The 72,089-nt window shown below is 44.7% G+C and overlaps 1 protein-coding gene across 1 annotated transcript; it reads right to left on the bottom strand.

Annotated features, from left to right (window-relative positions):
* Window positions 1-9,179: 9,179 nt before the first annotated feature.
* LOC138361307 (heat shock protein 75 kDa, mitochondrial-like) lies at window positions 9,180-54,429 on the bottom strand. The gene is made up of 6 exons (XM_069320674.1): window positions 54,099-54,429; window positions 50,325-50,561; window positions 46,096-46,138; window positions 17,220-17,361; window positions 13,473-13,709; window positions 9,180-9,280 (listed from the first exon to the last, which is right to left on the bottom strand). Exons 2-6 carry the CDS (start codon window positions 50,483-50,485, stop codon window positions 9,234-9,236), a joined length of 630 nt encoding a protein of 209 aa, XP_069176775.1. The 5' UTR covers window positions 50,486-50,561; window positions 54,099-54,429; the 3' UTR covers window positions 9,180-9,233.
* Between the last annotated feature and the right edge of the window lie 17,660 nt (window positions 54,430-72,089).

The raw sequence follows: 72,089 nt of genomic DNA on the forward strand, positions 1-72,089 counted from the left end.
AGTTTGAAATTACGACTTTTTATAACCAACATATGCCAAGTACTGAAAGCGGCAGTGAGTCACATTTTGCACAAACTCCCCTGCAGTTTTCAAAATATCCCAAACATCCTAATTTCGAGGCCTGAGCCATATATTGGAGACAAATTCTGGCTCTCTGCACTTATTCGCAGTTTGATATTACGACTTTTTATACCCAACATATGCCAAGTACTGAAAGCGGCAGTGAGTCACATTTTACACAAACTATCCTGCAGTTTTCAAAATATCCCAAACATCCCAATTTCGAGGCCTGAGCCATATTTTGGAGCCAAATTCTGGCTCTCTGCACGTATTCGCAGTTTGAAATTACGACTTTTTATACCCAACATATGCCAAGTATGGAAAGTGGCGTTTGGTCACTTTTGACCCAAACCTCTCTTCAGTTTTCAAAATATCCCAAACATCCCAATTTCGAGGCCAGAGCCATATTTTGGAGCCAAATTCTGGCTCTCTGCACGTATTCGCAGTTTGAAATTACGACTTTTTATACCCAACATATGCCAAGTACTGAAAGCGGCTGTGAGTCACATTTTGCACAAACTCCCCTGCATTTGTCAAATATCCCAAATATCCCAATTTTGAGGCCTGAGCCATATTTTGGAGCCAAATTCTGGCTCTCTGCACGTATTCGCAGTTTGAAATTACGACTTTTTATACCCAACATATGCCAAGTACTGAAAGCGGCAGTGAGTCACAATTTGAACAAACTCATGTACAGTTTTCAAAATATCCTAAATATCCCAATTTCGAGGCCTGAGCCATATTTTGGAGCCAAATTCTGGCTCTCTGCACGTATTCGCAGTTTAAAATTACGACTTTTATACCCAACTTATGCCAAGTACTGAAAGCTGCGTTTGGTGACATTTGTCCCAAACCTCGCTGCAGTTTTCAAAATATCCCAAACATCTCAATTTCGAGGCCTGAGCCATATTTTGGAGCCAAATTCTGGCTCTCTGCACGCATTCGCAGTTTGAAATTACGACTTTTTATACCCAACATATGCCAAGTACTGAAAGCGGCAGTGAGTCACATTTTGAACAAACTCCTCTGCAGTTTTCAAAATATCCTAAATATCCCAATTTCGAGGCCAGAGCCATATTTTGGAGCCAAATTCAGGCTCTCTGCACGTATTCGCAGTTTGAAATTACGACTTTTTATACCCAACTTATGCCAAGTACTGAAAGCTGCGTTTGGTCACATTTGTCCCAAACCTCCCTGCAGTTTTCAAAATATCCCAAACATCTCAATTTCGAGGCCTGAGCCATATTTTGGAGCCAAATTCTGGCTCTCTGCACTTTTTCGCAGTTTGATATTACGACTTTTTATACCCAACATATGCCAAGTACTAAAAGCGGCAGTGAGTCACATTTTGCACAAACTCCCTTGCAGTTTTCAAAATATCCCAAACATCCCAATTTCGAGGCCAGAGCCATATTTTGGAGCCAAATTCTGGCTCTCTGCACGTATTCGCAGTTTGAAATTACGACTTTTTATACCCAACATATGCCAAGTACTGAAAGCGGCTGTGAGTCACATTTTGCACAAACTCCCCTGCATTTGTCAAATATCCCAAATATCCCAATTTTGAGGCCTGAGCCATATTTTGGAGCCAAATTCTGGCTCTCTGCACGTATTCGCAGTTTGAAATTACGACTTTTTATACCCAACATATGCCAAGTATGGAAAGTGGCGTTTGGTCACTTTTGACCCAAACCTCTCTTCAGTTTTCAAAATATCCCAAACATCCCAATTTCGAGGCCAGAGCCATATTTTGGAGCCAAATTCTGGCTCTCTGCACGTATTCGCAGTTTGAAATTACGACTTTTTATACCCAACATATGCCAAGTACTGAAAGCGGCAGTGAGTCACGTTTTGAACAAACTCCTCAACAGTTTTCAAAATATCCTAAATATCCCAATTTCGAGGCCTGAGCCATATTTTGGAGCCAAATTCTGGCTCTCTGCACGTATTCGCAGTTTGAAATTACGACTTTTTATACCCAACTTATGCCAAGTACTGAAAGCTGCGTTTGGTCACATTTGTCCCAAACCTCCCTGCAGTTGTCAAAATATCCCAAACATCTCAATTTCGAGGCCTGAGCCATATTTTGGAGCCAAATTCTGGCTCTCTGCACGTATTCGCAGTTTGAAATTACGACTTTTTATACCCAACATATCCCAAGTACTGAGAGCGGCAGTGAGTCACAATTTGAACAAACTCCTCTACAGTTTTCAAAATATCCTAAATATCCCAATTTCGAGGCCTGAGCCATATTTTGCAGCCAAATTCTGGCTCTCTGCACGTATTCGCAGTTTGAAATTACGACTTTTTATAACCAACATATGCCAAGTACTGAAAGCGGCAGTGAGTCACATTTTGCACAAACTCCCCTGCAGTTTTCAAAATATCCCAAACATCCCAATTTCGAGGCCTGAGCCATATATTGGAGACAAGTTCTGGCTCTCTGCACTTATTCACAGTTTGATATTACGACTTTTTATACCCAACATATGCCAAGTACTGAAAGCGGCAGTGAGTCACATTTTACACAAACTATCCTGCAGTTTTCAAAATATCCCAAACATCCCAATTTCGAGGCCTGAGCCATATTTTGGAGCCAAATTCTGGCTCTCTGCACGTATTCGCAGTTTGAAATTACGACTTTTTACACCCAACATATGCCAAGTATGGAAAGTGGCGTTTGGTCACTTTTGACCCAAACCTCTCTTCAGTTTTCAAAATATCCCAAACATCCCAATTTCGAGGCCAGATCCATATTTTGGAGCCAAATTCTGGCTCTCTGCACGTATTCGCAGTTTGAAATTACGACTTTTTATACCCAACATATGCCAAGTACTGAAAGCGGCTGTGAGTCACATTTTGCACAAACTCCCCTGCATTTGTCAAATATCCCAAATATCCCAATTTTGAGGCCTGAGCCATATTTTGGAGCCAAATTCTGGCTCTCTGCACGTATTCGCAGTTTGAAATTACGACTTTTTATACCCAACATATGCCAAGTACTGAAAGCGGCAGTGAGTCACAATTTGAACAAACTCATGTACAGTTTTCAAAATATCCTAAATATCCCAATTTCGAGGCCTGAGCCATATTTTGGAGCCAAATTCTGGCTCTCTGCACGTATTCGCAGTTTGAAATTACGACTTTTATACCCAACTTATGCCAAGTACTGAAAGCTGCGTTTGGTGACATTTGTCCCAAACCTCGCTGCAGTTTTCAAAATATCCCAAACATCTCAATTTCGAGGCCTGAGCCATATTTTGGAGCCAAATTCTGGCTCTCTGCACGCATTCGCAGTTTGAAATTACGACTTTTTATACCCAACATATGCCAAGTACTGAAAGCGGCAGTGAGTCACATTTTGAACAAACTCCTCTGCAGTTTTCAAAATATCCTAAATATCCCAATTTCGAGGCCAGAGCCATATTTTGGAGCCAAATTCAGGCTCTCTGCACGTATTCGCAGTTTGAAATTACGACTTTTTGTACCCAACTTATGCCAAGTACTGAAAGCTGCGTTTGGTCACATTTGTCCCAAACCTCCCTGCAGTTTTCAAAATATCCCAAACATCTCAATTTCGAGGCCTGAGCCATATTTTGGAGCCAAATTCTGGCTCTCTGCACTTTTTCGCAGTTTGATATTACGACTTTTTATACCCAACATATGCCAAGTACTAAAAGCGGCAGTGAGTCACATTTTGCACAAACTCCCTTGCAGTTTTCAAAATATCCCAAACATCCCAATTTCGAGGCCTGAGCCATATATTGGAGCCAAATACTGGCTCTCTGCACGTATTCGCATTTTGAAATTCAACTTTTTATACCCAACATATGCCAAGTACTAAAAGCGGCAGTGAGTCACATTTTGCCCAAACTCCCCTGCAGTTTTCAAAATATCCCAAATATCACAATTTTGTGGCCTGAGACATATTTTGGAGCCAAAATCTGGCTCTCTGCACATATTCGCAGTTTGAAATTACGACTTTTATACCCAACTTATGCCAAGTACTGAAAGCTGCGTTTGGTCACATTTGTCCCAAACCTCCCTGCAGTTGTCAAAATATCCCAAACATCTCAATTTCGAGGCCTGAGCCATATTTTGGAGCCAAATTCTGGCTTTCTGCACGTATTCGCAGTTTGAAATTACGACTTTTTATACCCAACATATCCCAAGTACTGAGAGCGGCAGTGAGTCACAATTTGAACAAACTCCTCTACAGTTTTCAAAATATCCTAAATATCCCAATTTCGAGGCCTGAGCCATATTTTGCAGCCAAATTCTGGCTCTCTGCACGTATTCGCAGTTTGAAATTACGACTTTTTATAACCAACATATGCCAAGTACTGAAAGCGGCAGTGAGTCACATTTTGCACAAACTCCCCTGCAGTTTTCAAAATATCCCAAACATCCCAATTTCGAGGCCTGAGCCATATATTGGAGACAAATTCTGGCTCTCTGCACTTATTCGCAGTTTGATATTACGACTTTTTATACCCAACATATGCCAAGTACTGAAAGCGGCAGTGAGTCACATTTTACACAAACTATCCTGCAGTTTTCAAAATATCCCAAACATCCCAATTTCGAGGCCTGAGCCATATTTTGGAGCCAAATTCTGGCTCCCTGCACGTATTCGCAGTTTGAAATTACGACTTTTTATACCCAACATATGCCAAGTATGGAAAGTGGCGTTTGGTCACTTTTGACCCAAACCTCTCTTCAGTTTCAAAATATCCCAAACATCCCAATTTCGAGGCCAGAGCCATATTTTGGAGCCAAATTCTGGCTCTCTGCACGTATTCGCAGTTTGAAATTACGACTTTTTATACCCAACATATGCCAAGTACTGAAAGCGGCTGTGAGTCACATTTTGCACAAACTCCCCTGCATTTGTCAAATATCCCAAATATCCCAATTTTGAGGCCTGAGCCATATTTTGGAGCCAAATTCTGGCTCTCTGCACGTATTCGCAGTTTGAAATTACGACTTTTTATACCCAACATATGCCTAGTACTGAAAGCGGCAGTGAGTCACAATTTGAACAAACTCATGTACAGTTTTCAAAATATCCTAAATATCCCAATTTCGAGGCCTGAGCCATATTTTGGAGCCAAATTCTGGCTCTCTGCACGTATTCGCAGTTTGAAATTACGACTTTTTATACCCAACTTATGCCAAGTACTGAAAGCTGCGTTTGGTCACATTTGTCCCAAACCTCCCTGCAGTTTTCAAAATATCCCAAACATCTCAATTTCGAGGCCTGAGCCATATTTTGGAGCCAAATTCTGGCTCTCTGCACTTTTTCGCAGTTTGATATTACGACTTTTTATACCCAACATATGCCAAGTACTAAAAGCGGCAGTGAGTCACATTTTGCACAAACTCCCTTGCAGTTTTCAAAATATCCCAAACATCCCAATTTCGAGGCCTGAGCCATATATTGGAGCCAAATACTGGCTCTCTGCACGTATTCGCATTTTGAAATTCAACTTTTTATACCCAACATATGCCAAGTACTAAAAGCGGCAGTGAGTCACATTTTGCACAAACTCCCCTGCAGTTTTCAAAATATCCCAAATATCACAATTTTGTGGCCTGAGACATATTTTGGAGCCAAAATCTGGCTCTCTGCACATATTCGCAGTTTGAAATTACGACTTTTATACCCAACTTATGCCAAGTACTGAAAGCTGCGTTTGGTCACATTTGTCCCAAACCTCGCTGCAGTTTTCAAAATATCCCAAACATCTCAATTTTGAGGCCTGAGCCATATTTTGGAGCCAAATTCTGGCTCTCTGCACGTATTCGCAGTTTGAAATTACGACTTTTTATACCCAACTTGGCCCGGGAAATGGCCTGGGTGCAGGCCCAGAAATGGCCCGGGTGCAGGCCCAGAAATGGCCCGGGTGCAGGCCTAGAAATGGCCCGGACGCAGGCCCAGAAATCTCCCGGGTGCAGGCACAGAAATGGCCAGGGTGCAGGCCCAGAAATGGCCCGGGTGCAGGCCCAGAAATGGCCCGGGTACAGGCCCAGAAATGGCCCGGGTACAGGCCAAGAAGTGGCCCGGGTACAGGTCCAGAAATGGCCCGGGTACAGGCCCAGAAATGGCCCGGGTACAGGCCCAGAAATGGCCCGGGTGCAGGCCCAGAAATGGCCCGGGTGCAGGCCTAGAAATGGCCCGGACGCAGGCCCAGAAATCTCCCGGGTGCAGGCACAGAAATGGCCAGGGTGCAGGCCCAGAAATGGCCCGGGTACAGGCCCAGAAATGGCCCGGGTACAGGCCCAGAAATGGCCCGGGTACAGGCCAAGAAATGGCCCGGGTACAGGTCCAGAAATGGCCCGGGTACAGGCCCAGAAATGGCCCGGGTACAGGCCCAGAAATGGCCCGGGTACAGGCCCAGAAATGGCCCGGGTACAGGCCCAGAAATGGCCCGGGTACAGGCCCAGAAATGGCCCGGGTACAGGCCCAGAAATGGCCCGGGTACAGGCCCAGAAATGGCCCCGGTACAGGCACAGAAATGGCCCGGGTACAGGCCTAGAAATGGCCCGGGTACAGGCCCAGAAATGGCCCGGGTACAGGCCCAGAAATGGCCCGGGTACAGGCCCAGAAATGGCCCGGGTACAGGCACAGAAAGGGCCCGGGTACAGGCCCAGAAATGGCCCGGGTACAGGCCCAGAAATGGCCCGGGTACAGGCCCAGAAATGGTCCGGGTACAGGCCCAGAAATGGCCCGGGTACAGGCCCAGAAATGGCCCAGGTACAGGCCCAGAAATGGCCCGGGTACAGGCCCAGAAATGGCCCGGGTACAGGCCCAGAAATGGCCCGGGTACAGGCCCAGAAATGGCCCGGGTACAGGCCCAGAAATGGCCCGGGTACAGGCCCAGAAATGGCCCGGGAACAGGCCCAGAAATGGCCCGGGTACAGGCCTTGCAGGGGGGATTGGGACAAATGTGAACAAACGCCGCTTTCAGTACTTGGCATATGTTGGGTATAAAAAGTCGGAATTTCAAACTGCGAATACGTGCAGAGAGCCAGAATTTGGCTCCAAAATATGGCTCAGGCCTCGAAATTGGGATGTTTGGGATATTTTGAAAACTGCAGGTGAGTTTGTGCAAAATATGACTCATTGCCGCTTTCAGTACTTGGCATATGTTGGGTATAATAAGTCGTAATTTCAAACTGCGAATACGTGCAGAGAGCCAGAATTTGGCTCCAAAATATGGCTCAGGCCTCGATATTGGGATCTTTGGGATACTTTTAAAACAGCAGGGGGGATTGGGACAAATGTGACCAAACGCCGCTTTCAGCACTTGGCATATTTTGGGTATAAAAAGTCGTAATATCAAACTGCGAATACGTGCATAGAGCCAGAATTTGGCTCCAAAATATGGCGTCCATTAGGGAGGCTCCGGCCTCCCCCGATGCTATGAGCCCCTGGATAGCTGCAGTGAGCACACACTGGCCCAAAAAAGCCAGCTGAATTCAAAGATGAGCTCCAGGCGAAGTGTGGAAAGAAAGTCCAGCCAGGAGCGTTCAAACTGCGCGCCAAGATGGCTGACCTTTCGGGCGGGAATCTTTTCCACATCGAAATCTTTTATTGTAGAACTGTTGACAACATACTTTTATCTCAACTTAAGTTTTCGCCACGCATAATTTTTTCTCATTTGGAAAATACATTATCATCTTCACTATAAATGACTTCAATAGCGTGTCATTTCTGCTCACACTCATCTCTAAATAAAATGATTACAAATACTTCCCAAGACAAAAACTGCCTCATCCAGCCCGCCTCTTCCCTCATTCCAAATCCACAAACCCCCCAACAATCCTCCAACTTCATGGGAAGGTCAAGCTTCCCATGACCTTGGAGTCATTGGATATGGGTTTGTGGATGACCTGACCTAGCAGTTTATGCCTTTGGGGAGATCTCCCCCCCCCCTGGCATATGCATTAATGATATATAATGCATATGCCAGCCAGTCCAAGTCTAATCTTAAGATAATTCTCCTATCTCTCAATTTATTCTTTACCTACTCTTCACAGCAAGTCTTTGTCACCCACATTGAACAATATTCTAAGTCTTCACTACCCCAAAACTTGCCTCGCCACCCAGCTTTTACCTTATTATACATCTTTGCTACCCATCATTTGGTTTGTATTAAACATTCAAGGTTAAATGTTTGCCCTTGATCACCTAGCAGCAATTGAGGATACAGATGTAAGCTGATTGGAGAGTCGCGTTCTGAGTGTAAACTAGTAGAACGTAAGTCAAGAAACTGCAGATGGCCTATTGTCCTGCACGTGGCACTTCCTATTTATATCCACCTACACTCATTCATATACGTCTAACCTAAGCTTCAACCAATCAGAGATTCCTATGCCTATTATGATCCAATAATATGGATCCAGTGATCCAGTAGTATGATCCACAATCAATTTGAGAATGGTCCAGGACGGACCGAAACGTCGTTGTCCCTTCACCTTCTAGTGTGTGGTCTGGTCAACATACTTCAGCCACGTTATTGTGACTCGTTGTCTGCACATGATCCAGTAATTTGTTCCACAAATCCACAACCCAGTTACCAAACCAGTATTTACCCAGGTATTTCCTAAATCTGAACTTATCTTCATTTAAAGCCTTATCAATAGCTTCCTTGTTATGCCCATTCATCTACTTGTACACTTCAATCATGTCACGTTAAGGTTTTTCCAACATCTCTTCATATGGAAGCTTTCTAATTTGCGGGATTAACTTTGTCATCCTAACTGAGGTGTTCTAGTGAATTATGTCCATTCTTTAGCATGGCGATCAAAACTGAACGGCATAATCTAAATGGGACCTAAAAACAATACGTTAATAAACCCAGCCGACTTATTGCTAACTCTTCTATAAATAAATCTATGGGAAAGAAAAGCTCTCAGCCTGTTAACAAGAGTGTATAAAGCCACAAGGGCCGGGACGAGGATTCAAACCTGCATCCGAGAGCTTCCCAGACGCTGCCGTAATCGACTGAGCTACGACATGGTCAAAAGGAGTTGAAACCGAAGTTCTACTGAACTTACTGGATCCTGCAGCCTCTCCGAGGCACAAACCAGTGTCAGTGTAACAAGAATGTGAAGTTTTCTACGTCCATCTAGTTCCACCCGCTCCTCCCCAGAACTAGTTGTTAACTTTACCTTGACTCCTCTGATCCAATACTTGTCCACACGTGCCACACTCCTGAAAAAAATATTTTTTACATATATTAAGGGCAAGTATAAGTAATTATCAAAAGAATGCACCAAACCAGGAAGGCTATGTAGCAACAGGGTAAGTATAAACAGTTTATTTCAAATACAATCGAGTAGGAATATACAATTATGAATTTCAAGAACACTGGAACCAATCACTGGAAAAGGTGAAATTGCAATGGAGATTAATTACAGATTGTATCAACAATAGCGAGTAGGCAAGACTGATAAGACTGCAATAGCCTAACGGAATACATTTTTGTCTCCGACTCATGAGGCTATTGTTAAGCATCAATGTTCTTTTAAAGTTACATAGAAACACATTACCTTATTAGGGTTTTCCACTAAAACAAACCTTTAGCTAACCTTAGTTAAAAGTACTGTGTATTATTAATTTATTTAGCTGTGTATTGGCCTAAATTATATAAATAACATGTTTAAAACCTCCTAAGTACAGTATATGGTCTCTGAGCACTAAACTAACGTTAGAAGCCTAGTGATTACATTGTCAAAAATGACCATTTACAGGTGAATTCATTTTACATCGCAGAGTAAACAAGATGCAAACAATTAACATCTTCCATCTATTAGATAAACAATTATCTAGTCGTCCCTTCACTTTCTAGTGTGTGGTTTGGTCAACATATTTCAGCCCCCGTTATTGTGACTCCTCGTCTGCAATTATCTTCCCCATTTATCTGCACAATTGCTATCATGATATGACCACTCCATCGCCCTAGTCGTTAACACTAAACAATCTAGGGCGACTTGTTGCTAAACATTATATGCCACCTTTACCTTAGCTACAAGACACCGTGTACATATTATGAAACTACCTTTAATGTCATAATGCAGCAGTTTGCGCGCTCAAAATACAGATTGACAAACTCCTCAGGAACCGTAGGGGAACCTTTGACAAACCGCCGGCTTCCTGTTGCCGTAGAGGGCACAATGGAGAAATGGTGGCCCTCTGGTAAATTAAGTCAATATTACCTAGGAGTTATGATGTACCAGCCATTAAACATCTGGGACTCACAGTTAATATGAAAACAATCCTTAAGAATAGTTAAACGAAACACTGACTTAGTCTTAAACGAACAACATTGAATATTGAACTGTACGAGTCTCTTGTGGCCCCATCTGGCCTACTGTGTCCTAATATGGAAACCTCACTTCAAAAACACATCAATGATTTTCCGCTTTGGAGAAAATTCAAGACAGCAACAACAATCATGCCAGAACTTGTTCAACTGTCACTACCTCGAATCTTTGAAGGACTAACACTATAAATGTTTAAATTGTTATAGATTTTGATAGATTAGCCTATAAATTTTCCTAGAAATTACCTACTTAATATTATCTGTTAGATTAAGGACCTGCCCGAAGTGCTATGCGTACTAGTGGCTTTACAAGAATGTAAACACATAGTGCTATGTACTCCTTGTCACCTGTCCTCTTGACAATAGCGTCGCTTTTGGCCGTTTACCCGTATGGCCGAATATGGACGTAATTTGAAAATGAAAACAAAATGAAAATAAATTTGGGATTTTTTTTTTCAACAACAATAAGTAAAGGGTCCTCTGATAGGTTAGGTGGGCAGGAAATTCTCATAAAGTTTCAAAACGTTATGAAAAATGTTAATGGAAAGAATCCTCTTCTAAGCTTGCCGAGTAAGCCGGACGACTCAAACAGAAAACGGAACAGTGCGTCACTTTTGTGAGTCGATTTCATTTCAAATTACGTCCAAATTTGGCCATAGCGCCGCGCATACCAGCCAAAAGTGACGTTAGTTATAAGAGGACGGGTTGATCAGAAACCCAATATAACTTGTAGTTATATAAATAAATAAATAACAGCCGAGGCCTTTGTAATACTGACCAAGTTGGAGGTCATTAACACAGACCACTTCTCTAAAATGTCATATTTGACACAGACAGGCTGGACAACAGCTTCAAGCTCAACAAGCCACAATGTAACACAGAAAATAGATGTGTTGTTTCCCCCATAGGATTATTAACCCATGAACCCGCTTAACCACTCAAGTCGTAAATGCCGAGTCATTCCTCTTGTTCACAATATACACACGACAAATCCTCAATAAAGTAAGAGGAGGGGGGGGGAGTAGGAAGGCTGACCTTTGACAAGACGCCGCCGTCTTGTCCTCGTCGAGGCCACTGTAGATGGTGGCCCTTAGGTCAATTCATCATAGGAGCCCTTCTCCTTCCATCATTCTGAATCATGCTCATCATACTAACCTGCACCCCCTCAATCCCCCCCCCCCCCCACTCCCACGATCTTCACACAATCTGTGGCCAACATTTTTCGTTTCATTCAGATTTTCATCAAAATATGTCGAAGATTTCTCTTTGGGTTGTTTTAAGGGGCCTGACAGCCGAGTGAACAGCGCTTCGGATTCGTAATCCTGAGGTTCCGGGTTCGATCCCCGGTGGAGGCTGAAACAAATGGGCACTTTCTTTCACCCTGATGACCCTGTTTACCTATCAGTAAATAAGTACCTGGGAGTTAGACAGCTGCTATTGGCTGCTTCCTGGGGATGTGTAAGAAAAAGAAGGCCTTGTCGAGGACCGGGCCGCGGGGGACGCTAAGCCCCGAAATCATCTCAAGATAACCTTAAGATTGCTGGCTAACTACTGGCATGGCTATTAAGGCCACCACAAGCGCCCTAATGACTTAACTAGCGGGTACACCTATGGCTGCCACCTGACAGTCACCTCTATATTTTCTCTAAATACATATACTATACAAAATAATAACGAATAACAACATGAAGTACACACCCCGAACAATCCTTCCTATATTATGATTGATTAATGATATCTGTAACACATTTATTTTTTGCTCACTGGTAATCAACGTGACCCTTGCCAGGCGGCGGCTGGTCGACAAATGAGCCACACGTTAAGAAATGGGACTCCCAGACGCGCCACTCACCCTTACTTCACTATAATATCTAAACTGTCAACCTCTAATACAGTTAAGCATCTGACCACCAGAGGCGCTAATGCTCCCCTGTTATTACGCCATCCATATAATGATTGTTCTCATTATTCATTGTTGCAACGTTTAAATACATTCAACACACTGTAGTGACAGTGTCAGATGCAGGCGATGAGTCACAATAACGTGGCTGAAGTATGTTTACCAGACCACACACTAGAAGTTGAAGGGACGACGACGTTTCGGTCCGTCCTGGACCATTCTCAAGTCGATTGTGAAGAGGAGGTAGAGACAGGCAATAAATAGGCAAGAGAGAGTTGAGGAGGAAAGTAAGGTGTAGGGGATAGTAGTAATAATGAGAACTGCAGAAGGAATACTGGCCCATACGAGGCAGCTCCTATTATATCCACCGAAAGAGAAGGAGATAGTAAGAATAAGAAGAGGATAGCAAGGGAGCGTAGGAGAAGACAATGAACAGAAAAAAGGGGAGAAGAGTGAAAGAAAAGGAAAGAGAAAGAAAGATAAATGGAAGGGGTAAGCTTATGTTAAGTCACGTTTGTTAGAAAGATTAGAGCATTTGAGTATATACTGTGAAAGGGAAGAGTCCACAGCAACAAAGCCAGGACTCAAGTTCATGTTGGGTACATTGTGTATCAGAGCCAATTCTACAAGACAGCGTCAGTGTAGAGGCAGGAAAGATTATTTTGTAGGAAGACCAATCAATGGGATGATTAGAATCCCTCACATGGCAGAAGAGAGCATTGTTAGTGTCTGCAGACTTAACACTTCTCTTGTGTTCTTTAAGTCTGTCATTCAGTGTGCGGCCAGTTTGCGTAAATTAAATTTTTTTGACCATCATTGTTTGCTGTGATCGCCAACATGGTATTTAGAAAAAGTTGATCTGCTGCTGACCTCTTGCTAAATCTCTCCACTAAGTGACATTAGACGCTGGATGAATCATAGATCAGCAGTGTTGTTGATCTAAATATAGCAGGTGCATTTGAGTGGGTCTGGATTAGTAGGAAAGCATCATGCACTAGCCCCTATCAGTCACCATTCTGCAATATAACCAAAAATCCCCCATGCTTTCCACATCACTTGTAATACAGGAAATATGGAGTGGATTAACAGGAATGAGAGAGGACCAAGTCAGAGAGAGAGAGCTGAGGGTAAAGGAAGTCAATGTTCCCTCTCTATTGACAAGCCAAAACAAAAATTCATACCTTGGATTAATTTCCAACTGTGGCTGCAAAAGTGAGTATCTGGTGTCTTCGGGTACTGTGTAAATTGAGTGTGTACGAAGTGTCTTGCTGCACCCATCTCTTCCACAGTGATGACACATGGATGCGACTCCAGACGAGAAGTAGCCTTCACTCCCCAACATCGTCCAGCCAACACAGTTTTTAGCCAGTCCATGAATTCAGTTGCTTCGGAACGACGAAGACTACTCTCAGCTGACACTGTAAAAAAAAATTGGACACAATTTATATGTTATATGCAATAAAAACCCAGAGTTGAATGTAATGAAACGCCATTTTCTGGGTGAGACCTGGAGGCTCCCCGGAGCTTACTAGGCTGATATGCTAATGTCAGCCTTTGGCATCAGTCATGGGTATGGAGTTCTGTGGGCCTACCGGGGACCACGAGGCAGAACCTGGCCCCCTCAGAGAGGGGGCCAGGCATGGGGAGCAATGGCCTATAGAAACCCTCGTGTGGTTGGAAGCATTCTATGTCTGCCATCGACCAGGTCAGGCACCCAGAAAGGTAAGCATCCCAAAACAAATCCCCTATTCTGGTGAAATTATTGATACCACAAGCCGAACAAGTGGATAGAACTCCCCTAAAAGAAACGAGCATGACGTCACACGTCGCCGTGCCGCTTTCTGCACAGCTGGTGGGAGCCTCAGACCCCCCTACGCCGGCTATCCACCCTTCAGTTCTGAGGCTGGATGTCAAAACATGCAAAAAACTGCCGACCAGAGGGGAGGGGGATGCCGGGGAGCCTCCGGGTCTCGCCCAGAAAATGGCATTTCATTACATTCAACGCTGGTTTTCTAGCGGAGCCCCTCCGGCTCCCCAAAGCTCCTCAGAGCTACTTACCAAACGACAAAAACATGAGGGACTTACCCCAGAGGCAGTTGGTACTCACCCCTCAAAGCGAAGTCGAGACAACTAGCTGCAACCATCGACCCAAAGCAACACAGGCCTCGGGTCATTGACCAAGTAGCACGCTGCCAGGACCCTGTCCGACCGCCAAAATCTCCGCACCCGAATCTCGGCCCAAGACATGTTACCGAAGACGGCAGCAATGAGCAGCACACTTACGAATGACGTGGCCACGGGGATAGACCGTAGGGTGGCTAGACCGAATAACCCTACAGACGACCTGGGAGACCCGAACCCTGGAAAAGGGAAGGAGGGAGACCGGATCAACCCAAAGCGAGTAACCCGACACAGAAGCCGTGGCGCGCAAATGACGGTGGAGAGCAGCAACCAAACAACACATGATGCACCCACAGCCTGACCAACCAAGCATCAACAACCCAAGGCCCCTCCGGAAAGCAGCCATCTCATTCTTTGCCTAGAAAAGAAGTGGGACAAACTGCTAAAGTGCCGGTGCAAATCCTGAGGCATTACGAGCAGGGCAAGTGCGGCGTCGACCCATTACAGATGAAGCCACCCCAGGTGGCACATGCAACCCGGCCTCAGACTCCACCTATGGCCTACCTCGACCAACTCATGGGCATAGCTCTCTTCCTGGCCAGAGCAGAGCACCCGGACATTCTCTGAGAGCCAATCTGGAAGGAGCTCAAGGAGGCTCAACAAGCCTACGACAGAATCCAAGTGCCGACAGGCCCGAAGGTAATCCACCACAAACAATGGCAACAGCGAGGGAAATAACATGAAGCTGCAGCTCACTAACTTTTGTGAGAAAGGGCGGAGCCAAAGATAGGCATCAAGGGGCTCAAAGTCGAGACCCTTTAAAACCTAGAACACTTTCCCAAGTCCACGCCACTCCAGCATGCAGGGATCGGCAAAGCCGCGCCAAGAAAAGTGAGAAAAACAATGGGGTGTCTGCTAGACAGAACGACCGAAAAACCTTGGACTGTACCAAATAGGATAAGAAGGACCTGAACTCAAAACAGGCCAGGGCCAAAGCCAAGGAAAAAACTGGGCCACACAACAGAAGCTCATGCTCCTCCAAAGGGGAAGACATGAGGACAGAAACCTCCAGAAAGATGCCTACCTCCAGGGAAACCCAAAGGAACCCCGAAAGCAAAATTGAGAGGGAGTCGAACCCAAGTCTAAAAACGTACAGGTATGAAATATCCCACTCCTGCATAAAAATACCATGCATGAGTATGAAAATACCCCCCCCCCCCCTCAGTAGGAGTATGAGTAGCCTGGGAGAAGCTTCGGCACAGCTTGTTTTAACAAAATAACTGGTCACACAGACCACAATGCTCCCCACCAACCAAAACACTTCCAAACCAAGGAAAAACAAAGTCACAGATTTACTTATTAAAGGCTTTAATATATTTAATTTATTTAATAACACAGATTAAAGGTTTACCTTAAGGGCGAGGACCACCACAAGTGAGGAAGCCCCCCTGAAAGGAGTGTTGACTGAATGCCCCCAGGGAAAGATAACCTTCACCATGCAAGGCTAGTACTTACAGAGCGCACAGGGAAGGAAACCCTGAGCACATGCAGTTCCAGTACACTAAACTCCTGGCTCACGCACACATCCCTATAGGAACACACCGCCTCAAAAGCAAAAACACCAAAGAAAACGGATACCAGAGCCAGAGCAAAGTGACTACCAGGCCCGGACATCAGTATAGAACTAGACTCTGCACGGCCTGGCTGACCCAGGCAGGTGGGTGGGGGCAGACTAGTGAAGAAGGGGGGGGGGGCAGACTAGTGAAGAAGGGGGGGGCAGACTAGTGAAGAAAGGGGGGGGGCAGACTAGTGAAGAAGGGGGGGGGGGCAGACTAGTGAAGAAGAGGGGGGGGGGCAGACTAGTCAAGAAGGGGGGGGGAGACTAGTGAAGAAGGGGGGGGGGCAGACTAGTGAAGAAGAGGGTGGGGCAGACTAGTGAAGAAGAGGGGGGGACGGCAGACTAGTGAAGAAGGGGGGGGGAGACTAGTGAAGAAGAGGGGGGGGGGCAGACTAGTGAAGAAGGGGGAGGCAGACTAGTGAAGGGGGGGGGGCTAGTTTTACAAAATTTTGTTTTCATTGTGGGGGAGTTCGTTTGGGAAATTTTAGGCTACGGTTTCGTTTTAACCATGCGGTAGTCTGTTTTGATTTGCTTATCTTGCTAGGAGCCTTCCCTTGGATGGTGGAAAAGATGATAAACTTTACATTTATTTAAAGTGTTCACAGGCTATTGCTCCCTGGTCCTCTCTGAGGGGTGGGGTGAGAACAACTATGAGCCAGGATCTGGCTCATAGTTGTTTTGTTGTATAAGATTCGCTCCTTGGAACAAAAAGTTCCAAGTAGCACGGGCTATGGTGAGCCCGTAGTGGACTTTTTTCTCATAGTCCACAGAAGGCCAACAGAACTCTGCAACTGATGACACCTAGTAGTATGGCAGTTATTCTGTGTGATAGCTTCAGAGAGCTGACAATTTCCCTCACAGAAAATACAATAACAAAAGCAGTATTAAAAATCAAATTAATTATTTGAATGCACTTGTGTGCAAAGATTCAATGGGCATTATGGAATTTTAATTGATCCAGATTGTAGATGAATGTAGACAATTGGAAAATTACGAGAACAGAAAATTATGGGACACCAGTTATTTCACATTAATATACAAATTAAAAGAGGAGGGGAATTAGCAGTAATATCAGATTTATTTTAAAATTTTCACCAAAGAATGAATGAAAACTTATAAACATAATGTTTTTCTATGTCGTTTTAGCAGCCAGTTAGAGAAGTTATACAATAGTTGTTAAGTTTCTTACTTCCTTCGTTATCAACTGCTTCTTTATCCTGACGCATTTCTTTCTCTACAGAAACAATTTTCCTGTTAGTGAATTCCCGTAGCTGCATGAGAACTGCTTCATCATAGGCCTCGTAGCAGAATAACACTTCCACATTGCGTTCCTGCACAGGAGAAAAAAGAAACACATTAACTGTTATATCCTCAGTATCATAATTCTAAGAACTGTCCAGCATTGCAAACATCACTAAATTATTGTATTGAGTGGAACACCTTAAACCTAAATGGTTCAGAGATTAAGGTGTGGATGAACAAGTAAGTCTGTTTTAGACCTGGAACAGTTCCACACCGGCTAGTCTTAGATGATATAACTACTATTTGAGTCTTATTATTTCCAAAACCTATTTTGTTCAGGGGAAAGCCCCTAATGGCTCCCTGAAGCTACTATACTGATATAGTACCAAACTACAAGGTGCCATCAGTTGTGGAGTTCGTATTGACAGAACCTGACCCACCTCACAGGTGCAGGGAGCAAAGACAGTTATGAAAAAAATTATGTCAACTTATTTCTGTTTGCCACCACCAAAGCAAGGCACCTAGAAAATCAATGCAACAAAATAGACCACAGCCTCAAAACCACTAAATGAACGACAATGTAAACAAACAATTGAAAATTCATGAAACTTGAGCTAGCTCATTTGCCTCCACCTCCCTCAACATTTGGGGGAAGGAGGGAGGCAGTCAGGTGTCAGCCAACTGCTCCACCCTCAGTTCTAATGCTGAGATGTATGTGCCTAGTTCCTCTCTCATTGTTCTGGCTCTGGTCTTGGTTTCAGCTCAGTGGTGTTTTGCCCTCGAGGCTTTTTCTGTGTATGGTTGTGCAACGTGAGCCAGGAGTTTAGTGTTCTTAGAGCTGCATGTGCCCAGGGCTACCTTCCATGTGCGCTCATTAAGTGCTGTCCTTGCGTTTTCAGGGTTCACTCCCTAAAGGGGTCTCCATGCTTGTGGTGGCTCTCGCCCTGAAGGTAAGCTTGTCTTGGATTGTCAGTCTCTCCTTGGGTCGAGTGTGTTTATATGCTGGTGGGGCGCACTGAGGTAGGCCTTCCAGATTACCATACCTGGTTTGGTCTGCTATTCTCCTGTGTTCCACGGTCGGGTATCTTGAGAGTTAGTGGTACTTAATTGGTAATTCGGTCCTTTTATGGCCTTTATTTTTCATTGTGCCCTCATTCCTCTAAGGGGGGTTTATTTGTGCCATTCCTGACTTATTAGGTTTACCTAGTGTCTAGGCATGGATGTTCCCTTTTTTGGTTTCTCTCTTGCTCTTTCTGGTGGTATTGGGTGTTAATAGGGGAAACCTATACAATTATATAGGAGTTACCACCATGGCGATAACAGTGCCTGGGCATACCTGCAGGGAACATTCACCCTGCAAGCCCTGGAAAACCCCTATGGGTTTGGTGGTCCTTGTGATCCACCCACCATCCCTGCTCTCACTTCGAGCAAATTTCTGGGTTGCGCACCATCCATGCTTTGTGGCAATGTTCAGTTTGTCTGCCTCCACTGCTACATGTTGGGTCTGTGACACCTTTGGCCCTGAGTCATGAAGCGGATGCTCCCTTTAAGTTGCTCTACTCTGCCAATTTTGGAGGGGCTTCTGGCAGCAACTGCTGGTGTCTTTAGTTCCTGGATTGCAGCAGTCAAGGTTGTGTCCCCGGTTTGAGGTCCGGGGCTAGCAAATGATGCTTGTCTCATGGAATAGGCGGTGATTTTGTCCATACCTCCTTTTCCTTCTTTCTCCTTTGGGCAGGGGGTTTGCCCTTCTTTTCCCCTGCCCCTGGCCCAGTAGCAGGTTTAGGGTTGGGGTTTTTCTTTGGGATATCCCTTCGGCAGCTACGAGGGTTGTCCCTTTCAATTCGAGTGTAGACACAGTTGAGCCTTCTCATCTTGCCAAGGTTTCTGGGAACTCCTTTTTTGTTCCATCACACAAAACAATAAAAAACCAGCTTTGAATGTAATGAAACGTCATTTTCTAGGTGAGAGCCCGGAAGCTCCCCAGAGCTATCCAGGCAGATATGTATACAGTATTATTACACTTTGGCATCAGTGTGAATGAAGTTTTAGGCCTCCCAGGGACCACGAGCCAGAACCTGGCCCCCTCAATGAGGCACGAGGAGCAATGGCCTATAGAACTGCACATGTGATTTGGAGCATTCTATGTCTGCCATTGACCAGGCCAGGCACCCAGAAAGGCAAGCGCCTCAAAACAAGCCCCTCTTCTGGTTAAAACCACTACTGAAACTAACGAGTGGACTCAACTATCCAAATGAAAACGAGCAAGATGTCACATGTGCCGTGTCACTTGTCTGTGCAGCTCCCCCCCCCCCCCCAACCCCCGGGAGGGGGAAGGGGGAGCCCCAGACCCCTCATGCCAGCGATCCACACCCCAGTTCTCGGCTGATGTGATAAGGCTCAGTCGTGTGGCTCCAGTTCCAGATTCTCTGTTGTGCTATGCCTTGTGTTCAGTACTGCTCTTACAGTGGCGTGTGAGCTGGGAGTAATAATCTAATATTCACAGGTACTCGGGCTGCATGTGCTTAGGGTTCCCTTCCCCGAGTGCCCTGTACTGAGTGCTGAGTGCCCCAGCCCTTGGGGACTGGGGTTGTCTTCCACAAGGCACCTTGGGAACTACCTCTGTTGGTCTTTTGCTGCTCGGTAATTGACCGCCCTGGGAGTGTTGGGGGGTTTCCTTCTCGCTTTTTACCTTGGAGTAACTGGTAGTTTCTACACTGGTAGGAGCACAGGGTACTGCGCATCTAGTTTTCACATATTACAGTGGCCGGCTCTGTTCCTTCTGGGTACCTTTGTCCTCTTGCATGGTTTTTCTTTTCATTTTTTTGTACCTAGTGGGGGGGCCGGGTTTTGTACCTAGTGGGGGGGGGGCTGCTTTTGTACCCTGGGGGGGGGCCCTGCTTTTGTACCTAGTGGGGGGGCCTGCTTTTATACCTAGTGGGGGGGGGCCTGCTTTTGTTCCCCTGCCCCCTGTTATATTAGGACCCTGACCTCCTGGGTTCGGTGGTTCCCCCTGCTTGGCCCCCGTGAGTGGACACGTCCCGGGGGTTCAGTTTTAGAAATTTGTTTGGTAGACTTGGGTGCCAGTTAGCAGTACCCTGGCTGGGCTTACCCTTAACAAAACCTGTCTTAGGGCCCTAGGAGGCCCTGTAGGGGTGAAAGGGGTCCAATGGATGCGACCCCTGGGTCCCCACTCACTTTTTGAGAGTTTGAAGGTTGCTCCGTCCCCTTGTGTCAGGGCAACGCTCAATGTTTTTGCCTCCGTTATGCTGCCTGTCAAGTAAGTGACACCTTCGACCCCGAGTCCTATTGTTACGAATCTTACTAGGATTCTAACATTTCTCCTGATGCTTATATTACTATTGTCTTGTTCTATAATTATTATAGTATCCACTTGGATGATATTAGATTCTTGTATGTTATATATTGTAGCATGCTGTTGTGTGCCTGAGTTGCATTATATTGTATGAGGCTTTTGCAAGTATTTTCATGTTGGTTTCTCCGTGTGGGGGGTTGACCATATTTGGATGTGGCCAGTGTGGGAACTTGATGTCAAGCGAGTGAGTATAGTTCAACCTTGACTAATTCTTATTATTGTTTGCCAGTAAACTATATTGAGTAATGTAACATTATTATATACTCTTATGATTAATAATGATTTGAATATTAGTACTACATTTTGTTAGTAGAATTTCTACAATAGTTTATGTAGATGTTTAGTTGATATTGTGGTAGACGCCTGCCCTGGGATCCGACGCTTGGGCAGAGGCTGGCAGCTTTGGTCGAGAGGAGACATATTTTAAGTTAAGTCCTTGGTAATAGTTATTTTAGCTAATACTCGGTTAATTCTCTGGTTAGATGATTGTGTATTTTCCCAAATTAGAATTCATGTGCTGGTGTGATTGCTCATTGCTCAATAAGGATTTTATTTATATTATTGCATGCTAAAGAATATTTCTGACTATTATCTGTATTATTTAATTGTTATGTTTGTCAACCTTAGCGTAGATACATTGTTTTCCCAAGTTATGCAGTGTTTTATTCCCTTTTACCCCTAGACACCTGTTGGCAAGGGGTACGCCAATTACTGAAAGCGGCGGAGGGTCACATTTTGCCCAAACCCCCCTGCAGATTTCAAAATATCCCAAACATCCCAAATTCGATACCTGAGCCATATTTTGGATCCAAATTCTGGCTCTCTGCACCTATTCTCAGTTTGAAATTCCGACTTTTTATACAAAAAATCTGCCAATTACTGAAAGCAGCATTGGGTCACATTTTGCCCAAACCCCTCTGCAGTTTTCAAAATATCCCAAACATCCCAAATTCGATACCTGAGCCATATTTTGGATCCAAATTCTGGCTCTCTGCACCTATTCTCAGTTTGAAATTCCGACTTTTTATACAAAAAATCTGCCAATTACTGAAAGCAGCATTGGGTCACATTTTGCCCAAACCCCTCTGCAGTTTTCAAAATATCCCAAACATCCCAAATTCGATACCTGAGCCATATTTTGAACCCAAACTCTGGCTCTCTGCACCTATTCGCAGTTTGAAATTCCGACTTTTTATACCAAACATATGCCAATTACTGAAAGTGGCGGTGGGTCACATTTTGCCCAAACCCCACTGCAGTTTTCAAAATATCCCAAACATCCCAAATTCGATACCTGAGCCATATTTTGGACCCAAATTCTGGCTCTCTGCACCTATTCGCAGTTTGAAATTCCGACTTTCTATACCAAAAATATGCCAATTACTGAAAGCGGCGGTGGGTCACATTTTGCCCAAACCCCCCTGCAGTTTTCAAAATATCCCAAACATTCCTAATTCGACGCCAGAGCCACATTTTGGAGCCAAAATCTGGCTCTCTGCACGTATTCGCAATTTGAAATTCCACCCTTTTTATACTGAAAATATGTCAATTACTGAAAGCGGCGGTGGGTTCTTCTTAATTCTAAATGCCCACCCGGGAAGGAGTGAATGCGGAGCAAGGAGCTGGGAACTGAGTCGCTGACCAAGAGGGCAAGTCCCCCTCCACCCCGTACTGGCCGATCTTGTCTATAGACCGAATACCCCAACACCGTGAAGCAAAGGTCGTCAGTAAGCCAAGTCTCACAGAATCCCACGATCAACGGTGTTGCGCTGGCGATAAAATTGCATATTATTTGCGTCTTCTTAAAAAGGGAGTGGGCATTCCAAAACACCACAGTATTCTCAGGATGGGGCGCCATTTACCCTGAAATACAACAGCTCACTTTTTGACCACCTGTGCACAGACGTCTCCAAAAGGGAAACCACCAGAAAAAGCCTTAAAACCCTCATACAAAGTAAAATGTGTGGTATCAATGACAGCCAGTCCAAAGGCTGTTGATCATTGTTCGGCTCGCGAACTCTCTTGACGGCGCCAGCGACTGGTAGGTGCTTCGCTCTGGGCCTCATGTTCCACCGGTGTCACAATTCCCTGGGAAAGCGCCTGGGGGACCAGAGGATCGTCAGGGCTGTCTGATGGAGCAGTACCTCCTGATCGATGGGTGTGTCGACGACGCCGGTGTTGTCTTCTTTGAGGAGAGGCAGGAGGGTGTCGAGTGCCAGGCTCCAGCCGAGACTGAGCGTCCATGTCTGTATCCGTGGATGAGTTTCCGTCCATGTCAAGGCTACCCAGGAGGGAAAATTGATTAGCAACCTGGGCGTATGAGGCATGTGACTGGGACAGGCAAGAGGGTCTGCTAGTTCTTACTTGTGATGAGGCCCGACCAGGGGAAACCTGGAGGCGAGAAGAAGCGATAGGCTGATTGAGAGCGTGCAACCTCTGGAGCAGCTCCTGTCGAGGGGTCTCCGCTGTTTTATGATCGATGTCCATGTTACGAACCCGGATCCAGCGTCCGAGCAAGGAGCAGCAACGACTACGCCATCTGTGGGTCAGCTCCCGAAACCCCCGCCAAACGGACGACGACACCTGGTGAGGACAGCGTGTACTGGCCTCGAGGACCAGTTTCCAGTCTGGTTCCGCGCTCAACACCGCCGCTCCTGACCTCTGGTGAGGTGGTGCTCCGACGACAACGCCATCTATGGACTGGATACGTCAGGTGTTTGTGCCCGAGCCCTTAAGTGAGGTGTATTAGTGTCCCGGTTATTGATGACGTGTCTGCTTACAGAGCCGACCTGGGACTACTGTGATGGGAGTCGAGTCAGTCTACCCGAGGCAGCCAGTCTCCATACTGTGAAGTTTGCTGCAGCTGTTGTGACGTCGTCCCCCCGGAAGAACACTGTGGTGTGTTAGCCTGCCAGTGGAGTGGCAGTGAAAGGATTTACCCGGGACCGACTGTTGGAGACGATCATCCACTGGGGTATTGAGGACAGGAGGGTGATTTGTGATATCACACGAGACTCCTGTCTAGGGCGTACCCCTTATATCGTTCGTGGAGTGGCCGTACCAGCCTTGGTGGCTCAGTACCTGCCAGCAGACCAGCTGGACGTGTGGTTGACGGCCTCCACGACGGTGCCCCCAGTGGACCTGCGTTTTGGCTGACCTGTGGCCCGGGTAGGCTCGGCATTCTCAGAGGACACATCGTGAGGCCACGAAGAAAGCACCGCGGACTCAGCACCTAGCTTCTTGATCCAGTCTTCAGCAGAAGACTACATTGTGAATAATCCCCTTGTTTAGTGTTAATACCCCTCCCCCTTGTGCACTCATTAATTTTATATATTTAAACGGTGATGGTGTTAATTATAATATTAAGTTCTTAACTTTCTTTCCCTACTCCCTTTAAGTTCCTTGCGTCACGGATCTCATCCCTTGATAGCCACTTCTGGCTTGGGAACGGATACAATATATCTTCCTCTAACAACATCAGAGTAAGGACCCCGTTGCGTCCCGAGAGGGCCGTAACAGTCCAACCGGAGGGCCTCAAGATATACCGGGCAACCTCAAGATATACCAGGCAACTCTTGGACGTAATCTTGTGATGGTCATGGCATAAAAGACATAACGGTGGGTGCTCTGATGCACCTCACTATCTGTCTGTATGGCCTGTTTTGCCGCAGTTTGCACAGTGTGCTGCATTACGGCAGGCGACGCGACTGTTGCCCAATAGATAACAAGCGTAACATCGTAACACAGGGAAGTTGTAGGGCTGGACCTGATACGAGGTCCTGTGTAGTGCCACCCGATCAGGGAGGGGCCCATCGAATTTTACACGGACCACGGATGTCGAGTTTGCTGCTCCGCGAATCCTGGTAACTTCCAATAATCCCGCTGATGCACCCCCTAACACATGCAGAGCGGTCTGGATGTTATCCACATCAACACTCTGGACATTGGGCCAATCTTCCCATACCGGCCCCGAGACTGCTCCTGCGACAATACCTGTCGGCACCTGACAGGCCAGTCCCCCAACTTAATAATGTCGGATAAACGGATGTGTGATAGAGCCTCCTTTTTTATGTGTAGCTTCAGTGCTGCACTCCTACCCAGGGAATTCAAAGATGAGCCCCAGGCGAGGTGTGGAAAGAAAGTCCAGCCAGGGGCGTTCAATTTGCGCGCCAAGATGGCCGACCTTTGGGCGGGAATCTCCTCCACAACCAAATCTTTTAGTGTGGAGTTGTTGCCAACCTACTTTTATCTGGCATGTATTATGCCAGTTTTCGCCTCGCATAATTTTTTCTCATTCGGAAAAAACATTATTATCTTCACTATAAATTACTACTATAGTGTGTCATTTCTGCTCACACTCATCTCTAAATAAAATGATTACAAATATTTCCAAAGACAAAAACTGCCTCATCCAGCCCACCTTTTCCCTCTTGGAGTTGGAGTTGGAGGGTTTGTGGATTTGGAATGAGGGAAGAGGCGGGCTGGATGAGGCAGTTTATATTGAGGCAGCTCCATATTTTGGAGCCAAATTCTGGCTCTCTGCACGTATTCGCAGTTTGAAATTACGACTTTTTTATACCCAACATATGCCAGGTACTGAAAGCGGCGTTTTGTTACATTTGTCCCAAACATCCCAGCAGTTTTCAAAATATCCCAAACATCACAATATCGAGGCCTGAGCCATATTTTGGAGCCAAATTCTGGCTCTCTGCACGTATTCGCAGTTTGATATTACGATTTTTATACCCAACATATGCCAAGTACTGAAAGCGGCAGTGAGTCACATTTTGCACAAACTCCCCTGCAGTTTTCGAAATATCCCAAACATCCCAATTTCGAGGCCTGAGCCATATTTTGGAGCCAAACTCTGGCTCTTTGCACGTATTTGCAGTTTGAAATTACGACTTTTTTATACCCAATATTTGCCAAATACTGAAAGCGGAGTTTGGTCACATTTGTCCTAAACCCCCCCTGCAGTTCTCAAAATATCCCAAACATGCCAATTTCGAGGCATAAGCCATATTTTGGAGCCAAATTCTGGCTCTCTGCACATATTCGCAGTTTGAAATTACGAATTTATATACCCAACATATGCAAAGTACTGAAAGCGGCGTTTCATCACATTTGTCCCAAACCTCCCTGCAGTTTTCAAAATATCCCAAACATCCCAATTTCGAGCCCTGAGCCATATTTTGGAGCCAAATTCTTGCTCTATGCACGTATTCACAGATTGAAATTACGAATTTTTATACCCATCATATGCTAAGTCCTGAAAGCGGCAGTTAGTCACATTTTGCACAAACTCTCCTGCAGTTTTCGAAATATCCCAAACATCCCAATTTCGAGGCCTGAACATTATTTTGGAGATAAATTCTAGCTTTCTGCACGTATACGCAGTTTGAAAATACGACTTTTTTATGCCCAACATATGCCAAGTACCGAAAGCGGCGTTTGGTCACATTTATCCCAAACCCCCCCTGCAGTTTTCAAAATATCTCAAACATCCCAATTTCGAGGCATGAGCAATATTTTGGAGCCAAATTCTGGCTCTCTGCACGTATTCGCGGTTTGAAATTACGATATTTAATACCCAACATATGCCAAGTCCTGAAAGCGGCAGTGCGTCACATTTCGCACAAACTCACCTGCAGTTTTCGAAATATCCCAAATATCCAAATTTTAAGGCCTGAGCCATATTTTGGAGCCAAATTCTGGCTCTCTGCAAGTATTCGCAGTTTGAAATTACCACTTTTTTATACCCAACATATGCCAAGTACTGAAAGCGGCGTTTGGTCACATTTGTCTCAATCCCCCCTGCAGTTTTCAAAATATCACAAACATCCCAATTTCGAGGTCTGAGCCATATTTTGGAGCCAAATTCTGGCTCTCTGCACGTATTCTCAGTTTGAAATTATGACTTTTTAATACCCAACATATGCCAAGTACTGAAAGCGGCGTTTGGTTACATTTGTCCCAATCCTCCCAGCAGTTTTCAAAATATCCCAAACATCACAATATCGAGGCCTGAGCCATATTTTGGAGACAAATTCTGGTTCTCAGCACGTATTCGCAGTTTGTTATTACGATTTTTATACCCAACATATGCCAAGTACTGAAAGCGGCAGTGAGTCACATTTTGCACAAACTCCCCTGCAGTTTTCAAAATATCTCAAACATCCCAATTTCGAGGCCTGAGCCATATTTTGGAGCGGAACTCTGGCTCTCTGCACGTATTTGCAGTTTGAAATTACGACTTTTTTATACCCAATATATGCCAAGTACTGAAAGCGGAGATTGGTCACATTTGTCCCAAACCCCCCCTGCAGTTTTCAAAATATCCCAAACATCCCAATTTCGAGGCATGAGCCATATTTTGGAGCCAAATTTTGGCTCTCTGCACGTATTCGCAGTTTGAAATTACGAATTTATATACCCAACATATGCCAAGTACTGAAAGCGGCGTTTCGTCACATTTGTCCCAAACCTCCCTGCAGTTTTCAAAATATCCCAAACATCCCAATTTCGAGGCCTGAGCCATATTTTGGAGCCAAATTCTGGCTCTATGCACGTATTCCCAGTTTGAAATTACGACATTTTATACCCAACATATGCCAAGTACTGAACGCGGCGTTTGGTCACATTTGTCCAAAACCCCCCCTGCAGTTTTCAAAATATCCCAAACATCCCAATTTCGAATCCTGAGCCATATTTTGGAGCCAAATTCTGGCTCTATGCACGTATTCGCGGTTTGAAATTACGACATTTTATACCCAACATATGCCAAGTCCTGAAAGCGGCAGTGAGAAACATTTCGCACAAACTCCCCTGCAGTTTTCGATATATCCCAAATATCCCAATTTTGAGGCCTTAGCCATATTTTGGAGCCAAATTCTGGCCCTCTGCACGTATTCGAAGTTTGAAATTACGACTTTTTATACCCAACATATGCCAAGTACTGAAATTGGCATTTGGTCACATTAGTTCCAAACCTCCCTGCAGTTTTCAAAATATCCCAAACATCCCAATTTCGAGGCATGAGCCATATTTTGGAGCCAAATTCTGGCTCTCTGCACGTATTCGCAGTTTGAAATTACGAATTTATATACCCAACATATGCCAAGTACTGAAAGCGGCGTTTCGTCACATTTGTCCCAAACCTCCCTGCAGTTTTCAAAATATCCCAAACATCCCAATTTCGAGGCATGAGCCATATTTTGGAGCCAAATTCTTGCTCTATGCACGTATTCGCTGTTTCAAATTACGACTTATTATAACCAACATATGCCAAGTACTGAAAGCGGCAGTGAGTCACATTTCGCACAAACTCCCCTGCAGTTTTCGAAATATCCCAAATATCCCAATTTCGAGGCCTGAACAATATTTTGGAGCCAAATTCTAGCTTTCTGCACGTATTCGCAGTGTGAAATTACGACTTTTTTATGCCCAACATATGCCAAGTACCGAAAGCGGCTTTTGGTCACATTTGTCCCAAACCCCCCCTGCAGTTTTCAAAATATCCCAAACATCCCAATTTCGAGGCCTGAGCCATATTTTGGAGCCAAATTCTGGCTCTATGCACGTATTCGCAGATTGAAATTACGACTCTTTATACTCAACATATGCTAAGTCCTGAAAGTGGCAGTTAGTCACATTTTGCACAAACTCCCCTGCAGTTTTCGAAATATCCCAAATATCCCAATTTCGAGGCCTAAGCCATATTTTGGAGCCAAATTCGGGCTCTCTGCACGTATTCGCAGTTTGAAATTACAACTTTTTTATACCCAACATATGCCAAGTACTGAACGCGGCATTTGGTCACATTTGTCAAAAAAAAACTGCAGTTTTCAAAATATCCCAAACATCCCAATTTCGACGCCTGAGCCATATTTTGGAGCCAAATTCTGGCTCTATGCTTGTATTTGCGGTGTGAAATTACGACATTTTATACCAAACATATGCAAAGTCTTGAAAGCGGCAGTGAGTCACATTTCACACAAACTCCCCTGCAGTTTTCGAAATATCCCAAATATCCCTATTTTGAGACCTGAGCTATATTTTGGAGCCAAATTCTGGCTCTCAACACGTATTCGAAGTTTGAAATTACGACTTTTTATACCCAACATATGCCAAGTCCTGAAAGCGACATTTGGTCACATTTGTCCCAAAACCCCCCCTCAAGTTTTCAAAATATCTCAAACATCCCAATTTCGAGGCCTGAGCAAATGTTTGGAGCCAAATTCTGGCTCTATGCACGTATTCGCGGTTTGAAATTACGACATTTTATACCCAACACATGCCAAGTCCTGAAAGCGGCAGTGATTCACATTTCGCACAAACTCACCTACAGTTTTCGAAATATCCCAAATATCCTAATTTTGATGCCTGAGCCATATTTTGGAGCCAAATTCTGGCTCTCTGCACGTATTCGCAGTTTGAAATTACGACTTTTTTATACCCAACATATGCCAAGTACTGAAAGCGGCGATTGGTTACATTTGTCCCAAACCTCCCAGCAGTTTTCAAAATATCCCAAACATCACAATATCGAGGCCTGAGCCATATTTTGGAGCCAAATTCTGGCTCTCTGCACGTATTCGCAGTTTGATATTACGATTTTTATACCCAACATATGCCAAGTACTGAAAGCGGCAGTGAGTCACATTTTGCACAAACTCCCCTGCAGTTTTCAAAATATCCCAAACATCCCAAATTCGAGGCCTGAGCAATATTTTGGAGTCAAATTCTGACTCTCTGCACGTATTCGAAGTTTGAAATTACGACTTTTTATACCCAACATATGCCAAGTACTGAACCATGTAGTTTGCCAAGTAGTTTGTTGTGTAGTGTGGAGGAGTGGTGGGAAGAGGAGACGTGAGCTGTGTCAAATGCAATTGGAAAAATGATATTGCATAGATCACTGGGAAGAGAAGAGGACAGAAAGCGTTGCTGTTGACGAACAGCAAGAAAAGCCTCGTCAACTTGCAAGGAGGTGGCATGAATAAGTTCTTGAAGAAGAAGGCGGGCATGTTCAGGGAAAGGAGATCCCGAAGTGTTGAACTGGAGAAAGTGACATAAAGAATGAGGGAGAACTTGCTCAGCAAGACAGTCTTTAAGAAACCTGAGCTGGTTCTTTCGACGCTTGGCGGCAAGAAGGGAAGATTCAAAGGCGCGAAAAGGCCGTTTGAAGGAAGGTAGAGCATCAAAGAAATTAAACAGAGTAAGACGCGTACGTGTGTTTACTAGTTGTGTTTTTACGGGGGTTGAGCTTTTGCTCTTTCGGCCCGCCTCTCAACGATGAGTAACAATAACGTGGCTGAAGTATGTTGACCAGACCACACACTAGAAATTGAAGGGACGACGACGTTTCGGTCCGTCCTGGACCATTCTCAAGTCGATTGTGATGAGGAGGTAGGGACAGGCAATAAATAGGCAGGAGAGAGCTGAGGAGGAAAGTCAGGTGTAGGGGATAGTAGTAATGAGAACTGCAGCAGGCCTATTAGCCCAAACGAGTCAGCTCCTATTATAACCACCGAAGGAGATAGTAATAGGAAAAAGAAGAGGATAGCAAGGGAGCGTAGGAGAAGACAATGAACAGAAAAAGGGAGAAGAGAGAAAGAAAAGGAAAGAGAAAGAAAGAAATGGAAGGGGAAAAGCTTATGTTAAGTCACGTTTGTTAGAAAGATTAGAGCATTTGAGTATATACTGTGAAAGGGAAGAGTCCACAGCCAGTTTCACCAAAGTATTGGAGAGGACAAGATGAACAGGAAATTGAGTAGACACCAGCAGCATTAGAAGCAGGAGGAGCAGTGTGAACTAGATTGCTACGAAGTGTGTTAGTTTGTCGAAAGGCGAGTTTAATGTCAAGAGGACGAAAGGTATTGGTAAAAGTTTTGAGTTCAGATATGAAGGGAAGGCATAGTACAGTGCTACTAGTGTTGGAAGCAGGTTTAGGATGAAAGAAATTTCGTTTAGCTTGAGAGTGGGCACAGTTGATGAAATGCAAAGGATAACCAAGGCGAGAGAATGATTTGTAGATAAAGGCAATTTCAGAATCAAGAAACTGAGGGTCGCTGATGCGTAGAGCGTGGAGGAAGAGAGAGACGAGGACACTTAACAGAAGGAGGATGGTAGGAAAAGAAGTGAATGTACATGCCACTATGCATGGGTTTACGGTAGACAGAGAAAGAGAACCCAGACACAGAGCTGTGAACATGAACATCAAGAAAAGGAAGGAGGGAATTAGATTCCCACTCAACTTTGAAATGGATAGAAGGAGCCAGATTGTTAAGAGAGGCGAGGAAAGGCTGGAAAAGACTAAGGTCATGAGGCCATAAAGCAAAAATGTCATCAACATATCGAAGCCAGAGAGAGGGACGAGTATCAATAGAAGGAAGAAGAACAATTTCGAAGTATTCCATGTAGAAATTAGCAAGAACAGGGGAGAGAGGGGAACCCATAGCCCCACCGAAAGTTTGAGTGTAATATTTACCGTTGAAAGAGAAAGAGTTAGATTCAACACAGAGTCTAATGAGATCGAGGAAAACGTCAGTGGGAAGTGGGAGAGGAAGGAGGCCCTCTGACGCCTTCTGTCTGAGGAAAGAGAGAACGTCATCGAGCGGAACATTAGTGAACAGAGAGTCGACATCAAGAATAAGCATCTTACAAGAGGGTTGCAGGCGCAGTCTTTCTATGAAGTCCTGAGAGTGACGAAGGTGGGCAGGGGAAAAAGTGCCAAGGTAAGGTGTCAGGGTTTTAGCGAGCCAGGAGGCAAGAGGATAGCTGACAGAGCCCCGTGAAGAAATGATAGGACGAAGAGGAACACCAGGTTTATGAGTCTTAGGAAGACCATAGAAATAAGGAAGAGAAGGGCAGATGACACGGAAACGTTTAATGAGATCAAAGTCAGGAGGGCAAAGACTAGAGAGCTGTCTTAGTTTGCGGTTAAAGGAAGTTTTGAGGCGATCCAAAGGGTTAGAAGTCAGAGGAGCATAAGTGCGAGAGTCAGAGAGCAAGACATCTGTTTTCGGAGGTAGTCCTCACGGTCAAGGACAACCACCGAATTGCTTTTGTCGGAAGGAAGGATAAGAATAGAGTTGTTAGATTTCAGGGAGGCAAGGACAAGCTGGAAGCGACGAGGAAGGTGGTTATTTTTTAGAAAACAAGCTGTCAAGAACGGGAATAAGGGCCCCTCTAAAGGCAGACAGGTCCGAAAGAGTACTAGAGTTAGAATTGACAAACCTGTCAAAGGAACTAATGAGATCAATGCCACAGCGTGGGCCAGGGGAAGTAGCAAAAGACAGACCAAGACCAAGAAGTTCTTGCTGGTGCTTAGAAAGAGAGTAGGACGAAAGGTTGGTAACACAGTCAGAGAGAGAGTATTTGGCCCAAGGACTGTTGGAGATCAGGCGTTGAAGTTTGTTGTGTAGTGTGGAGGAGTGTTGGGAAGAGGAGACGTGAGCAGTGTCAAATGGAATTGGAAAAATGATATTGCATAGATCACTGGGAAGAGAAGAGGACAGAAAGCGTTGCTGTTGACGAACAGCAAGAAAAGCCTCGTCAACATGCAAGGAGGTGGCATGAATAAGTTCTTGAAGAAGAAGGCGGGCATGTTCAGGGAAAGGAGATCCCGAAGTGTTGAACTGGAGAAAGTGACATAAAGAATGAGGGAGAACTTGCTCAGCAAGACAGTCTTTAAGAAACCTGAGCTGGTTCTTTCGACGCTTGGCGGCAAGAAGGGAAGATTCAAAGGCGCGAAAAGGCCGTTTGAAGGAAGGTAGAGCATCAAAGAAATTAAACAGTGTAAGACGCGTACGTGTGGTATCCATATGCAGGCGATGAGTCACAATAACGTGGCTGAAGTATGTTGACCAGACCACACACTAGAAATTAAAGGGACGATGACGTTTCGGTCCGTCCTGGACCATTCTCAAGTCGATTGTGATGAGGAGGTAGGGACAGGCAATAAATAGGCAAGAGAGAGCTGAGGAGGAAAGTCAGGTGTAGGGGATAGTAGTAATGAGAACTTCAGCAGGCCTATTAGCCCATACAAGGCAGCTCCTATTATAACCACCGAAGGAGATAGTAATAGGAAAGAGAAGAGGATAGCAAGGGAGCGTAGGAGAAGACAATGAACAGAAAAAGGGAGAAGAGAGAAAGAAAAGGAAAGAGAAAGAAAGAAATGGAAGGGGGAAAGCTTATGTTAAGTCACGTTTGTTAGAAAGATTAGAGCATTTGAGTATATACTGTGAAAGGGAAGAGTCCACAGCAACAAAGCTAGGACTCAAGTTCATGTTGGGTACATTGTTTATAAGAGCCGATTCTACAAGACGGCGTCTGTGTAGAGTAGAGGCAGGAAAGATTATTTTGGAGGAAGACCAATCAATGGGATGATTAGAATCCCTCACATGGCAGAAGAGAGCATTGTTAGTGTCTGCAGACTTAACACTTCTCTTGTGTTCTTTAAGTCTGTCATTCAGTGTACGGCCAGTTTCACCAAAGTATTGGTGAGGACAAGATGAACAGGAAATAGAGTAGACACCAGCAGCATTAGAAGCAGGAGGAGCAGTGTGAACTAGATTGCTACGAAGTGTGTTAGTTTGTCGAAAGGCGAGTTTAATGTCAAGAGGACGAAAGGTATTGGTAAAAGTTTTGAGTTCAGATATGAAGGGAAGGCATAGTACAGTGCTACTAGTGTTGGAAGCAGGTTTAGGATGAAAGAAATTTCGTTCAGCTTGAGAGTGGGCACAGTTGATGAAATGCATCAGTGAGATGCATGTGAGATGTGAGATGCTGAAACCGGCAGTGAGTCACATTTTGCACAAACTCCCCTGCAGTTTTCAAAATATCCCAAACATCCCAATTTCGAGGCCTGAGCCATATATTGGAGCCAAATTCTGGCTCTCTGCACGTATTCGCATTTTGAAATTCGACTTTTTATACCCAACATATGCCAGGTACTGAAAGCAGCAGTGAGTCACATTTTGCACAAACTCCCCTGCAGTTTTCAAAATATCCCAAATTTTCCAATTTTGTGGCCTGAGCCATATTTTGAAGCCAAATTCTGGCTCTCTGCACGTATTCGCAGTTTGATATTACGACTTTTTATACCCATCATATGCCAAGTACTGAAAGCGGCAGTGACTCATTTTTTGCACAAACTCCCCTGCAGTTTTCAAAATAACCCAAACTTCCCAATTTCGATTCCTGAGCCATATTTTGGAGTCAAATTCTGGCTTTCTGCAAGTATTCCCAGTTTGAAATTACGACTTTTTATACCTAACATATGCCAAGTACTGAAAGCGGCAGTGAGTCACATTTTGCACAAACTCCCCTGCAGTTTTCGAAATATCCCAATTTCGATGCCTGAGCCATATTTTGGAGCCAAATTCTAGCTCTCTGCACGTATTCGCAGTTTGAAATTACCACTTTTTTACCCAACTTATGCCAAGTACTGAAAGCTGCGTTTGGTCACATTTGTCCCAAACCTCGCTGCAGTTTTCAAAATATCCCAAACATCACAATTTCGAGGCCTGAGCCATATTTTGGAGCCAAATTCTTGCTCTCTGCACGTATTCGCAGTTTGAAATTGTGACTTTTTATACCCAACATATGCCAGGTACTGAAAGCGGCGTTTGGTTACATTTGACCCAAACCTCCCTGCAGTTTTCAAAATATCCCATACATCCCAATTTCCAGGCCTGAGCCATATTTTGGAGCCAAATTCTGGCTCTCTGCACTTATTCGCAGTTTGATATTACGACTTTTTATACCCAACATATGCCAAGTACTGAAAGCGGCAGTGAGTCACATTTTGAACAAACTCCCCTGCAGTGTTCAAAATATCCCAAACATCCCAATTTCGAGGCCTGAGCCATATATTGGAGCCAAATTCTGGCTCCCTGCACGTATTCGCAGTTTGAAATTCGACTTTTTATACCCAACATCTGCCAAGTACTGAAAGCGGCAGTGAGTCTCATTTTGCACAAACTCAACTGCAGTTGTCAAAATATCCCAAATATCCCAATTTTGAGGCCTGAGCCATATTTTGGATCCAACTTCTGGCTCTCTGCACGTATTCGCAGTTTGAAATTACGACTTTTTATACCCAACTTATGCCAAGTACTGAAAGCTGCGTTTGGTCACATTTGTCCCAAACCTCCCTGCAGTTGTCAAAATATCCCATACATGTCAATTTCGAGGCCTGAGCCATATTTTGGAGCCAAATTCTGGCTCTCTGCACGTATTCGCAGTTTGAAATTACGACTTTTTATACCCAACATATGCCAGGTCCTGAAAGCGGCATTTGGTCACATGTGACCCTAACCTCCCTGCAGTTTTAAAAATATCCCAAACATCCGAATTTCGAGACCTGAGCCATATTTTGGAGCCAAATTCTGGCTCTCTGCACGTATTCGCAGTTTGAAATTATGACTTTTTATACCTAACATATGCCAAGTACTGTGAGCGGCAGTGAGTCATATTTTGAACAAACTCCTCTGCAGTTTTCAAAATATCCTAAATATCCCAATTTCGAGGCCTGAGCCATATTTTGGAGCCAAATTCTGGCTCTCTGCACGTATTCGCAGTTTGAAATTACGACTTTTTATACCCAACATATGCCAAGTATGGAAAGCAGCGTTTGGTCACATTTGTCCCAAACCTCCCTGCAGTTAGAAAAATATCCCAAACATCCGAATTTTGAAGCCTGAGCCATATTTTGGAGCCAAATTCTGGCTCTCTGCCCTTTTTCGCAGTTTGATATTACGACTTTTTATACCCAACATTTGCCAAGTACTGAAAGTGGCAGTGAGTCACATTTAGCACAAACTCCCCTGCAGTTTTCAAAATATCCCAAACATCTCAATTTCGAGGCCTGAGCCATATATTGGAGCCAAATTCTGGCTCTCTGCACGTATTCGCAGTTTGAAATTACGACTTTTTATACCCAACATATGCAAAGTATTGAAAGCGGAGTTTGGTCACATTTGTCCCAAACCTCCCTGCAGTTTTCAAAATATTCCAAACATCCCAATTATAAAGCCTGAGCCATATTTTGGAGCCAAATTCTGGCTCTCTTCACATATTCGCAGTTTGAAATTACGACTTTTTATAGCCAACATATGCCAAGTACTAAAAGCAGCAGTGAGTCACATTTTGAACAAACTCCTCTGCAGTTTTCAAAATATCCTAAATATCCCAATTTCGAGGCCTGAGCCATATATTGGAGCCAAATTCTGGCTCTCTGTACGTATTCGCAGTTTGAAATTACGACTTTTTATACCCAACATATGCCAAGTACTGAAAGCGGCAGAGAGTCACATTTTGAAAAACTCCTCTGCAGTTTTCAAAATATCCTAAATATCCAAATTTCGAGGCCTGAGCCATATTTTGGAGCCAAATTCTGGCTGTCTGCACGTATTCGCAGTTTGAAATTACGACTTTTTATACCCAACATATGCCAAGTATGGAAAGCGGCGTTAGGTCACATTTGTCCCGAACCTCCCTGCAGTTTTAGAAATATCCCAAACATCCCAATTTCGAAGCCTGAGCCATATTTTGGAGCCAAATTCTGGCTCTCTGCACTTATTCGCAGTTTGATATTACGACTTTTTATACCCAACATATGCAAAGTATTGAAAGCGGCAGTGAGTCACATTTTGCACAAACTCCCCTGCAGTTTTCAAAATATCCCAAACATCCCAATTTCGAGGCCTGAGCCATATATTGGAGCCAAATTCTGGCTCTCTGCACTTATTCGCAGTTTGATATTACGACTTTTTATACCCAACATATGCAAAGTATTGAAAGCGGCAGTGAGTCACATTTTGCACAAACTCCCCTGCAGTTGTCAAATATCCCAAATATCCCAATTTTGAGGCCTGAGCCATATTTTGGAGCCAAATTCTGGCTCTCTGCACGTATTCGCAGTTTGAAATTACGACTTTTTATACCCAACTTATGCCAAGTACTGAAAGCTGCGTTTAGTCACATTTGTCCCAAACCTCCCTGCAGTTGTCAAAATATCCCAAACATCTCAATTTCGAGGCCTGAGCCATATTTTGGAGCCAAATTCTGGCTCTCTGCACGTATTCGCAGTTTGAAATTACGACTTTTTATACCCAACATATCCCAAGTACTGAGAGCGGCAGTGAGTCACAATTTGAACAAACTCCTCTACAGTTTTCAAAATATCCTAAATATCCCAATTTCGAGGCCTTAGCCATATTTTGCACCCAAATTCTGGCTCTCTGCACGTATTCGCAGTTTGAAATTACGACTTTTTATAACCAACATATGCCAAGTACTGAAAGCGGCAGTGAGTCACATTTTGAACAAACTCCCCTGCAGTTTTCAAAATATCCCAAACATACCAATTTCGAGGCCTGAGCCATATATTGGAGACAAATTCTGGCTCTCTGCACTTATTCGCAGTTTGATATTACGACTTTTTATACCCAACATATGCCAAGTACTGAAAGCGGCAGTGAGTCACATTTTGCACAAACTATCTTGCAGTTTTCAAAATATCTCAAACATCCCAATTTCGAGGCCTGAGCCATATATTGGAGCCAAATTCTGGCTCTCTGCACGTATTCGCAGTTTGAAATTCGACATTTTATACCCAACATATGCCAAGTACTGAAAGCGGCAGTGAGTCACATTTTGCACAAACTCCCCTGCAGTTGTCAAAATATCCCAAATATCCCAATTTTGAGGCCTGAGCCATATTTTGGAGTCAAATTCTGGCTCTCTGCACGTATCCGCAGTTTGAAATTACGACTTTTTATACCCACCATATGCCAAGTATTGAAAGCGGCGTTTGGTCACATTTGTCCCAAACCTCCCTGCAGTTATCAAAATATCCCAAGCATCCCAATTTCAAAGCCTGAGCCATATTTTGGAGCCAAATTCTGGCTCTCTGCACGTATTCGCCGTTTGAAATTACGACTTTATTATACCCAACATATGCCAAGTACTGAAAGCGGCCTTTGGTCACATTTGTCCCAAACCTCCCTGCAGTTTTCAAAATATCCCAAACATCCCAATTTCGAGGCCTGAGCCATATTTTGGAGCCAAATTCTGGCTCTCTGCACGTATTCGCAGTTTGAAATTACGACTTTTTATACCCAACATATGCCAAGTATTGAAAGCGGCAGTGAGTCACATTTTGCACAAACTCCCCTGCAGTTTTCAAAATATCCCAAACATCCCAATTTCGAGGCCTGAGCCATATATTGGAGCCAAATTCTGGCTCTCTGCACATATTCGCATTTTGAAATTCGACTTTTTATACCCAACATATGCCAAGTACTGAAAGAGGCAGTGAGTCACATTTTGCACAAACTCCCCTGCAGTTTTCAAAATATCCCAAATATCCCAATTTTGTGGCCTGAGACATATTTTGGAGCCAAAATCTGGCTCTCTGAACATATTCGCAGTTTGATATTATGAATTTTATACCCAACTTATGCCAAGTACTGAAAGCTGCGTTTGGTCACATTTGTCCCAAACCTCGCTGCAGTTTTCAAAATATCACAAACATCTCAATTTCGAGGCCTGAGCCATATTTTGGAGCCAAATTCTGGCTCTCTGCACGTATTCGCAGTTTGAAATTACGAGATTTTATACCCAACATATGCCAGGTATTGAAAGCGGTGTTTGGTCACTTTTGACCCAAACCTCCCATCAGTTTTCAAAATATCCCAAACATCCAAATTTCGAGGCCTGAGCCATATTTTGGAGCCAAATTCTGGCTCTCTGCACGTATTCGCAGTTTGAAATTACGACTTTTTATACCCAACATATGCCAAGTATTGAAAGCGGCAGTGAGTCACATTTTGCACAAACTCCCCTGCAGTTTTCAAAGTATCCCAAACATCCCAATTTCGAGGCCTGAGCCATATATTGGAGCCAAATTCTGGCTCTCTGCACATATTCGCATTTTGAAATTCGACTTTTTATACCCAACATATGCCAAGTACTGAAAGAGGCAGTGAGTCACATTTTGCACAAACTCCCCTGCAGTTTTCAAAATATCCCAAATATCCCAATTTTGTGGCCTGAGACATATTTTGGAGCCAAAATCTGGCTCTCTGAACATATTCGCAGTTTGAAATTATGACTTTTATACCCAACTTATGCCAAGTACTGAAAGCTGCGTTTGGTCACATTTGTCCCAAACCTCGCTGCAGTTTTCAAAATATCACAAACATCTCAATTTCGAGGCCTGAGCCATATTTTGGAGCCAAATTCTGGCTCTCTGCACGTATTCGCAGTTTGAAATTACGACTTTTTATACCCAACATATCCCAAGTACTGAGAGCGGCAGTGAGTCACAATTTGAACAAACTCCTCTACAGTTTTCAAAATATCCTTAATATCCCAATTTCGAGGCCTGAGCCATATTTTGCAGCCAAATTCTGGCTCTCTGCACGTATTCGCAGTTTGAAATTACGACTTTTTATAACCAACATATGCCAAGTACTGAAAGCGGCAGTGAGTCACATTTTGCACAAACTCCCCTGCAGTTTTCAAAATATCCCAAACATCCCAATTTCGAGGCCTGAGCCATATATTGGAGACAAATTCTGGCTCTCTGCACTTATTCGCAGTTTGATATTACGACTTTTTATACCCAACATATGCCAAGTACTGAAAGCGGCAGTGAGTCACATTTTACACAAACTATCCTGCAGTTTTCAAAATATCCCAAACATCCCAATTTCGAGGCCTGAGCCATATTTTGGAGCCAAATTCTGGCTCTCTGCACGTATTCGCAGTTTGAAATTACGACTTTTTATACCCAACATATGCCAAGTATGGAAAGTGGCGTTTGGTCACTTTTGACCCAAACCTCTCTTCAGTTTTCAAAATATCCCAAACATCCCAATTTCGAGGCCAGAGCCATATTTTGGAGCCAAATTCTGGCTCTCTGCACGTATTCGCAGTTTGAAATTACGACTTTTTATACCCAACATATGCCAAGTACTGAAAGCGGCTGTGAGTCACATTTTGCTCAAACTCCCCTGCATTTGTCAAATATCCCAAATATCCCAATTTTGAGGCCTGAGCCATATTTTGGAGCCAAATTCTGGCTCTCTGCACGTATTCGCAGTTTGAAATTACGACTTTTTATACCCAACATATGCGAAGTATGGAAAGTGGCGTTTGGTCACTTTTGACCCAAACCTCTCTTCAGTTTTCAAAATATCCCAAACATCCCAATTTCGAGGCCAGAGCCATATTTTGGAGCCAAATTCTGGCTCTCTGCACGTATTCGCAGTTTGAAATTACGACTTTTTATACCCAACATATGCCAAGTACTGAAAGCGGCAGTGAGTCACGTTTTGAACAAACTCCTCAACAGTTTTCAAAATATCCTAAATATCCCAATTTCGAGGCCTGAGCCATATTTTGGAGCCAAATTCTGGCTCTCTGCACGTATTCGCAGTTTGAAATTACGACTTTTTATACCCAACTTATGCCAAGTACTGAAAGCTGCGTTTGGTCACATTTGTCCCAAACCTCCCTGCAGTTGTCAAAATATCCCAAACATCTCAATTTCGAGGCCTGAGCCATATTTTGGAGCCAAATTCTGGCTCTCTGCACGTATTCGCAGTTTGAAATTACGACTTTTTATACCCAACATATCCCAAGTACTGAGAGCGGCAGTGAGTCACAATTTGAACAAACTCCTCTACAGTTTTCAAAATATCCTAAATATCCCAATTTCGAGGCCTGAGCCATATTTTGCAGCCAAATTCTGGCTCTCTGCACGTATTCGCAGTTTGAAATTACGACTTTTTATAACCAACATATGCCAAGTACTGAAAGCGGCAGTGAGTCACATTTTGCACAAACTCCCCTGCAGTTTTCAAAATATCCCAAACATCCCAATTTCGAGGCCTGAGCCATATATTGGAGACAAATTCTGGCTCTCTGCACTTATTCGCAGTTTGATATTACGACTTTTTATACCCAACATATGCCAAGTACTGAAAGCGGCAGTGAGTCACATTTTACACAAACTATCCTGCAGTTTTCAAAATATCCCAAACATCCCAATTTCGAGGCCTGAGCCATATTTTGGAGCCAAATTCTGGCTCTCTGCACGTATTCGCAGTTTGAAATTACGACTTTTTATACCCAACATATGCCAAGTATGGAAAGTGGCGTTTTGTCACTTTTGACCCAAACCTCTCTTCAGTTTTCAAAATATCCCAAACATCCCAATTTCGAGGCCAGAGCCATATTTTGGAGCCAAATTCTGGCTCTCTGCACGTATTCGCAGTTTGAAATTACGACTTTTTATACCCAACATATGCCAAGTACTGAAAGCGGCTGTGAGTCACATTTTGCACAAACTCCCCTGCATTTGTCAAATATCCCAAATATCCCAATTTTGAGGCCTGAGCCATATTTTGGAGCCAAATTCTGGCTCTCTGCACGTATTCGCAGTTTGAAATTACGACTTTTTATACCCAACATATGCCAAGTACTGAAAGCGGCAGTGAGTCACATTTTGAACAAACTCATGTACAGTTTTCAAAATATCCTAAATATCCCAATTTCGAGGCCTGAGCCATATTTTGGAGCCAAATTCTGGCTCTCTGCACGTATTCGCAGTTTGAAATTACGACTTTTTATACCCAACATATGCCAAGTATGGAATGTGGCGTTTGGTAACATTTGTCCCAAACCTCCCTGCAGTTTTAAAAATATCCCAAACATCCGAATTTCGAAGCCTGAGTCATATTTTGGAGCCAAATTCTGTCTCTCTGCACTTATTCGCAGTTTGATATTACGACTTTTTATACCCAACATATGCCAAGTACTGAAAGCGGCAGTGAGTCACATTTTGCACAAACTCCCCTGCAGTTTTCAAAATATCCCAAACATCCCAATTTCGAGGCCTGAGCCATATATTGGAGCCAAATTCTGGCTCTCTGCACGTATTCGCAGTTTGAAATTCGACTTTTTATACCCAACATATGCCAAGTACTGAAAGCAGCAGTGAGTCACATTTTGCACAAACTCCCCTGCAGTTGTCAAAATATCCCAAATATCCCAATTTTGAGGCCTGAGCCATATTTTGGAGCCAAATTCTGGCTCTCTGCACGTATTCGCAGTTTGAAATTACGACTTTTATACCCAACTTTTGCCAAGTACTGAAAGCTGCGTTTGGTGACATTTGTCCCAAACCTCGCTGCAGTTTTCAAAATATCCCAAACATCTCAATTTCGAGGCCTGAGCCATATTTTGGAGCCAAATTCTGGCTCTCTGCACGCATTCGCAGTTTGAAATTACGACTTTTTATACCCAACATATGCCAAGTACTGAAAGCGGCAGTGAGTCACATTTTGAACAAACTCCTCTGCAGTTTTCAAAATATCCTAAATATCCCAATTTCGAGGCCAGAGCCATATTTTGGAGCCAAATTCAGGCTCTCTGCACGTATTCGCAGTTTGAAATTACGACTTTTTATACCCAACTTATGCCAAGTACTGAAAGCTGCTTTTGGTCACATTTGTCCCAAACCTCCCTGCAGTTTTCAAAATATCCCAAACATCTCAATTTCGAGGCCTGAGCCATATTTTGGAGCCAAATTCTGGCTCTCTGCACTTTTTCGCAGTTTGATATTACGACTTTTTATACCCAACATATGCCAAGTACTAAAAGCGGCAGTGAGTCACATTTTGCACAAACTCCCTTGCAGTTTTCAAAATATCCCAAACATCCCAATTTCGAGGCCTGAGCCATATATTGGAGCCAAATACTGGCTCTCTGCACGTATTCGCATTTTGAAATTCAACTTTTTATACCCAACATATGCCAAGTACTAAAAGCGGCAGTGAGTCACATTTTGCACAAACTCCCCTGCAGTTTTCAAAATATCCCAAATATCACAATTTTGTGGCCTGAGACATATTTTGGAGCCAAAATCTGGCTCTCTGCACATATTCGCAGTTTGAAATTACGACTTTTATACCCAACTTATGCCAAGTACTGAAAGCTGCGTTTGGTCACATTTGTCCCAAACCTCGCTGCAGTTTTAAAATATCCCAAACATCTCAATTTTGAGGCCTGAGCCATATTTTGGAGCCAAATTCTGGCTCTCTGCACGTATTCGCAGTTTGAAATTACGACTTTTTATACCCAACTTGGCCCGGGAAATGGCTTGGGTGCAGGCCCAGAAATGGCCCGGGTGCAGGCCCAGAAATGGCCCGGGTGCAGGCCTAGAAATGGCCCGGACGCAGGCCCAGAAATCTCCCGGGTGCAGGCACAGAAATGGCCAGGGTGCAGGCCCAGAAATGGCCCGGGTGCAGGCCCAGAAATGGCCCGGGTACAGGCCCAGAAATGGCCCGGGTACAGGCCAAGAAATGGCCCGGGTACAGGTCCAGAAATGGCCCGGGTACAGGCCCAGAAATGGCCCGGGTACAGGCCCAGAAATGGCCCGGGTGCAGGCCCAGAAATGGCCCGGGTGCAGGCCTAGAAATGGCCCCGAAGGCCCAGAAATCTCCCGGGTGCAGGCACAGAAATGGCCAGGGTGCAGGCCCAGAAATGGCCCGGGTACAGGCCCAGAAATGGCCCGGGTACAGGCCCAGAAATGGCCCGGGTACAGGCCAAGAAATGGCCCGGGTACAGGTCCAGAAATGGCCCGGGTACAGGCCCAGAAATGGCCCGGGTACAGGCCCAGAAATGGCCCGGGTACAGGCCCAGAAATGGCCCGGGTACAGGCCCAGAAATGGCCCGGGTACAGGCCCAGAAATGGCCCGGGTACAGGCCCAGAAATGGCCCCGGTACAGGCACAGAAATGGCCCGGGTACAGGCCTAGAAATGGCCCGGGTACAGGCCCAGAAATGGCCCGGGTACAGGCCCAGAAATGGCCCGGGTACAGGCCCAGAAATGGCCCGGGTACAGGCACAGAAAGGGCCCGGGTACAGGCCCAGAAATGGCCCGGGTACAGGCCCAGAAATGGCCCGGGTACAGGCCCAGAAATGGTCCGGGTACAGGCCCGAGAAATGGCCCGGGTACAGGCCCAGAAATGGCCCAGGTACAGGCCCAGAAATGGCCCGGGTACAGGCCCAGAAATGGCCCGGGTACAGGCCCAGAAATGGCCCGGGTACAGGCCCAGAAATGGCCCGGGTACAGGCCCAGAAATGGCCCAGGAACAGGCCCAGAAATGGCCCGGGTACAGGCCTTGCAGGGGGGATTAGGACAAATGTGAACTAACGCCGCTTTCAGTACTTGGCATATGTTGGGTATAAAAAGTCGGAATTTCAAACTGCGAATACGTGCAGAGAGCCAGAATTTGGCTCCAAAATATGGCTCAGGCCTCGAAATTGGGATGTTTGGGATATTTTGAAAACTGCAGGTGAGTTTGTGCAAAATATGACTCATTGCCGCTTTCAGTACTTGGCATATGTTGGGTATAATAAGTCGTAATTTCAAACTGCGAATACGTGCAGAGAGCCAGAATTTGGCTCCAAAATATGGCTCAGGCCTCGATATTGGGATCTTTGGGATACTTTTAAAACAGCAGGGGGGATTGGGACAAATGTGACCAAACGCCGCTTTCAGCACTTGGCATATTTTGGGTATAAAAAGTCGTAATATCAAACTGCGAATACGTGCATAGAGCCAGAATTTGGCTCCAAAATATGGCGTCCATTAGGGAGGCTCCGGCCTCCCCCGATGCTATGAGCCCCTGGATAGCTGCAGTGAGCACACACTGGCCCAAAAAAGCCAGCTGAATTCAAAGATGAGCTCCAGGCGAGGTGTGGAAAGAAAGTCCAGCCAGGAGCGTTCAAACTGCGCGCCAAGATGGCTGACCTTTCGGGCGGGAATCTCTTCCACATCGAAATCTTTTATTGTAGAACTGTTGACAACATACTTTTATCTCAACTTAAGTTTTCGCCACGCATAATTTTTTCTCATTTGGAAAATACATTATCATCTTCACTATAAATGACTTCTATAGCGTGTCATTTCTGCTCACACTCATCTCTAAATAAAATGATTACAAATACTTCCCAAGACAAAAACTGCCTCATCCAGCCCGCCTCTTCCCTCATTCCAAATCCACAAACCCCCCAACAATCCTCCAACTTCATGGGAAGGTCAAGCTTCCCATGACCTTGGAGTCATTGGATATGGGTTTGTGGATGACCTGACCTAGCAGTTTATGCCTTTGGGGAGATCTCCCCCCCCCCTGGCATATGCATTAATGATATATAATGCATATGCCAGCCAGTCCAAGTCTAATCTTAAGATAATTCTCCTATCTCTCAATTTATTCTTTACCTACTCTTCACAGCAAGTCTTTGTCACCCACATTGAACAATATTCTAAGTCTTCACTACCCCAAAACTTGCCTCGCCACCCAGCTTTTACCTTATTATACATCTTTGCTACCCATCATTTGGTTTGTATTAAACATTCAAGGTTAAATGTTTGCCCTTGATCACCTAGCAGCAATTGAGGATACAGATGTAAGCTGATTGGAGAGTCGCGTTCTGAGTGTAAACTAGTAGAACGTAAGTCAAGAAACTGCAGATGGCCTATTGTCCTGCACGTGGCACTTCCTATTTATATCCACCTACACTCATTCATATACGTCTAACCTAAGCTTCAACCAATCAGAGATTCCTATGCCTATTATGATCCAATAATATGGATCCAGTGATCCAGTAGTATGATCCACAATCAATTTGAGAATGGTCCAGGACGGACCGAAACGTCGTTGTCCCTTCACCTTCTAGTGTGTGGTCTGGTCAACATACTTCAGCCACGTTATTGTGACTCGTTGTCTGCACATGATCCAGTAATTTGTTCCACAAATCCACAACCCAGTTACCAAACCAGTATTTACCCAGGTATTTCCTAAATCTGAACTTATCTTCATTTAAAGCCTTATCAATAGCTTCCTTGTTATGCCCATTCATCTACTTGTACACTTCAATCATGTCACGTTAAGGTTTTTCCAACATCTCTTCATATGGAAGCTTTCTAATTTGCGGGATTAACTTTGTCATCCTAACTGACGTGTTCTAGTGAATTATGTCCATTCTTTAGCATGGCGATCAAAACTGAACGGCATAATCTAAATGGGACCTAAAAACAATACGTTAATAAACCCAGCCGACTTATTGCTAACTCTTCTATAAATAAATCTATGGGAAAGAAAAGCTCTCAGCCTGTTAACAAGAGTGTACAAATCCACAAGGGCCGGGACGAGGATTCAAACCTGCATCCGAGAGCTTCCCAGACGCTGCCGTAATCGACTGAGCTACGACATGGTCAAAAGGAGTTGAAACCGAAGTTCTACTGAACTTACTGGATCCTGCAGCCTCTCCGAGGCACAAACCAGTGTTAGTGTAACAAGAATGTGAAGTTTTCTACGTCCATCTAGTTCCACCCGCTCCTCCCCAGAACTAGTTGTTAACTTTACCTTGACTCCTCTGATCCAATACTTGTCCACACGTGCCACACTCCTGAAAAAATATTTTTTACATATATTAAGGGCAAGTATAAGTAATTATCAAAAGAATGCACCAAACCAGGAAGGCTATGTAGCAACAGGGTAAGTATAAACAGTTTATTTCAAATACAATCGAGTAGGAATATACAATTATGAATTTCAAGAACACTGGAACCAATCACTGGAAAAGGTGAAATTGCAATGGAGATTAATTACAGATTGTATCAACAATAGCGAGTAGGCAAGACTGATAAGACTGCAATAGCCTAACGGAATACATTTTTGTCTCCGACTCATGAGGCTATTGTTAAGCATCAATGTTCTTTTAAAGTTACATAGAAACACATTACCTTATTAGGGTTTTCCACTAAAACAAACCTTTAGCTAACCTTAGTTAAAAGTACTGTGTATTATTAATTTATTTAGCTGTGTATTGGCCTAAATTATATAAATAACATGTTTAAAACCTCCTAAGTACAGTATATGGTCTCTGAGCACTAAACTAACGTTAGAAGCCTAGTGATTACATTGTCAAAAATGACCATTTACAGGTGAATTCATTTTACATCGCAGAGTAAACAAGATGCAAACAATTAACATCTTCCATCTATTAGATAAACAATTATCTAGTCGTCCCTTCACTTTCTAGTGTGTGGTTTGGTCAACATATTTCAGCCCCCGTTATTGTGACTCCTCGTCTGCAATTATCTTCCCCATTTATCTGCACAATTGCTATCATGATATGACCACTCCATCGCCCTAGTCGTTAACACTAAACAATCTAGGGCGACTTGTTGCTAAACATTATATGCCACCTTTACCTTAGCTACAAGACACCGTGTACATATTATGAAACTACCTTTAATGTCATAATGCAGCAGTTTGCGCGCTCAAAATACAGATTGACAAACTCCTCAGGAACCGTAGGGGAACCTTTGACAAACCGCCGGCTTCCTGTTGCCGTAGAGGGCACAATGGAGAAATGGTGGCCCTCTGGTAAATTAAGTCAATATTACCTAGGAGTTATGATGTACCAGCCATTAAACATCTGGGACTCACAGTTAATATGAAAACAATCCTTAAGAATAGTTAAACGAATCACTGACTTAGTCTTAAACGAACAACATTGAATATTGAACTGTACGAGTCTCTTGTGGCCCCATCTGGCCTACTGTGTCCTAATATGGAAACCTCACTTCAAAAACACATCAATGATTTTCCGCTTTGGAGAAAATTCAAGACAGCAACAACAATCATGCCAGAACTTGTTCAACTGTCACTACCTCGAATCTTTGAAGGACTAACACTATAAATGTTTAAATTGTTATAGATTTTGATAGATTAGCCTATAAATTTTCCTAGAAATTACCTACTTAATATTATCTGTTAGATTAAGGACCTGCCCGAAGTGCTATGCGTACTAGTGGCTTTACAAGAATGTAAACACATAGTGCTATGTACTCCTTGTCACCTGTCCTCTTGACAATAGCGTCGCTTTTGGCCGTTTACCCGTATGGCCGAATATGGACGTAATTTGAAAATGAAAACAAAATGAAAATAAATTTGGGATTTTTTTTTTCAACAACAATAAGTAAAGGGTCCTCTGATAGGTTAGGTGGGCAGGAAATTCTCATAAAGTTTCAAAACGTTATGAAAAATGTTAATGGAAAGAATCCTCTTCTAAGCTTGCCGAGTAAGCCGGACGACTCAAACAGAAAACGGAACAGTGCGTCACTTTTGTGAGTCGATTTCATTTCAAATTACGTCCAAATTTGGCCATAGCGCCGCGCATACCAGCCAAAAGTGACGTTAGTTTTAAGAGAACGGGTTGATCAGAAACCCAATATAACTTGTAGTTATATAAATAAATAAATAACAGCCGAGGCCTTTGTAATACTGACCAAGTTGGAGGTCATTAACACAGACCACTTCTCTAAAATGTCATATTTGACACAGACAGGCTGGACAACAGCTTCAAGCTCAACAAGCCACAATGTAACACAGAAAATAGATGTGTTGTTTCCCCCATAGGATTATTAACCCATGAACCCACTTAACCACTCAAGTCGTAAATGCCGAGTCATTCCTCTTGTTCACAATATACACACGACAAATCCTCAATAAAGTAAGAGGAGGGGGGGGGAGTAGGAAGGCTGACCTTTGACAAGACGCCGCCGTCTTGTCCCCGTCGAGGCCACTGTAGATGGTGGCCCTGAGGTCAATTCATCATAGGAGCCCTTCTCCTTCCATCATTCTGAATCATGCTCATCATACTAACCTGCACCCCCTCAATCCCCCCCCCCCACTCCCACGATCTTCACACAATCTGTGGCCAACATTTTTCGTTTCATTCAGATTTTCATCAAAATATGTCGAAGATTTCTCTTTGGGTTGTTTTAAGGGGCCTGACAGCCGAGTGAACAGCGCTTCGGATTCGTAATCCTGAGGTTCCGGGTTCGATCCCCGGTGGAGGCTGAAACAAATGGGCACTTTCTTTCACCCTGATGACCCTGTTTACCTATCAGTAAATAAGTACCTGGGAGTTAGACAGCTGCTATTGGCTGCTTCCTGGGGATGTGTAAGAAAAAGAAGGCCTTGTCGAGGACCGGGCCGCGGGGGACGCTAAGCCCCGAAATCATCTCAAGATAACCTTAAGATTGCTGGCTAACTACTGGCATGGCTATTAAGGCCACCACAAGCGCCCTAATGACTTAACTAGCGGGTACACCTATGGCTGCCACCTGACAGTCACCTCTATATTTTCTCTAAATACATATACTATACAAAATAATAACGAATAACAACATGAAGTACACACCCCGAACAATCCTTCCTATATTATGATTGATTAATGATATCTGTAACACATTTATTTTTTGCTCATTGGTAATCAACGTGACCCTTGCCAGGCGGCGGCTGGTCGACAAATGAGCCACACGTTAAGAAATGGGACTCCCAGACGCGCCACTCACCCTTACTTCACTATAATATCTAAACTGTCAACCTCTAATACAGTTAAGCATCTGACCACCAGAGGCGCTAATGCTCCCCTGTTATTACGCCATCCATATAATGATTGTTCTCATTATTCATTGTTGCAACGTTTAAATACATTCAACACACTGTAGTGACAGTGTCAGATGCAGGCGATGAGTCACAATAACGTGGCTGAAGTATGTTTACCAGACCACACACTAGAAGTTGAAGGGACGACGACGTTTCGGTCCGTCCTGGACCATTCTCAAGTCGATTGTGAAGAGGAGGTAGAGACAGGCAATAAATAGGCAAGAGAGAGTTGAGGAGGAAAGTAAGGTGTAGGGGATAGTAGTAATAATGAGAACTGCAGAAGGAATACTGGCCCATACGAGGCAGCTCCTATTATATCCACCGAAAGAGAAGGAGATAGTAAGAATAAGAAGAGGATAGCAAGGGAGCGTAGGAGAAGACAATGAACAGAAAAAGGGGAGAAGAGTGAAAGAAAAGGAAAGAGAAAGAAAGATAAATGGAAGGGGTAAGCTTATGTTAAGTCGCGTTTGTTAGAAAGATTAGAGCATTTGAGTATATACTGTGAAAGGGAAGAGTCCACAGCAACAAAGCCAGGACTCAAGTTCATGTTGGGTACATTGTGTATCAGAGCCAATTCTACAAGACAGCGTCAGTGTAGAGGCAGGAAAGATTATTTTGTAGGAAGACCAATCAATGGGATGATTAGAATCCCTCACATGGCAGAAGAGAGCATTGTTAGTGTCTGCAGACTTAACACTTCTCTTGTGTTCTTTAAGTCTGTCATTCAGTGTGCGGCCAGTTTGCGTAAATTAAATTTTTTTGACCATCATTGTTTGCTGTGATCGCCAACATGGTATTTAGAAAAAGTTGATCTGCTGCTGACCTCTTGCTAAATCTCTCCACTAAGTGACATTAGACGCTGGATGAATCATAGATCAGCAGTGATGTTGATCTAAATATAGCAGGTGCATTTGAGTGGGTCTGGATTAGTAGGAAAGCATCATGCACTAGCCCCTATCAGTCACCATTCTGCAATATAAACAAAAATCCCCCATGCTTTCCACATCACTTGTAATACAGGAAATATGGAGTGGATTAACAGGAATGAGAGAGGACCAAGTCAGAGAGAGAGAGCTGAGGGTAAAGGAAGTCAATGTTCCCTCTCTATTACAAGCCAAAACAAAAATTCATACCTTGGATTAATTTCCAACTGTGGCTGCAAAAGTGAGTATCTGGTGTCTTCGGGTACTGTGTAAATTGAGTGTGTACGAAGTGTCTTGCTGCACCCATCTCTTCCACAGTGATGACACATGGATGCGACTCCAGACGAGAAGTAGCCTTCACTCCCCAACATCGTCCAGCCAACACAGTTTTTAGCCAGTCCATGAATTCAGTTGCTTCGGAACGACGAAGACTACTCTCAGCTGACACTGTAAAAAAAAATTGGACACAATTTATATGTTATATGCAATAAAAACCCAGAGTTGAATGTAATGAAACGCCATTTTCTGGGTGAGACCTGGAGGCTCCCCGGAGCTTACTAGGCTGATATGCTAATGTCAGCCTTTGGCATCAGTCATGTGTATAGAGTTCTGTGGGCCTACCGGGGACCACGAGGCAGAACCTGGCCCCCTCAGAGAGGGGGCCAGGCATGGGGAGCAATGGCCTATAGAAACCCTCGTGTGGTTGGAAGCATTCTATGTCTGCCATCGACCAGGTCAGGCACCCAGAAAGGTAAGCATCCCAAAACAAATCCCTATTCTGGTGAAATTATTGATACCACAAGCCGAACAAGTGGATAGAACTCCCCCTAAAAGAAACGAGCATGACGTCACACGTCGCCGTGCCGCTTTCTGCACAGCTGGTGGGAGCCTCAGACCCCCTACGCCGGCTATCCACCCTTCAGTTCTGAGGCTGGATGTCAAAACATGCAAAAAACTGCCGACCAGAGGGAGGGAGGGAGGGAGGGATGCCGGGGAGCCTCCGGGTCTCGCCCAGAAAATGGCATTTCATTACATTCAACGCTGGTTTTCTAGCGGAGCCCCTCCGGCTCCCCAAAGCTCCTCAGAGCTACTTACCAAACGACAAAAACATGAGGGACTTACCCCAGAGGCAGTTGGCACTCACCCCTCAAAGCGAAGTCGAGACAACTAGCTGCAACCATCGACCCAAAGCAACACAGGCCTCGGGTCATTGACCAAGTAGCACGCTGCCAGGACCCTGTCCGACCGCCAAAATCTCCGCACCCGAATCTCGGCCCAAGACATGTTACCGAAGACGGCAGCAATGAGCAGCACACTTACGAATGACGTGGCCACGGGGATAGACCGTAGGGTGGCTAGACCGAATAACCCTACAGACGACCTGGGAGACCCGAACCCTGGAAAAGGGAAGGAGGGAGACCGGATCAACCCAAAGCGAGTAACCCGACACAGAAGCCGTGGCGCGCAAATGACGGTGGAGAGCCGCAACCAAACAACACATGATGCACCCACAGCCTGACCAACCAAGCATCAACAACCCAAGGCCCCTCCGGAAAGCAGCCATCTCATTCTTTGCCAGAAAAGAAGTGGGACAAACTGCTAAAGTGCCGGTGCAAATCCTGAGGCATTACGAGCAGGGCAAGTGCGGCGTCGACCCATTACAGATGAAGCCACCCCAGGTGGCACATGCAACCCGGCCTCAGACTCCACCTATGGCCTACCTCGACCAACTCATGGGCATAGCTCTCTTCCTGGCCAGAGCAGAGCACCCGGACATTCTCTGAGAGCCAATCTGGAAGGAGCTCAAGGAGGCTCAGCAAGCCTACGACAGAATCCAAGTGCCGACAGGCCCGAAGGTAATCCACCACAAACAATGCCAACAGCGAGGGAAATAACATGAAGCTGCAGCTCACTAACTTTTGTGAGAAAGGGCGGAGCCAAAGATAGGCATCAAGGGGCTCAAAGTCGAGACCCTTTAAAACCTAGAACACTTTCCCAAGTCCATGCCACTCCAGCATGCAGGGATCGGCAAAGCCGCGCCAAGAAAAGTGAGAAAAACAATGGGGTGTCTGCTAGACAGAACGACCGAAAAACCTTGGACTGTACCAAATAGGATAAGAAGGACCTGAACTCAAAACAGGCCAGGGCCAAAGCCAAGGAAAAAACTGGGCCACACAACAGAAGCTCATGCTCCTCCAAAGGGGAAGACATGAGGACAGAAACCTCCAGAAAGATGCCTACCCCCAGGGAAACCCAAAGGAACCCCGAAAGCAAAATTGAGAGGGAGTCGAACCCAAGTTTAAAACGTACAGGTATGAAATATCCCACTCCTGCATAAAAATACCATGCATGAGTATGAAAATACCCCCCCCCCCCCAGCAGGAGTATGAGTAGCCTGGGAGAAGCTTCGGCACAGCTTGTTTTAACAAAATAACTGGTCACACAGACCACAATGCACCCCACCAACCAAAACACTTCCAAACCAAGGAAAAACAAAGTCACAGATTTACTTATTAAAGGCTTTAATATATTTAATTTATTAATAACACAGATTAAAGGTTTACCTTAAGGGCGAGGACCACCACAAGTGAGGAAGCCCCCCTGAAAGGAGTGTTGACTGAATGCCCCCAGGGAAAGATAACCTTCACCATGCAAGGCTAGTACTTACAGAGCGCACAGAGAAGGAAACCCTGAGCACATGCAGTTCCAGTACACTAAACTCCTGGCTCACGCACACATCCCTATAGGAACACACCCCCTCAAAAGCAAAAACACCAAAGAAAACGGATACCAGAGCCAGAGCAAAGTGACTACCAGGCCCGGACATCAGTATAGAACTAGACTCTGCACGGCCTGGCTGACCCAGGCAGGTGGGTGGGGGCAGACTAGTGAAGAAGGGGGGGGGGGCAGACTAGTGAAGAAGGGGGGGGGGCAGACTAGTGAAGAAGGGGAGGGGGGCAGACTAGTGAAGAAGGGGGGGGGGGGGCAGACTAGTGAAGAAGGGGGGGGGCAGACTAGTGAAGAAGAGGGGGGGGCAGACTAGTGAAGAAGGGGGGGGGGAGACTAGTGAAGAAGGGGGGGGGCAGACTAGTGAAGAAGAGGGTGGGGCAGACTAGTGAAGAAGAGGGGGGGACGGCAGACTAGTGAAGAAGGGGGGGGGCAGACTAGTGAAGAAGAGGGGGGGGGCAGACTAGTGAAGAAGGGGGAGGCAGACTAGTGAAGGGGGGGGCTAGTTTTACAAAATTTTGTTTTCATTGTGGGGGAGTTCGTTTGGGAAATTTTAGGCTACCGTTTCGTTTTAACCATGCGGTAGTCTGTTTTGATTTGCTTATCTTGCTAGGAGCCTTCCCTTGGATGGTGGAAAAGATGATAAACTTTACATTTATTTAAAGTGTTCACAGGCTATTGCTCCCTGGTCCTCTCTGAGGGGGGGGTGAGAACAACTATGAGCCAGGATCTGGCTCATAGTTGTTTTGTTGTATAAGATTCGCTCCTTGGAACAAAAAGTTCCAAGTAGCACGGGCTATGGTGAGCCCGTAGTGGACTTTTTTCTCATAGTCCACAGAAGGCCAACAGAACTCTGCAACTGATGACACCTAGTAGTATGGCAGTTATTCAGTGTGATAGCTTCAGAGAGCTGACAATTTCCCTCACAGAAAATACAATAGCAAAAGCAGTATTAAAAATCAAATTAATTATTTGAATGCACTTGTGTGCAAAGATTCAATGGGCATTATGGAATTTTAATTGATCCAGATTGTAGATGAATGTAGACAATTGGAAAATTACGAGAACAGAAAATTATGGGACACCAGTTATTTCACATTAATATACAAATTAAAAGAGGAGGGGAATTAGCAGTAATATCAGATTTATTTTAAAATTTTCACCAAAGAATGAATGAAAACTTATAAACATAATGTTTTTCTATGTCGTTTTAGCAGCCAGTTAGAGTAGTTATACAATAGTTGTTAAGTTTCTTACTTCCTTCGTTATCAACTGCTTCTTTATCCTGACGCATTTCTTTCTCTACAGAAACAATTTTCCTGTTAGTGAATTCCCGTAGCTGCATGAGAACTGCTTCATCATAGGCATCGTAGCAGAATAACACTTCCACATTGCGTTCCTGCACAGGAGAAAAAAGAAACACATTAACTGTTATATCCTCAGTATCATAATTCTAAGAACTGTCCAGCATTGCAAACATCACTAAATTATTGTATTGAGTGGAACACCTTAAACCTAAATGGTTCAGAGATTAAGGTGTGGATGAACAAGTAAGTCTGTTTTAGACCTGGAACAGTTCCACACCGGCTAGTCTTAGATGATATAACTACTATTTGAGTCTTATTATTTCCACAACCTATTTTGTTCAGGGGAAAGCCCCTAGTGGCTCCCTGAAGCTACTATACTGATATAGTACCAAACTACAAGGTGCCATCAGTTGTGGAGTTCGTATTGACAGAACCTAACCCACCTCACAGGTGCAGGGAGCAAAGACAGTTATGAAAAAAATTATGTCAACTTATTTCTGTTTGCCACCACCAAAGCAAGGCACCTAGAAAATCAATGCAACAAAATAGACCACAGCCTCAAAACCACTAAATGAACGACAATGTAAACAAACAATTGAAAATTCATGAAACTTGAGCTAGCTCATTTGCCTCCACCTCCCTCAACATTTGGGGGAAGGAGGGAGGCAGTCAGGTGTCAGCCAACTGCTCCACCCTCAGTTCTAATGCTGAGATGTATGTGCCTAGTTCCTCTCTCATTGTTCTGGCTCTGGTCTTGGTTTCAGCTCAGTGGTGTTTTGCCCTCGAGGCTTTTTCTGTGTATGGTTGTGCAACGTGAGCCAGGAGTTTAGTGTTCTTAGAGCTGCATGTGCCCAGGGCTACCTTCCATGTGCGCTCATTAAGTGCTGTCCTTGCGTTTTCAGGGTTCACTCCCTAAAGGGGTCTCCATGCTTGTGGTGGCTCTCGCCCTGAAGGTAAGCTTATTGTCTTGGATTGTCAGTCTCTCCTTGGGTCGAGTGTGTTTATATGCTGGTGGGGCGCACTGAGGTAGGCCTTCCAGATTACCATACCTGGTTTGGTCTGCTATTCTCCTGTGTTCCACGGTCGGGTATCTTGAGAGTTAGTGGTACTTAATTGGTAATTCGGTCCTTTTATGGTCTTTATTTTTCATTGTGCCCTCATTCCTCTAAGGGGGGTTTATTTGTGCCATTCCTGACTTATTAGGTTTACCTAGTGTCTAGGCATGGATGTTCCCTTTTTTGGTTTCTCTCTTGCTCTTTCTGGTGGTATTGGGTGTTAATAGGGGAAACCTATACAATTATATAGGAGTTACCACCATGGCGATAACAGTGCCTGGGCATACCTGCAGGGAACATTCACCCTGCAAGCCCTGGAAAACCCCTATGGGTTTGGTGGTCCTTGTGATCCACCCACCATCCCTGCTCTCACTTCGAGCAAATTTCTGGGTTGCGCACCATCCATGCTTTGTGGCAATGTTCAGTTTGTCTGCCTCCACTGCTACATGTTGGGTCTGTGACACCTTTGGCCCTGAGTCATGAAGCGGATGCTCCCTTCAAGTTGCTCTACTCTGCCAATTTTGGAGGGGCTTCTGGCAGCAACTGCTGGTGTCTTTAGTTCCTGGATTGCAGCAGTCAAGGTTGTGTCCCCGGTTTGAGGTCCGGGGCTAGCAAATGATGCTTGTCTCATGGAATAGGCGGTGATTTTGTCCATACCTCCTTTTCCTTCTTTCTCCTTTGGGCAGGGGGTTTGCCCTTCTTTTCCCCTGCCCCTGGCCCAGTAGCAGGTTTAGGGTTGGGGTTTTTCTTTGGGATATCCCTTCGGCAGCTACGAGGGTTGTCCCTTTCAATTCGAGTGTAGACACAGTTGAGCCTTCTCATCTTGCCAAGGTTTCTGGGAACTCCTTTTTTGTTCCATCACACAAAACAATAAAAAACCAGCTTTGAATGTAATGAAACGTCATTTTCTAGGTGAGAGCCCGGAAGCTCCCCAGAGCTATCCAGGCAGATATGTATACAGTATTATTACACTTTGGCATCAGTGTGAATGAAGTTTTAGGCCTCCCAGGGACCACGAGCCAGAGCCTGGCCCCCTCAATGAGGCACGAGGAGCAATGGCCTATAGAACTGCACATGTGATTTGGAGCATTCTATGTCTGCCATTGACCAGGCCAGGCACCCAGAAAGGCAAGCGCCTCAAAACAAGCCCCTCTTCTGGTTAAAACCACTACTGAAACTAACGAGTGGACTCAACTATCCAAATGAAAACGAGCAAGATGTCACATGTGCCGTGTCACTTGTCTGTGCAGCTCCCCCCCCCCTCCAACCCCCGGGAGGGGGAAGGGGGAGCCCCAGACCCCTCATGCCAGCGATCCACACCCCAGTTATAGGCTGATGTGATAAGGCTCAGTCGTGTGGCTCCAGTTCCAGATTCTCTGTTGTGCTATGCCTTGTGTTCAGTACTGCTCTTACAGTGGCGTGTGAGCTGGGAGTAATAATCTAATATTCACAGGTACTCGGGCTGCATGTGCTTAGGGTTCCCTTCCCCGAGTGCCCTGTACCGAGTGCCCTGTACTGAGTGCTGAGTGCCCCAGCCCTTGGGGACTGGGGTTGTCTTCCACAAGGCACCTTGGGAACTACCTCTGTTGGTCTTTTGCTGCTCGGTAATTGACCGCCCTGGGAGTGTTGGGGGGTTTCCTTCTCGCTTTTTACCTTGGAGTAACTGGTAGTTTCTACACTGGTAGGAGCACAGGGTACTGCGCATCTAGTTTTCACATATTACAGTGGCCGGCTCTGTTCCTTCTGGGTACCTTTGTCCTCTTGCATGGTTTTTCTTTTCATTTTTTTGTACCTAGTGGGGGGCCGGGTTTTGTACCTAGTGGGGGGGGGGCTGCTTTTGTACCCTGGGGGGGGGCCCTGCTTTTGTACCTAGTGGGGGGGGCCTGCTTTTATACCTAGTGGGGGGGGGCCTGCTTTTGTTCCCCTGCCCCCTGTTATATTAGGACCCTGACCTCCTGGGTTCGGTGGTTCCCCCTGCTTGGCCCCCGTGAGTGGACACGTCCCGGGGGTTCAGTTTTAGAAATTTGTTTGGTAGACTTGGGTGCCAGTTAGCAGTACCCTGGCTGGGCTTACCCTTAACAAAACCTGTCTTAGGGCCCTAGGAGGCCCTGTAGGGGTGAAAGGGGTCCAATGGATGCGACCCCTGGGTCCCCACTCACTTTTTGAGAGTTTGAAGGTTGCTCCGTCCCCTTGTGTCAGGGCAACGCTCAATGTTTTTGCCTCCGTTATGCTGCCTGTCAAGTAAGTGACACCTTCGACCCCGAGTCCTATTGTTACGAATCTTACTAGGATTCTAACATTTCTCCTGATGCTTATATTACTATTGTCTTGTTCTATAATTATTATAGTATCCACTTGGATGATATTAGATTCTTGTATGTTATATATTGTAGCATGCTGTTGTGTGCCTGAGTTGCATTATATTGTATGAGGCTTTTGCAAGTATTTTCATGTTGGTTTCTCCGTGTGGGGGGTTGACCATATTTGGATGTGGCCAGTGTGGGAACTTGATGTCAAGCGAGTGAGTATAGTTCAACCTTGACTAATTCTTATTATTGTTTGCCAGTAAACTATATTGAGTAATGTAACATTATTATATACTCTTATGATTAATAATGATTTGAATATTAGTACTACATTTTGTTAGTAGAATTTCTACAATAGTTTATGTAGATGTTTAGTTGATATTGTGGTAGACGCCTGCCCTGGGATCCGACGCTTGGGCAGAGGCTGGCAGCTTTGGTCGAGAGGAGACATATTTTAAGTTAAGTCCTTGGTAATAGTTATTTTAGCTAATACTCGGTTAATTCTCTGGTTAGATGATTGTGTATTTTCCCAAATTAGAATTCATGTGCTGGTGTGATTGCTCATTGCTCAATAAGGATTTTATTTATATTATTGCATGCTAAAGAATATTTCTGACTATTATCTGTATTATTTAATTGTTATGTTTGTCAACCTTAGCGTAGATACATTGTTTTCCCAAGTTATGCAGTGTTTTATTCCCTTTTACCCCTAGACACCTGTTGGCAAGGGGTACGCCAATTACTGAAAGCGGCGGAGGGTCACATTTTGCCCAAACCCCCCTGCAGTTTTCAAAATATCCCAAACATCCCAAATTCGATACCTGAGCCATATTTTGGATCCAAATTCTGGCTCTCTGCACCTATTCTCAGTTTGAAATTCCGACTTTTTATACAAAAAATCTGCCAATTACTGAAAGCAGCATTGGGTCACATTTTGCCCAAACCCCTCTGCAGTTTTCAAAATATCCCAAACATCCCAAATTCGATACCTGAGCCATATTTTGGATCCAAATTCTGGCTCTCTGCACCTATTCTCAGTTTGAAATTCCGACTTTTTATACAAAAAATCTGCCAATTACTGAAAGCAGCATTGGGTCACATTTTGCCCAAACCCCTCTGCAGTTTTCAAAATATCCCAAACATCCCAAATTCGATACCTGAGCCATATTTTGAACCCAAACTCTGGCTCTCTGCACCTATTCGCAGTTTGAAATTCCGACTTTTTATACCAAACATATGCCAATTACTGAAAGTGGCGGTGGGTCACATTTTGCCCAAACCCCACTGCAGTTTTCAAAATATCCCAAACATCCCAAATTCGATACCTGAGCCATATTTTGGACCCAAATTCTGGCTCTCTGCACCTATTCGCAGTTTGAAATTCCGACTTTCTATACCAAAAATATGCCAATTACTGAAAGCGGCGGTGGGTCACATTTTGCCCAAACCCCCCTGCAGTTTTCAAAATATCCCAAACATTCCTAATTCGACGCCAGAGCCACATTTTGGAGCCAAAATCTGGCTCTCTGCACGTATTCGCAATTTGAAATTCCACCCTTTTTATACCGAAAATATGTCAATTACTGAAAGCGGCGGTGGGTTCTTCTTAATTCTAAATGCCCACCCGGGAAGGAGTGAATGCGGAGCAAGGAGCTGGGAACTGAGTCGCTGACCAAGAGGGCAAGTCCCCCTCCACCCCGTACTGGCCGATCTTGTCTATAGACCGAATACCCCAACACCGTGAAGCAAAGGTCGTCAGTAAGCCAAGTCTCACAGAATCCCACGATCAACGGTGTTGCGCTGGCGATAAAATTGCATATTATTTGCGTCTTCTTAAAAAGGGAGTGGGCATTCCAAAACACCACAGTATTCTCAGGATGGGGCGCCATTTACCCTGAAATACAACAGCTCACTTTTTGACCACCTGTGCACAGACGTCTCCAAAAGGGAAACCACCAGAAAAAGCCTTAAAACCCTCATACAAAGTAAAATGTGTGGTATCAATGACAGCCAGTCCAAAGGCTGTTGATCATTGTTCGGCTCGCGAACTCTCTTGACGGCGCCAGCGACTGGTAGGTGCTTCGCTCTGGGCCTCATGTTCCACCGGTGTCACAATTCCCTGGGAAAGCGCCTGGGGGACCAGAGGATCGTCAGGGCTGTCTGATGGAGCAGTACCTCCTGATCGATGGGTGTGTCGACGACGCCGGTGTTGTCTTCTTTGAGGAGAGGCAGGAGGGTGTCGAGTGCCAGGCTCCAGCCGAGACTGAGCGTCCATGTCTGTATCCGTGGATGAGTTTCCGTCCATGTCAAGGCTACCCAGGAGGGAAAATTGATTAGCAACCTGGGCGTATGAGGCATGTGACTGGGACAGGCAAGAGGGTCTGCTAGTTCTTACTTGTGATGAGGCCCGACCAGGGGAAACCTGGAGGCGAGAAGAAGCGATAGGCTGATTGAGAGCGTGCAACCTCTGGAGCAGCTCCTGTCGAGGGGTCTCCGCTGTTTTATGATCGATGTCCATGTTACGAACCCGGATCCAGCGTCCGAGCAAGGAGCAGCAACGACTACGCCATCTGTGGGTCAGCTCCCGAAACCCCCGCCAAACGGACGACGACACCTGGTGAGGACAGCGTGTACTGGCCTCGAGGACCAGTTTCCAGTCTGGTTCCGCGCTCAACACCGCCGCTCCTGACCTCTGGTGAGGTGGTGCTCCGACGACAACGCCATCTATGGACTGGATACGTCAGGTGTTTGTGCCCGAGCCCTTAAGTGAGGTGTATTAGTGTCCCGGTTATTGATGACGTGTCTGCTTACAGAGCCGACCTGGGACTACTGTGATGGGAGTCGAGTCAGTCTACCCGAGGCAGCCAGTCTCCATACTGTGAAGTTTGCTGCAGCTGTTGTGACGTCGTCCCCCCGGAAGAACACTGTGGTGTGTTAGCCTGCCAGTGGAGTGGCAGTGAAAGGATTTACCCGGGACCGACTGTTGGAGACGATCATCCACTGGGGTATTGAGGACAGGAGGGTGATTTGTGATATCACACGAGACTCCTGTCTAGGGCGTACCCCTTATATCGTTCGTGGAGTGGCCGTACCAGCCTTGGTGGCTCAGTACCTGCCAGCAGACCAGCTGGACGTGTGGTTGACGGCCTCCACGACGGTGCCCCCAGTGGACCTGCGTTTTGGCTGACCTGTGGCCCGGGTAGGCTCGGCATTCTCAGAGGACACATCGTGAGGCCACGAAGAAAGCACCGCGGACTCAGCACCTAGCTTCTTGATCCAGTCTTCAGCAGAAGACTACATTGTGAATAATCCCCTTGTTTAGTGTTAATACCCCTCCCCCTTGTGCACTCATTAATTTTATATATTTAAACGGTGATGGTGTTAATTATAATATTAAGTTCTTAACTTTCTTTCCCTACTCCCTTTAAGTTCCTTGCGTCACGGATCTCATCCCTTGATAGCCACTTACTGGCTTGGGAACGGATACAATATATCTTCCTCTAACAACATCAGAGTAAGGACCCCGTTGCGTCCCGAGAGGGCCGTAACAGTCCAACCGGAGGGCCTCAAGATATACCGGGCAACCTCAAGATATACCAGGCAACTCTTGGACGTAATCTTGTGATGGTCATGGCATAAAAGACATAACGGTGGGTGCTCTGATGCACCTCACTATCTGTCTGTATGGCCTGTTTTGCCGCAGTTTGCACAGTGTGCTGCATTACGGCAGGCGACGCGACTGTTGCCCAATAGATAACAAGCGTAACATCGTAACACAGGGAAGTTGTAGGGCTGGACCTGATACGAGGTCCTGTGTAGTGCCACCCGATCAGGGAGGGGCCCATCGAATTTTACACGGACCACGGATGTCGAGTTTGCTGCTCCGCGAATCCTGGTAACTTCCAATAATCCCGCTGATGCACCCCCTAACACATGCAGAGCGGTCTGGATGTTATCCACATCAACACTCTGGACATTGGGCCAATCTTCCCATACCGGCCCCGAGACTGCTCCTGCGACAATACCTGTCGGCACCTGACAGGCCAGTCCCCCAACTTAATAATGTCGGATAAACGGATGTGTGATAGAGCCTCCTTTTTTATGTGTAGCTTCAGTGCTGCACTCCTACCCAGGGAATTCAAAGATGAGCCCCAGGCGAGGTGTGGAAAGAAAGTCCAGCCAGGGGCGTTCAATTTGCGCGCCAAGATGGCCGACCTTTGGGCGGGAATCTCCTCCACAACCAAATCTTTTAGTGTGGAGTTGTTGCCAACCTACTTTTATCTGGCATGTATTATGCCAGTTTTCGCCTCGCATAATTTTTTCTCATTCGGAAAAAACATTATTATCTTCACTATAAATTACTACTATAGTGTGTCATTTCTGCTCACACTCATCTCTAAATAAAATGATTACAAATATTTCCAAAGACAAAAACTGCCTCATCCAGCCCACCTTTTCCCTCTTGGAGTTGGAGTTGGAGGGTTTGTGGATTTGGAATGAGGGAAGAGGCGGGCTGGATGAGGCAGTTTATATTGAGGCAGCTCCATATTTTGGAGCCAAATTCTGGCTCTCTGCACGTATTCGCAGTTTGAAATTACGACTTTTTTATACCCAACATATGCCAGGTACTGAAAGCGGCGTTTTGTTACATTTGTCCCAAACATCCCAGCAGTTTTACAAAATATCCCAAACATCACAATATCGAGGCCTGAGCCATATTTTGGAGCCAAATTCTGGCTCTCTGCACGTATTCGCAGTTTGATATTACGATTTTTATACCCAACATATGCCAAGTACTGAAAGCGGCAGTGAGTCACATTTTGCACAAACTCCCCTGCAGTTTTCGAAATATCCCAAACATCCCAATTTCGAGGCCTGAGCCATATTTTGGAGCCAAACTCTGGCTCTTTGCACGTATTTGCAGTTTGAAATTACGACTTTTTTATACCCAATATTTGCCAAATACTGAAAGCGGAGTTTGGTCACATTTGTCCTAAACCCCCCCTGCAGTTCTCAAAATATCCCAAACATGCCAATTTCGAGGCATAAGCCATATTTTGGAGCCAAATTCTGGCTCTCTGCACATATTCGCAGTTTGAAATTACGAATTTATATACCCAACATATGCAAAGTACTGAAAGCGGCGTTTCATCACATTTGTCCCAAACCTCCCTGCAGTTTTCAAAATATCCCAAACATCCCAATTTCGAGCCCTGAGCCATATTTTGGAGCCAAATTCTTGCTCTATGCACGTATTCACAGATTGAAATTACGAATTTTTATACCCATCATATGCTAAGTCCTGAAAGCGGCAGTTAGTCACATTTTGCACAAACTCTCCTGCAGTTTTCGAAATATCCCAAACATCCCAATTTCGAGGCCTGAACATTATTTTGGAGCCAAATTCTAGCTTTCTGCACGTATTCGCAGTTTGAAAATACGACTTTTTTATGCCCAACATATGCCAAGTACCGAAAGCGGCGTTTGGTCACATTTATCCCAAACCCCCCCTGCAGTTTTCAAAATATCTCAAACATCCCAATTTCGAGGCATGAGCAATATTTTGGAGCCAAATTCTGGCTCTCTGCACGTATTCGCGGTTTGAAATTACGATATTTAATACCCAACATATGCCAAGTCCTGAAAGCGGCAGTGCGTCACATTTCGCTCAAACTCACCTGCAGTTTTCGAAATATCCCAAATATCCAAATTTTAAGGCCTGAGCCATATTTTGGAGCCAAATTCTGGCTCTCTGCAAGTATTCGCAGCTTGAAATTACCACTTTTTTATACCCAACATATGCCAAGTACTGAAAGCGGCGTTTGGTCACATTTGTCTCAATCCCCCCTGCAGTTTTCAAAATATCCCAAACATCCCAATTTCGAGGTCTGAGCCATATTTTGGAGCCAAATTCTGGCTCTCTGCACGTATTCTCAGTTTGAAATTATGACTTTTTAATACCCAACATATGCCAAGTACTGAAAGCGGCGTTTGGTTACATTTGTCCCAATCCTCCCAGCAGTTTTCAAAATATCCCAAACATCACAATATTGAGGCCTGAGCCATATTTTGGAGACAAATTCTGGTTCTCAGCACGTATTCGCAGCTTTGTTATTACGATTTTTATACCCAACATATGCCAAGTACTGAAAGCGGCAGTGAGTCACATTTTGCACAAACTCCCCTGCAGTTTTCAAAATATCCCAAACATCCCAATTTCGAGGCCTGAGCCATATTTTGGAGCGGAACTCTGGCTCTCTGCACGTATTTGCAGTTTGAAATTACGACTTTTTTATACCCAATATATGCCAAGTACTGAAAGCGGAGATTGGTCACATTTGTCCCAAACCCCCCCTGCAGTTTTCAAAATATCCCAAACATCCCAATTTCGAGGCATGAGCCATATTTTGGAGCCAAATTTTGGCTCTCTGCACGTATTCGCAGTTTGAAATTACGAATTTATATACCCAACATATGCCAAGTACTGAAAGCGGCGTTTCGTCACATTTGTCCCAAACCTCCCTGCAGTTTTCAAAATATCCCAAACATCCCAATTTCGAGGCCTGAGCCATATTTTGGAGCCAAATTCTGGCTCTATGCACGTATTCCCAGTTTGAAATTACGACATTTTATACCCAACATATGCCAAGTACTGAACGCGGCGTTTGGTCACATTTGTCCAAAACCCCCCCTGCAGTTTTCAAAATATCCCAAACATCCCAATTTCGAATCCTGAGCCATATTTTGGAGCCAAATTCTGGCTCTATGCACGTATTCGCGGTTTGAAATTAGGACATTTTATACCCAACATATGCCAAGTCCTGAAAGCGCAGTGAGTAACATTTCGCACAAACTCCCCTGCAGTTTTCGAAATATCCCAAATATCCCAATTTTGAGGCCTTAGCCATATTTTGGAGCCAAATTCTGGCTCTCTGCACGTATTCGAAGTTTGAAATTACGACTTTCTATACCCAACATATGCCAAGTACTGAAATTGGCATTTGGTCACATTAGTTCCAAACCTCCCTGCAGTTTTTCAAAATATCCCAAACATCAAAATTTCGAGGCATGAGCCATATTTTGGAGCCAAATTCTGGCTCTCTGCACGTATTCGCAGTTTGAAATTACGAATTTATATACCCAACATATGCCAAGTACTGAAAGCGGCGTTTCGTCACATTTGTCCCAAACCTCCCTGCAGTTTTCAAAATATCCCAAACATCCCAATTTCGAGGCATGAGCCATATTTTGGAGCCAAATTCTTGCTCTATGCACGTATTCGCTGTTTCAAATTACGACTTATTATAACCAACATATGCCAAGTACTGAAAGCGGCAGTGAGTCACATTTCGCACAAACTCCCCTGCAGTTTTCGAAATATCCCAAATATCCCAATTTCGAGGCCTGAACAATATTTTGGAGCCAAATTCTAGCTTTCTGCACGTATTCGCAGTTTGAAATTACGACTTTTTTATGCCCAACATATGCCAAGTACCGAAAGCGGCATTTGGTCACATTTGTCCCAAACCCCCCCTGCAGTTTTCAAAATATCTCAAACATTCCAATTTCGAGGCCTGAGCAATATTTTGGGCGCAAACTCTGGCTCTCTGCACGTATTTGCAGTTTGAAATTACGAATATATATACCCAACATATGCCAAGTACTGAAAGCGGCGTTTCGTCACATTTGTCCCAAACCTCCCTGCAGTTTTCAAAATATCCCAAACATCCCAATTTCGAGGCCTGAGCCATATTTTGGAGCCAAATTCTGGCTCTATGCACGTATTCGCAGATTGAAATTACGACTCTTTATACTCAACATATGCTAAGTCCTGAAAGTGGCAGTTAGTCACATTTTGCACAAACTCCCCTGCAGTTTTCGAAATATCCCAAATATCCCAATTTCGAGGCCTAAGCCATATTTTGGAGCCAAATTCGGGCTCTCTGCACGTATTCGCAGTTTGAAATTACAACTTTTTTATACCCAACATATGCCAAGTACTGAACGCGGCGTTTGGTCACATTTGTCAAAAAAAAAACTGCAGTTTTCAAAATATCCCAAACATCCCAATTTCGAGGCCTGAGCCATATTTTGGAGCCAAATTCTGGCTCTATGCTTGTATTTGCGGTGTGAAATTACGACATTTTATACCAAACATATGCAAAGTCTTGAAAGCGGCAGTGAGTCACATTTCACACAAACTCCCCTGCAGTTTTCGAAATATCCCAAATATCCCTATTTTGAGACCTGAGCTATATTTTGGAGCCAAATTCTGGCTCTCAACACGTATTCGAAGTTTGAAATTACGACTTTTTATACCCAACATATGCCAAGTCCTGAAAGCGACATTTGGTCACATTTGTCCCAAAACCCCCCCTCAAGTTTTCAAAATATCTCAAACATCCCAATTTCGTGGCCTGAGCAAATGTTTGGAGCCAAATTCTGGCTCTATGCACGTATTCGCGGTTTGAAATTACGACATTTTATACCCAACACATGCCAAGTCCTGAAAGCGGCAGTGATTCACATTTCGCACAAACTCACCTACAGTTTTCGAAATATCCCAAATATCCTAATTTTGATGCCTGAGCCATATTTTGGAGCCAAATTCTGGCTCTCTGCACGTATTCGCAGTTTGAAATTACGACTTTTTTATAGCCAACATATGCCAAGTACTGAAAGCGGCGATTGGTTACATTTGTCCCAAACCTCCCAGCAGTTTTCAAAATATCCCAAACATCACAATATCGAGGCCTGAGCCATATTTTGGAGCCAAATTCTGGCTCTCTGCACGTATTCGCAGTTTGATATTACGATTTTTATACCCAACATATGCCAAGTACTGAAAGCGGCAGTGAGTCACATTTTGCACAAACTCCCCTGCAGTTTTCGAAATATCCCAAACATCCCAATTTCGAGGCCTGAGCAATATTTTGGAGTCAAATTCTGACTCTCTGCACGTATTCGAAGTTTGAAATTACGACTTTTTATACCCAACATATGCCAAGTACTGAACCATGTAGTTTGCCAAGTAGTTTGTTGTGTAGTGTGGAGGAGTGGTGGGAAGAGGAGACGTGAGCAGTGTCAAATGCAATTGGAAAAATGATATTGCATAGATCACTGGGAAGAGAAGAGGACAGAAAGCGTTGCTGTTGACGAACAGCAAGAAAAGCCTCGTCAACTTGCAAGGAGGTGGCATGAATAAGTTCTTGAAGAAGAAGGCGGGCATGTTCAGGGAAAGGAGATCCCGAAGTGTTGAACTGGAGAAAGTGACATAAAGAATGAGGGAGAACTTGCTCAGCAAGACAGTCTTTAAGAAACCTGAGCTGGTTCTTTCGACGCTTGGCGGCAAGAAGGGAAGATTCAAAGGCGCGAAAAGGCCGTTTGAAGGAAGGTAGAGCATCAAAGAAATTAAACAGAGTAAGACGCGTACGTGTGTTTACTAGTTGTGTTTTTACGGGGGTTGAGCTTTTGCTCTTTCGGCCCGCCTCTCAACGATGAGTAACAATAACGTGGCTGAAGTATGTTGACCAGACCACACACTAGAAATTGAAGGGACGACGACGTTTCGGTCCGTCCTGGACCATTCTCAAGTCGATTGTGATGAGGAGGTAGGGACAGGCAATAAATAGGCAGGAGAGAGCTGAGGAGGAAAGTCAGGTGTAGGGGATAGTAGTAATGAGAACTGCAGCAGGCCTATTAGCCCAAACGAGTCAGCTCCCTATTATAACCACCGAAGGAGATAGTAATAGGAAAAAGAAGAGGATAGCAAGGGAGCGTAGGAGAAGACAATGAACAGAAAAAGGGAGAAGAGAGAAAGAAAAGGAAAGAGAAAGAAAAGGAAAGAGAAAGAAAGAAATGGAAGGGGAAAAGCTTATGTTAAGTCACGTTTGTTAGAAAGATTAGAGCATTTGAGTATATACTGTGAAAGGGAAGAGTCCACAGCCAGTTTCACCAAAGTATTGGAAAGGACAAGATGAACAGGAAATTGAGTAGACACCAGCAGCATTAGAAGCAGGAGGAGCAGTGTGAACTAGATTGCTACGAAGTGTGTTAGTTTGTCGAAAGGCGAGTTTAATGTCAAGAGGACGAAAGGTATTGGTAAAAGTTTTAGGTTCAGATATGAAGGGAAGGCATAGTACAGTGCTACTAGTGTTGGAAGCAGGTTTAGGATGAAAGAAATTTCGTTTAGCTTGAGAGTGGGCACAGTTGATGAAATGCAAAGGATAACCAAGGCGAGAGAATGATTTGTAGATAAAGGCAATTTCAGAATCAAGAAACTGAGGGTCGCTGATGCGTAGAGCGTGGAGGAAGAGAGAGACGAGGACACTTAACAGAAGGAGGATGGTAGGAAAAGAAGTGAATGTACATGCCACTATGCATGGGTTTACGGTAGACAGAGAAAGAGAACCCAGACACAGAGCTGTGAACATGAACATCAAGAAAAGGAAGGAGGGAATTAGATTCCCACTCAACTTTGAAATGGATAGAAGGAGCCAGATTGTTAAGAGAGGCGAGGAAAGGCTGGAAAAGACTAAGGTCATGAGGCCATAAAGCAAAAATGTCATCAACATATCGAAGCCAGAGAGAGGGACGAGTATCAATAGAAGGAAGAAGAACAATTTCGAAGTATTCCATGTAGAAATTAGCAAGAACAGGGGAGAGAGGGGAACCCATAGCCCCACCGAAAGTTTGAGTGTAATATTTACCGTTGAAAGAGAAAGAGTTAGATTCAACACAGAGTCTAATGAGATCGAGGAAAACGTCAGTGGGAAGTGGGAGAGGAAGGAGGCCCTCTGACGCCTTCTGTCTGAGGAAAGAGAGAACGTCATCGAGCGGAACATTAGTGAACAGAGAGTCGACATCAAGACTAAGCATCTTACAAGAGGGTTGCAGGCGCAGTCTTTCTATGAAGTCCTGAGAGTGACGAAGGTGGGCAGGGGAAAAAGTGCCAAGGTTAAGGTGTCAGGGTTTTAGCGAGCCAGGAGGCAAGAGGATAGCTGACAGAGCCCCGTGAAGAAATGATAGGACGAAGAGGAACACCAGGTTTATGAGTCTTAGGAAGACCATAGAAATAAGGAAGAGAAGGGCAGATGACACGGAAACGTTTAATGAGATCAAAGTCAGGAGGGCAAAGACTAGAGAGCTGTCTTAGTTTGCGGTTAAAGGAAGTTTTGAGGCGATCCAAAGGGTTAGAAGTCAGAGGAGCATAAGTGCGAGAGTCAGAGAGCAAGACATCTGTTTTCGGAGGTAGTCCTCACGGTCAAGGACAACCACCGAATTGCTTTTGTCGGAAGGAAGGATAAGAATAGAGTTGTTAGATTTCAGGGAGGCAAGGGCAAGCTGGAAGCGACGAGGAAGGTGGTTATTTTTTAGAAAACAAGCTGTCAAGAACGGGAATAAGGGCCCCTCTAAAGGCAGACAGGTCCGAAAGAGTACTAGAGTTAGAATTGACAAACCTGTCAAAGGAACTAATGAGATCAATGCCACAGCGTGGGCCAGGGGAAGTAGCAAAAGACAGACCAAGACCAAGAAGTTCTTGCTGGTGCTTAGAAAGAGAGTAGGACGAAAGGTTGGTAACACAGTCAGAGAGAGAGTATTTGGCCCAAGGACTGTTGGAGATCAGGCGTTGAAGTTTGTTGTGTAGTGTGGAGGAGTGTTGGGAAGAGGAGACGTGAGCAGTGTCAAATGGAATTGGAAAAATGATATTGCATAGATCACTGGGAAGAGAAGAGGACAGAAAGCGTTGCTGTTGACGAACAGCAAGAAAAGCCTCGTCAACTTGCAAGGAGGTGGCATGAATAAGTTCTTGAAGAAGAAGGCGGGCATGTTCAGGGAAAGGAGATCCCGAAGTGTTGAACTGGAGAAAGTGACATAAAGAATGAGGGAGAACTTGCTCAGCAAGACAGTCTTTAAGAAACCTGAGCTGGTTCTTTCGACGCTTGGCGGCAAGAAGGGAAGATTCAAAGGCGCGAAAAGGCCGTTTGAAGGAAGGTAGAGCATCAAAGAAATTAAACAGTGTAAGACGCGTACGTGTGGTATCCATATGCAGGCGATGAGTCACAATAACGTGGCTGAAGTATGTTGACCAGACCACACACTAGAAATTAAAGGGACGATGACGTTTCGGTCCGTCCTGGACCATTCTCAAGTCGATTGTGATGAGGAGGTAGGGACAGGCAATAAATAGGCAAGAGAGAGCTGAGGAGGATAGTCAGGTGTAGGGGATAGTAGTAATGAGAACTTCAGCAGGCCTATTAGCCCATACAAGGCAGCTCCTATTATAACCACCGAAGGAGATAGTAATAGGAAAGAGAAGAGGATAGCAAGGGAGCGTAGGAGAAGACAATGAACAGAAAAAGGGAGAAGAGAGAAAGAAAAGGAAAGAGAAAGAAAGAAATGGAAGGGGGAAAGCTTATGTTAAGTCACGTTTGTTAGAAAGATTAGAGCATTTGAGTATATACTGTGAAAGGGAAGAGTCCACAGCAACAAAGCTAGGACTCAAGTTCATGTTGGGTACATTGTTTATAAGAGCCGATTCTACAAGACGGCGTCTGTGTAGAGTAGAGGCAGGAAAGATTATTTTGGAGGAAGACCAATCAATGGGATGATTAGAATCCCTCACATGGCAGAAGAGAGCATTGTTAGTGTCTGCAGACTTAACACTTCTCTTGTGTTCTTTAAGTCTGTCATTCAGTGTACGGCCAGTTTCACCAAAGTATTGGTGAGGACAAGATGAACAGGAAATAGAGTAGACACCAGCAGCATTAGAAGCAGGAGGAGCAGTGTGAACTAGATTGCTACGAAGTGTGTTAGTTTGTCGAAAGGCGAGTTTAATGTCAAGAGGACGAAAGGTATTGGTAAAAGTTTTGAGTTCAGATATGAAGGGAAGGCATAGTACAGTGCTACTAGTGTTGGAAGCAGGTTTAGGATGAAAGAAATTTCGTTCAGCTTGAGAGTGGGCACAGTTGATGAAATGCATCAGTGAGATGCATGTGAGATGTGAGATGCTGAAACCGGCAGTGAGTCACATTTTGCACAAACTCCCCTGCAGTTTTCAAAATATCCCAAACATCCCAATTTCGAGGCCTGAGCCATATACTTGGAGCCAAATTCTGGCTCTCTGCACGTATTCGCATTTTGAAATTCGACTTTTTATACCCAACATATGCCAGGTACTGAAAGCAGCAGTGAGTCACATTTTGCACAAACTCCCCTGCAGTTTTCAAAATATCCCAAATTTTCCAATTTTGTGGCCTGAGCCATATTTTGAAGCCAAATTCTGGCTCTGCACGTATTCGCAGTTTGATATTACGACTTTTTATACCCATCATATGCCAAGTACTGAAAGCGGCAGTGACTCATTTTTTGCACAAACTCCCCTGCAGTTTTCAAAATAACCCAAACTTCCCAATTTCGATTCCTGAGCCATATTTTGGAGTCAAATTCTGGCTTTCTGCAAGTATTCCCAGTTTGAAATTACGACTTTTTATACCTAACATATGCCAAGTACTGAAAGCGGCAGTGAGTCACATTTTGCACAAACTCCCCTGCAGTTTTCGAAATATCCCAATTTCGATGCCTGAGCCATATTTTGGAGCCAAATTCTAGCTCTCTGCACGTATTCGCAGTTTGAAATTACCACTTTTTTACCCAACTTATGCCAAGTACTGAAAGCTGCGTTTGGTCACATTTGTCCCAAACCTCGCTGCAGTTTTCAAAATATCCCAAACATCTCAATTTCGAGGCCTGAGCCATATTTTGGAGCCAAATTCTTGCTCTCTGCACGTATTCGCAGTTTGAAATTGTGACTTTTTATACCCAACATATGCCAGGTACTGAAAGCGGCGTTTGGTTACATTTGACCCAAACCTCCCTGCAGTTTTCAAAATATCCCATACATCCCAATTTCGAGGCCTGAGCCATATTTTGGAGCCAAATTCTGGCTCTCTGCACTTATTCGCAGTTTGATATTACGACTTTTTATACCCAACATATGCCAAGTACTGAAAGCGGCAGTGAGTCACATTTTGAACAAACTCCCCTGCAGTTTTCAAAATATCCCAAACATCCCAATTTCGAGGCCTGAGCCATATATTGGAGCCAAATTCTGGCTCCCTGCACGTATTCGCAGTTTGAAATTCGACTTTTTATACCCAACATCTGCCAAGTACTGAAAGCGGCAGTGAGTCTCATTTTGCACAAACTCAACTGCAGTTGTCAAAATATCCCAAATATCCCAATTTTGAGGCCTGAGCCATATTTTGGATCCAACTTCTGGCTCTCTGCACGTATTCGCAGTTTGAAATTACGACTTTTTATACCCAACTTATGCCAAGTACTGAAAGCTGCGTTTGGTCACATTTGTCCCAAACCTCCCTGCAGTTGTCAAAATATCCCATACATGTCAATTTCGAGGCCTGAGCCATATTTTGGAGCCAAATTCTGGCTCTCTGCACGTATTCGCAGTTTGAAATTACGACTTTTTATACCCAACATATGCCAGGTCCTGAAAGCGGCATTTGGTCACATGTGACCCTAACCTCCCTGCAGTTTTAAAAATATCCCAAACATCCGAAT

Source organism: Procambarus clarkii, unplaced genomic scaffold (assembly GCF_040958095.1).
Source record: "Procambarus clarkii isolate CNS0578487 unplaced genomic scaffold, FALCON_Pclarkii_2.0 HiC_scaffold_299, whole genome shotgun sequence".
Taxonomy (NCBI): Eukaryota; Metazoa; Arthropoda; class Malacostraca; order Decapoda; family Cambaridae; genus Procambarus; species Procambarus clarkii.

Bases quoted from the DNA above. Each gene is read 5' to 3' on its own strand.
- LOC138361307 (XM_069320674.1), bottom strand. From the start codon at position 50,485: ATGTTGGGGAGTGAAGGCTACTTCTCGTCTGGAGTCGCATCCATGTGT. The intron at 17,362-46,095 runs GTAAAGTTAACA...TCTCCTGTGCAG, and splicing joins ATTGGATCAGAGGAGTCAAG to GAACGCAATGTGGAAGTGTT. The intron at 9,281-13,472 runs GTATGAATTTTT...TATTTTTTTCAG, and splicing joins CAGTTGGAAATTAATCCAAG to GAGTGTGGCACGTGTGGACA.